The following is a 70183-nucleotide window of genomic DNA, read 5'->3' as shown; positions in this document are numbered from 1 at the left end:
ACTGCCCTCATTTTACAGGTATTTCCACCTGCCCTGATTAGGCTGACCACGTTGGAAGCCACCTTTCCAGCTGCCTGTCTCAACCTTTGCAGTTTCTATTGTTATCCCAATTTCCTCTCCCCTTAATCTCTGATCATTTATAGCCCTTTTAATGAGTGCAGTTCTTTGAGTTTCAGGGAGCTAATGTTTGTCCCTCCTTAGCAGTTTGTCTCACTGTGTCCTTAGCCAGCTAACTGTTTAATTAATATGCCTTTCATATTAATATTTATCATTTCCTATCTATGTACGTGACATATTTCTTGTACAGTTATCTTTTGGGAAGGAGAACTTCAGTGGAGGCATACAGCTGAGGAGTACGTTCTATTTCTTGGTAACCTGTGTTACGCTTTGTTACGCTTACTGTTCTTTGTTTAAAGGTAAGAGAAACCCTTCTGCACCCGTGTCCTCTGAGGAGAGCAGGTGGCAGCTGCTACAAAGGATCTGAAACATTCAGTGCAGACTTTAGAAGAGAAGTCTGATGTAAGGAAAAGCAAGGCAAGTGCCAGGTGGCATTAAGCAGACAGGGCTGGGGAGATGGGCAGTCACGTTGTCCATGCAGTGTCAGATTAAGCAACTGCTCTTCCTGCCTATGCAGGTCTCCTTAAGGGACACCCTGGATCCACCCTGGATCCACATCAATTGGAGAACGATGCTCCAGAGCCAATGGAAGAACATTATGGAACAGACACAGCTCACTGTAACCTTCTGCACTTTAGAAAGATCCACGGTATATTTAGTGCTACTTCTGCGAACGTAAGGTACTGAGAGGAGAATCACGGAATCATTAAGGTTGGAAAGCTCATCCAGTCTAACCATCCACCTGCCACCAACACTGCCCAACAAACCCTGTCCTGAAGTACCACAGCTACCCTTTCCTTACGCACCTCCAGAGACTCCACCGCTTCCCTGGGCAGCCTGTGCCAATGCCTCGCCACCCCTTCTGGGAGAAACTTTTCTTAATATCCAATCTGAACCTCCCATGGTGCAATGTGAGGCCATTCCCCGTAGTCCTATTGCTATTTACCTGGGAGAAGAGGTCCCATCTCACTGTAACCTCCCTCCAGGTAGCTGGACGGAGCGATAAGGTCTGCCCTGAGCCTCCTCTTCTCCACACGGAACCATCCCAGCTCCCTCTCCCACTCCCCGTTAAGTCTTGCGCTCCAGACCCCTCCCAGCTTTGGTGCCCCTCTGTGGATACACTCCAGGGCCGCCATGTCTTCTTGTAGGGAGCGGCTGGGCTGGGCTGGGCTGCAGTTGATGGGACAAGGACAACCGCTAGCAATTTAGATCCCCTGGGGCCACTGGCAAATCACAGCGACGATCGCATCCCCGCTCCTGACTGCCCCATTTCAGGCTGCCATTGGGCTCCTTGGCCACTGGAGGGCACTGCCGGCTGTCACCAGCACCCCAGACCCTTTTCGTCCGTGCAGCCTTACAGCCGCTCTGCCCCAAGCCTGTAGTGACGGTGCCTGGGGTTTCTGTAGCCGAAAAGCAGCACTCAGCTCTTGACGTTCTTAAAACTCATGCAGTTGCAGTCAGCCCAGTGATTCAGCCTATCTCAGTCCGTCTGTGGGACGCTTCCTCCTAACTTGGTGTCATCTGCAAACTTACTGAGGGTGCACCCAATTCCCTCATCCGACTCGTCAGTGAATACACTGAACAGGACAGGCTGCAGCGCCGACCCCTGAGGAACGCCTCTCAGAACTGGACTCCATCTGGATCTCTCTGGGCCTGGCCCTCCTAGCAGTTTTTTACTCAGCAAAGAGTGTACCCATCCCAGCCATGGACTGCCAGCTTCTCCAGGAGAATGCTACAGGAGGCGGTGTCAGAGGCTTTGCTCCAGTCCAGGTAGCTTCCACCCACAGCATCTCATCCACCAGGTGGGTATGTAGTCATAGGAGGACATCAGGATGATCCTTCTCGTAGATGGGCACCACATTAGCAAGTATTCAGTCACCTGGGAACTCCCTGATTGATTAGGGCTGCTAGGATGCCACGTCCACCAACTGCCTCAGTACCCTCAGGTGGATCCAGTCCAATCCCACAGATGTGTGACAGCCCGGGTGGAGCAGCAGGTCACGTGCTGTTTTATTCTGAATTGTGGAGGGTTTATTCTGCTCCCCACCCTGTCTTCCAGTTCAGGGGGCTGAGTACCCTGAGAATAACGGGCCTGACTATTAAAGACAGATGTAAAAAAGGCGTTGAGAACCTGTCTGCTTTTCCTCATCCTTTCTCCTTGCACTGGGGTGGAAGGGGATCCATCCTGTGCCAGCCACGTGCACTTGTGTTAGGCTGTTAGGGTGCCTTGGCATGTTTATACAGATATTTATTTGGGTCCCAGATTGACCAACTGAACCGAGTTAGATTCAGAGAATCATAGACTGGTTTAGGTTGGAGCGATATTAAAGATCATACAGTTCCAACCCCTCTGCCATGGGAAGGGTTGTCATGCAGTAGATCAGGTTGCCCAGAGCCACATCCACCCTGGCCCTGAATGCCTCAAAGGATGGGGCAATCCAAAACCTTTCTGGGGGACCTCTTCCTGTGCCTGACAGCCCCCACAGTGAAGAATTTATTTGATCACCAACAAAGATATTAAAAACAGCAGTCCCAAGATGGAACCCTGAGGGATTCCTTAATATAACCACTTATTGTTAGCCTCCACCTGGACACAGAGCTGCTGACCACAACCCTCAGGCTGCAATCATACAGCCAGCTACTAATCCACTTTTCAAATCCACGTATCTCCAAATTAGAGATAAGGATATGGAGTGAGACCATATCAAAGCCTTGCACAAGTCCAGGTAGATTACTTCAGTGTATGGGAACTGCTGAGTCACGGCCTGAACCTCTGATTAGTCACCTGAGGCGAGCAATGAGGCAGCCCTGGGAGCACAGGTGAAAGCAATTCACCTGTGCTGCAGGAAGGGGTGGAGCCTGGCTGCACCTCTCCTAGACCCATTCAAGAGCTGACTACCAGGGGGGAAGGATCTCTCTCTCTCTCTTCGGAAGATCCACTCCACTGGTCTTTCCTGAGCGAGCCCACGACACGGGTGAGCCTTCTATTTATTCTCTTTGTCTCGCTGTGCCTAACTCTCTTGCTTATTTCATTACTATAACATCTTAATATTATTAAATTATATAATATTCCTTTATATAATTTTCATTAATTATACACTTGGCGAGCCAGGCAGGCAAGCTGAATATACTGAAACTTACACTATGTCCTTTCTTTGGAATTTCTGTAAATGGTTCAAGGGGGAGAACACTACCCCCCTAGATAAAACAATTCCAGGGCAGATCCCAGGATTTGCGGGATCCCCTTATTATGAATTGGCAACTATCATTGAAAAATGGGTCCCCTACGTGTTGTGGGAAACGTTTCCCCATATCGCCTAGCGGATTACTTTCAGGGACTAGGCAAAGATATATTAGTCACTAGAGAAAGACAATTAGCTGCTTCTACAGTGGCATGGCCACTATTAAATGCTTTAAACAATGCCGAAATAAGGAATAATACTTCAGTGAATGAAAATGAACTTTTAAAAGATCGTATTGAAAAGTTAGAGCAGGAACTTGGCCTATTAACAGGAAAAAAAAACCAATTCTATGTCTTCCAATAGGTCAAGTTCGTAGTATTTCAATAAACAATGACCAGGCTCCTGAATCAACGGACTGTGTTGATCAGGAAAATAAACCATCTAAATCGAATCTTGAATCCCCAATTTTGACGGACGCACTAGAAGTCCGTCCTGTTATATCTCAAAAAACAAAAAAGGTACAGGACAGACCAGCAGGGGTGCCGCCTGATCAGTGGCCCCCCACTCAAACCCACTTGCACGTAACAGCCCAACCGTACACGGCAACAGAACTGATGGACTTAGTCCAACGATTCAGGCAGAAACCTAGAGAAAGTGTGCCGGCTTGGTTATTAAGACTATGGGATTCTGGGGCAGAAAGTGTTCTGGTGAATGGCCTGGAAATAGCCAAATTGGCCACAATGACCGTCCATCCTGCTCTTAGACAGAGATTATATGCAGGTAATCAATATAATGATGAAAACCATTCAATAATAGAATGGTTAATGGTGGCCTGCCGTATGGTATGGCCCAATAAATCTGATATTCCTTTACATACAGGGATGTGGTCCTCCATAAAACCAGGTAACGGTCACAGGATGTGCATTTTCAGTAGCCTAAGCGTAGCCTAAGTTGCTAAATATTGCAACATATTGGCATTGTGTGTTTATTGCTGTCTTTTTCAGGGCTTGCAAGAGTCAAAATGGAGCATGAAAACTGTAGTTAGAGAGTTTATTCTGCTAGGATTGTCTCAATCCCACAAAGTCCAGTCAATTCCCTTCTTCTTCTTCCTCCTGTTCTACATCATAATTCTCCCAAGCAACATCCTTATCATTCTCACAATTCAGGGGGATTCCCAGCTGGGATCACCCATGCATTTTTTCCTGGTTAATCTGGCATTCTTGGATATCTGCTACTGTTCTGTGACCCCACCCAAAATGCTGGCTGACTTTTTCTCAAATCCTAAGATCAACTCCTACAAGGCCTGATTGACCCAGCCTTTGTTTCTTCACTTCCTGGGAGCAGCAGCAGCTTTCCTGCTGTTGGCCATAGCCTGTGACTGTTACGTTGCTATTTGCAAGCCTCTCCACTACACCATGCTTGTGAACAGGACTGTATGCTGTGCCCTGGCTGGAGCTTCGTGGGGCGGTGGCTTCATTCATGGCATCATTCTATTTGCTCTCACCATCAAGCTCCCCTTCTGTGGCCCCAACGTCCTGGACGACTTTGTCTGTGATGTGCGTCAGTTGGCGAACTTGGCCTGTGCTGACCTTACACGGCGGAACTTCTGATGTTCCTCAACAATGGAGTTGTCATTGTCATGTGCTTTGCACTTCTCCTCATCTCCTACATAATCCTCTTGCTGAAGCTCCAGACACACCAAAACAAAGAACAAAATAACCTCCACCTGCGTTTCCCACATCATCGTTGTTTTTGTCATGCTTGGCCCAGCTGTCTACATATATGTCCTACCCTCTGAGGCTGTCCCAGTGGAAAAGGTTTCCATTGGGAAACCTTTCTTTTCCATACGGTTGTCTTCCCTTGACTAATCCCATGATCTACATGCTGTAACAAGGAGATCAAAAGCTCCGTGTGGAAGTTGGTCAGCAAATACATATTAAAAAAAAAATTTGAAAGAAATAAATGAAAGTTTATTTGTTCCTCGTTTTGTTCATGCAATTTTCTTAGGAACAAATCCACACTGTACGTTATGTAAAAGCATAATGTACAAGTGATAACCTTCAAGAAGTCCTTTTCTATCAAAAAAATCCCTAGAGTGATACTAAAACCTGTATGGAATAAGTTAAGGAAGAACCAACCTGTGTAAAGGAACCAACTCATGCACTATGAAGTTATCATTAAGAATCTTTTAAATTCATTAGAAAGTATCTGGTAGGTGTTGAGACTTCATAGAACTATTACTGGACTACTGGTTCAGCTTCAACCATGGTAATTCATTATTTCAGTTTATAGTCAAACTTTCACTGTTGATGCTGCCTTCTCGTTGGACTCATTCATGATCCCACCATTGAATGAGTTGATTACATTTCCACAAAGGGAGAGTGTGAAAGCTGCTGGATGATCCAGCTTGCAGGCAAGCTTTGCAATTCATATAGCATAGGCAAGACATTGCAATCTGTTAAGTAAAAATCAAAGACAATGTAGCTATAGCTTTACAGGACGTGCAGATCATAAACTTTATCCATACAGTTACAGACATTTGCAGCACAGATGTCTGTCTGAATTAGTCACTAAGGATTCCAGCAAAACTAACAGGCATTTCTAGGGAGAAGTTCAGCTAACCCTTTCTTAATTTCTACTTTGAGAAGTAATAAACCATGCCTTAGGCGTTTTTGTCTCGCCCCTTGTACTTGCCCTGTAATCCGCTTTATAGTTTGACCCCAAGGTGGTCAGCCAAATAATTCTTCTCAATGGGAAACTGTGCTTTCAGAGAGCATGGTTTTCTTACTGCAGTGTAACTTCCTTAGGCAGTGTAGATGATGCAGAGTGAGCTAAACACGTCTCCGTCCACAAAGTCCTCCAATAATCTCTCAGAAGACATTGCATCCTACAGGTCACGGAGTTCTTGGTTCTCACATAACGCTCTAGCATGCTGTAAATATCCAAATGCAGTTGCCCTTGCAGTAGGGTATTTTTGTTCTTGTTGTTCCTTTCTTCACTAACTTTCTACATATCACTAGGTGAAAGAAAACGCCATAAAGTCAAGAGTGCCTTTCTCAGGAATGCACTCAGCTCTGAGCACCACCACTTATACACGGCCTTCTGTCACACTGCTGCCATCAGCTGCCGCTGTCGGCCTCCCCAGTGCTTCCACCATGGTTACCTGACATCCCTACAGTCCTGCACCCGCTCAGAAGTAATACTTAAAATGCATTCTTCCATACTTCATGACAGAGGACTGAAGAGACTCACTTTTGCGTGGTGCTAAGGATGGTCCATCCCCAACACGTCCCTTTGCGCGCTGCAAGGCCCAGCTGGCATTCTGGCAGCCTGCTGGCTGCTGCTCCCTAACGCAGGGAACCGCACTGTGCTGCTTCTGAGGAGAGAAAGAAAGGAGGGTCCATGGAAATGGGCACCCAACATCTGCAAAGAGATGCAGTGTTCCAGATCGTGCCAGAGACAGGATATCACAGTGCTGAGTCATTAGCTACCACTAAAGGAAACAAACATTTGGGAGAGTATTCACAGCAACTGCTGCAATTTCTGGGCATACCCCAGCTTTCTTACTGTTCAGGTGGAGAAGACTGGCGCTCACAGACATCAGTTCAGTGGGTTAAACCAACACACCTGCAAAATGCCAGCATTATTCAGGAAACAGTCTTCAGGTGCCACAGTTCAATCCACGCAAAGTTATTGTGCAGAGCCTTAGCTCTTGACTTCCATTTCTTCCCTAAATTTTACTACTGCAAGCAGCTAGAACAAACCTTTCAGGTGAAATTCAGGGCAGCAGGGACCTGGCAAACCATAACTAGGTGCAGCTGGCAGGAGGGCAGTTCACGCTCTTTGCTCCCACCCTGCCCCAGCAGGTTAAGGAGCCTGGCAATGCTGTCCTGTTGCAGCACATGCAGAATCCAACCGGTTATGGAGGTAACAAAGGACCAGTAGTGCTCCCCCTGCTCCAGCTTTTCCCCTTCAAAATGAGAGAAAGGAAGAAAACCCAAACAAATAAATCCAGCCATACTTTTCCATATGCAGAGCAGGAATGGGAACTGCGTCTGTCTTCTCATTGAGACAGTGGTGGGGAAGCTCAGTTCCTGGGGTCCTCTCCACAGGGACTGCCCCCTGGCTTCACTCTTTCTTCAACTGCCTCAATCCCCAAAATCTCCTTTTGGAAAGAATCCCTAAAGAAAGAATCTGCAAGTGAAAAATAGTAAGGAGAAGCATTTTCCCAGCTTTCTTCTATCATGCACTCTAAAGTACTCTTGAGTAGGACAGTGTCTTAAAATCAACTGGTTACAAGAACCATCCCCAAAATACAACTAGATTCTGTACAGCTGCCATGATTTCTGACAGCAAGTGTTCTCCATCTCCTCAACATTTATACACCTTGAAGCAAGTGGCTGGTGTTGCTGTCATGAAGAAAACTCCCTTTGTCTTCCACCCCTACTGCAGCCGCAATAGCTGCACTGGTACGATCCACGTGTTCAACAGACCTCAGCTCTGCCTTAGCCAGGCACAGTGGCTGTCCTCCTCCCTCCCAGCTCACACACCAGAGCACTGCTGTGCCACATGGTAAGAGCAGCAGTGACAGTGGGCAGCACCCATCAGCCTCCACCCTGCTCTCACCACCAGCTGGGACAAGGGCTGACATAGCGGGCCCACCCCAGCCCAGCTTTTCTTCTGAGACACCTCCCAGCAACCACTCAGCACCAAACCCAGTTCACCCACTCGGCCTGCTCAGCCTGAGCTGTGCCCAGCTCATGCACGTGCTGCAGCAGTGCTTCTGACGGGTTCTCACAGGGCGATCTCTCTCAAGGAAGGCCCAGAGCCCAGTCTCTGCGTGCAGCACCAGCTCTGCTCACCAGCTGTGGGACAAACGCTCCCACCCCAGCAACAGTTGTGACCTCTGTGAGTGCCCACATCACTTCTGGGCCTCCATCAGACGTAATCCAAATTTTAAGAAACCAACAGCAGGGTCACCCAATGGAGTTATCTGAAGTAAAATAACAAAGAAGTTAAGATGACTCTTGTGTAGCCAGCTCAGGTCACCCTCTTGCTCAGGTGCTGCATGATCGGACAAAGGAGATGTTGCCTCTGAGGTGGAGGCTGGAAGGGTCTGGGCTTTCAAACTGTCAGCAAGCATTTGGATGAGCCACCTTCCTGCTGAGGAGCTCCTTAACATCATTCCTGCCTCCTCCGGTACCGTACTGGGAGATGCTCCAGAGTTCATTAGCCTGGACTCCCATCAACAGCTGCTCCTGCACTGACCTTCACTCACACTCTGATACCGTCCACTTCCAGCACAAGCTGACCTGCAAGGAAATGTGGGATTAATGCAAATGCAGAAGCCCACGGCTGTGTCACCACCACGTATTGCAGCCTTGGGAAGTCAGCTACAACTACAACCTTGGTCAGAATTAAAACAGGCACAGTACATTAACTGTGACCTCTAAACTGAAGTAATTGTCACGATCAGAAATACATACTGAAATTGCTCACTTAACTATTGGTGGTTACCTCCAAACTCTTTTGCTTTTGGGAGAATATGGACTCAGAATTGAAGGATACAAGAAAAATGACATCTGCTTCACTGGAGGTGGTTAAGCTTGGAAGTAGGATTCCAAAATGAAAAGGTTTTCAACTCCTTATAAGGCAGAAAGCGATGGGATGATTGCTGACGCCTGCAGAAAGCCTGATCTGCTCTGCCACAGGTGGCTGAATGACACAAAAGCTGTGCTGCTCATTCAGAAGTGTGTGGGGCATGGGGTGGGCATGGGGCACCAACACACGGGATGTCAACACTCCTCGGGCACTTTCCCATCAGAAGGGAATTCCCTTCTCCCTGCCATGCCATGTCCACACCACTCCTAAGGGCTGTACTGACACAGTCAGCACAGAATCCATGCAAACGTTCTTTTCTCATCGTGGTGGTTTTTAACAGACGCAAGCAATGAGACATCAGGTCACTGTGTGGGCTGCTGGGTGACACTGCCATCATTTCCAAGCCATTGCTTCCTAGGGGCAAATAAAGTAAAATACTTTAAGAAAATTTCACACAGAGATTGCATACTATACTATTCTTTTACACAAAGCAGAAGGACAAAACAGGAGATACGTGCAGCTGCATCAACACCCCAGTTGCTGAAGGAATGGAAAGAGATCAAATGACAATACGTTATTCTCATACAAGGACTGCTCATCAGCACCCACTGCCCAAGGAGCAATGCAGGGAAGACTTGCATTTCTTCTTCTCCTAGCCAGAAACTGTTTTTCCTACCTTAAAAAGGAAAGGAAAAAAAGCCTGACATAGTGCTGACAGGGCAGGCAGATGTGGCACACCAAGGCATACTGAATCTGCAGAACATTTGAAACTTTCACCTTTCCTCCAAGAGCAGTCTAAACCTTCCATACCCACTCCTACTTTCACCACTATTCTTACCAAAGCTGCTTTTTCAGCTGGGGCTCCTCTCTGTCCTCAGCAGTATGACTCAGCACACAGATGCACCTCAGCTCCATTTCGTTTCCACGCCCACTTTGTGGGACCGTGGGTTTCCCATCAGAAGGCTTCACACACACCGTGCGTTCAGCTCAGTGAAAGGAGACACAACTGATACAGGCTTGTTGTGCAAGAGAAATCCAGGTTCTCTTCTCATTCCCACAATCCTTCCAGTAGTTCAGTCCATTTGGTACATTACCATGTCCCGGATTCTCAGCTGTGTTTTCCACACACTAATCTGTCTACCAACAATGCATACACAGGAACCAAGAAACCAATAGCTACACTCAATCATAACCCAGGGCAAGGAAATCTCAGAGCAATCCTAAGTGAAATCACCACTTTTCTGAAACTCTGCCTCAAGCTCCTCACGCTCCCCCTCAACTCTTTTCTCAGAAGCCCACTCCTCTGCTTTTTCCTTTTCCTCTGAATGCTTGCATTTTTGTGCAGCCAGGACTTGGGAGAAAGCTGGGATGCAAACTGCAGAGAACTGTCCCAGCAATGAACAAACAGAAAGCCTGGGCAGAAAGACAGTGCATCAAGTCCAGATGCCTGTTATGTATCTGTACCTCTCTTTGGTGCTTTCTCCAGCTCTGTCTTCTTCCCCAGCCTTTCCGCACGGCCATGCTGCAGTGGAAGGCCACTGGCGTCAGTTTCTCGCAGAGAGAAAGCAGGAAATACTTGAAGAGCAACTCTTTGGAAGAAGATTTTAGCACAGCCAGCCACTAATTTCAAGTTTTCAAGCACAGTTTCTTAAATTTGCCTTTCCACTGCTCTAACATTATGCCTTCCTTACAGTCAACACGAGGCACTTTTCTCTCTCCTCCATCACACACACCCTTTCACAAAGTCCTATTTAGATGAAAGTACCCAAACTACAGCTCACAAAACATTCTTACCCACAGAGGCTTTCCATTTCCCCCTTTCTCAATAAGAGTCAATAGAATCCCATGCTCCATCCCTAAAATAAAGTACAGCCTTTCCATGTCACAGAAAGCAGTTGCCAATAGAATCCTTGTCCTATTAGCCCACATCCACCAAAATCCCTCCAATACACCATTTCTACAGCCAAAACAAACTCATTTTTTCAACTGAAATGCATTTACAGAAAGTATTACTAGTCTCATTCCTGCTGAGTGAGTGGCAAATGAATCCACATCTGTCTGACAGCTCTACAATGCACAAAGCAAAGCTGCACAAGCAAACACAACGCTGTCAGGTGCATGAGCTGAGAAACACTTCATTCCTAAGTCAAACAACTGTGAGTACAAGTACCTCCACACTGTTTGGCCTCTCCAAGGAACAGACACAGCTCTAAGAACCATTTAGACACAGACTCGGATCGCTCTACTGCCACCGACAGCCACTGTCAGCCTCTCTATTGCTTCCAGTACAGCGCTGCCATCAGTCACTCTTTCCTCTCAAGACTCTCTTGTTTTCTCACTTACCTCCTTAGTTGCACTAAGGAAATGGTTTTGCCATTAGCTACGGCATCCACCCCCAACCAAACCAACACATCTATCAGTCAGCAGGGTTGCACCCCATGAGGCCAGGCCTCATGCCATGACAGCAGAGGAGCAAGGTCCAAGGCTGCAGCAAGGGAGAATTTGCTCAAAGGCAACAGCCGTGGGCACAGGCAAGAAGCTGCTTATCTTCAGAAGGATTCAGGTAGGCAGGGATCTCCTTTGCCTACACTGCCAACCCTTCAATGCCAACCCACTAAATCACATCCCTCGGTACAATACCTAAACACTCCTTGAACACCTCTGGGGATGGTGATTCCACCATTTCCCCTTCCATAAAAACCTAACCCAAAAGGGTATATCCCATCACCATCACCCACAAGGGTAACTGCAGACAAAGGCAATAGCAAATACAGCTGCTTTAAACCAGTCCTAAATTACCCAAGAAAAGTAAAGGACACAAACCTGTAAATACAGAATGAGCCAGCAGGATGAGGAAATGAGCAGAGATTTCAGAAACGCGTCTGCTGTCAGGGAGGGGAGTTCAGGCCTGCCCCAGCACCACAGATCTCCATGACACGACACAACATGGGGAGGTGGCAAAGGTGACAGGGCTAGGAGGAGAGCTGGCGGAGGAGGAAGGTTGGATGCCTGGCAGTTTGAGAGGGACTGAGGTAGCCTCACCCATCACAGACGTGGTCAGCGCAGACACTTTGGTGTCCGACATGATGTAAAGTGTCTTCGTAGGGCTGGACGTGGTCACTGCAGAGAAGGAAAGAACGTGGTCAGCAGTTGTGGGGACAGGGTGCCTACCCTGGGCTGCAGCCCTGGCAGCAGAGTTCAAAGCAGGTTTCAAACAGGCTTCAAACTGCACAGAAAACCCCCTTGTCTCATTTTGTTTTCAGACTGACTCCAAAATAAACCCCAGCACTGCCACAGCCTGCGCAGAGCACAGCAAGGGAGCCCCAAACCTTTCAGCTCCCTTTCTAGACCCCTCAGAGTCTAAGAATCCTCCCTCCCTTTAGTGATCTCACTCTCTCCCCAGGGGGCTAGGACCATAGGCTTCTTCCTTGGCCATCCCACTCTCAGAGCTGTCACACAGCTCGTGCATCTTCAACTCTGACCCACCAGCACTGAAGCGCACACACCACCTGACATGGCTTCACAAGCAACCATCTGCCTTCGCATCACATGCCTCTACCTGCCTTTGCTAAGCAAGCACGCACCTACCTGCCTTTGCTTTGGAAGCATGCACACGCTTCCCTTTGCTAAGCAAGACCACAGTCCCTTTTAATCTCAGGAGGGAATAAAACTGCCCGAACAAAAAGGGTACAGCAAGGCTCTCTCTAGGACGCCTGTTGTCTCAGCAGAGTTGACAGTTACTTAAAATGCACAAAGTACCTACAAAACCATCACGCTCAAACAAGGAAAGTAAACAAGTCCAGGATGCCGTGAAGGGTTCCTAGCTCTTTGTAGGTAATACCTGCTCCGTGGGCACAGGATGCGCACAAATTGCCCCTCATCTCTTCCCCATCCCCTTGCCCCCCCTACCCCCCCGTGATTTCCACAGGCATTTAGAGACTCTGTGGAAAGGCAACATAAGGCTCATGGAGAAGACTGGATGTACATGAGGTTTTTCCCTTCCCTGGTGCTAGAGCACTGCTTGTCTAGATGATGAATGTTTTTCATACAAGCACCAACCAAGCGTGGCAACAAACAGCTGAAATGGCATTTCCCCTGCAAAACAACCAGCCTGTCTAAAGACCTCACCTCAGAGACTTGCCAAAAAGGCCAGAACTCCCTTTTGGCAGGCTTACTCACAGAACAGCAGGCTTCTCTTCACCGTGCATCACATGGACACAAACAGGCTGTTTGTGCAAGGAGGGCAATTTCACCTGAGCACCTCACCATATGTGTTCCCTCCACCCTGCTTTTCTGCAGAGATACAAGGATAAAAACCTCAGTTCCTCTGAGCAACGACTGGAAGGAACTCTGGAAAATTCTCCATTCAAAAGCAGCTCCTTTGTGGTCTTGGTTCCTGAGGGCTCCTTTGGATCACCTTTCAGGCAAAGTGTAGGAGGTTCTATTGTACAAACCTATGTACCTGGGTACCTTTTTCCACCCCAAAACTAATTCTGACAGAGTTGTGATGCAGACATTGGACACGGAGAAGAAGAGAAAAAGAACAGAAGAGAGGATAAAATTAAGGATACCGGTAAGGAAGAAGCGCAGAAGATGAAAAGCACAATAGGATACAGGCAAGACAGCAAAAGAGATGAGCAGTAGCGGAGAGAATAAAGGTAAGAGACGCTGAGAAGGATAAGAGCAGAAGGAGAACAGACAAGAAAGAAAGAAGAGCAGAGAAGAAGAAAAAGGATGTAGGTAAGAAAAACAAGCAGACAAGGAGAAAAGCAAAAGAGGTATTAGCGTATACAGAGCGTATACAGAGAAGACAAAAGCAGAAGTGGAGAGAAGCTGAAGAGGAAAAGCGAGAAAGGAAGTCTGGCAGAAGTACAAGAGACGGTAAGAGAGGAAAGTGGCAAATGAGAAGAGCAGAAGAGAAGTGAGTACAGAAGAGCAGAAAACGAAAAGAGCAGTAAAGAAGAGCAGATCGTGCTATGAAGAGAACAGTAAAAGGAGAGCACATGAAGAAAGAGGAGAGAGGACAGTGAAGAAGGAACTGCAGAAGAGGACAGTAGAAGGTGTGAGGACTGGAAAGAAACAAAGTGAGTGTAGTAACAGGACACCATTTCCCTTGGGACTCTGCAATCTCTTTCACTTCTGACAGACGGAGGTGCTGAGAAGAACAAGAGCCATGTCTGTGTTCACCAAGGACTCACCTCTGCACGTGCAGCGGCAGCTCTCAGAGAAGCCTTCTTTAGTCCCACTTTCCTCTCTTCAGGTCCTGGCAGGCATGGGGAGGAGCCTGACCACCAATGAAGACCGAGGCAAGACACTTATTGAGCACCTCAGCTCAGCTTTTTCCATGTCTGAGGAAGCCAGTTCTCTGTCCTCATTTATCAGAGGGGGAACGCTCTCCTTGGCCTGTCTTCTGCCTGCGTACCTGTAGAACCCCTTCTTGTTATTTTTCACATCCCACACCAAGTTCAGCTCCACCTGTGCCTTGGCTTTCCTAATCCTATCCCTGCACACAGACAGCAGCCCTGGCAGGAACGCAGCGCTGTGGCAATTTGCAGAGCATAACATGCAGTTCCATCAGCGCATTGTGTTTTCGCACTCAGACGTTACTGGCTGCCGAGCGGAGCGGCTGATAAGGCCATAGTGAGCCACTTTTTCCTAGCAGTGTATGTGGGACCTGAGGAAAATGTCCTCGCGCGTGTTGAGGCAAAAGATACAAGTATTCTACTGGGACTCTGGTGCTTCTCATGAGGCACAGTCATGGAGGCAGAAGGTAGAAGTATTCATTTGTGTCCCCATGCAAAGTTATTGAGGAGGAACGAGGCTGTTCTCCCACTAAAGCTGAAAGTTTCAGAACGATCACTCATGGATTCCTTTTGCTAAACTCATGCGCTGGTTCTTAAACTGATGTGCTAATCCCTACTGCTGAACAGAGCAACCCACATCAATCCCCCCTTTTCCTTTGAGGATTACGATGTTCACATCCTAATCCTCACCACCTTTGACCTTTCATACTTAGATACATCTCCACAGTCCAATCACACTACAAGGAAGGATGCATACATACAGCGATTACACACACCATCCCCACAAATAACTTCTTTAACCAGTGCAATTTGGGAAGCCAGGAAGTCACGCTGGTTTCAGCTCACATCGTCTTATGTTGTGCAGTATTTCACTTTGGTGCCATATCTTATCTCCATCTGCTTCAATTCTACCACTCTGACCTACATGAACACAACAATATCATTTATTGCTGCATGAACTCCTTCTTGTGCACCTAACAAGATACCTGAAGCCCTTCTACATTGCAACACCACCCAGGCCAAGCTCTGGACTTTTTCCCTTTTCTTCTTCCTTTCTGCCCCTCTTCCCCTCTCTCCTTCTTCCTTTCCTTTCCTTCTTTTCCCTTGTCCCCTTTTTTCCCCTTTTTCCATTTCCCTCCCTCCCTCCCTCCCTCCCTCCCCCCCTCCCCATTCCTCCCTCCCTCCCTCCCTCCCTCCCTCCCTCCCTCCCTCCCTCCCTATCAGCCTGGCTCTCACGCTGTTGTCCAGATGCCCGTCTTCCTTTTCCCACACCTCCATGCTCTGCCCACATCCCCCTGTTTGGCTGCATCTCCCTGCGCATGTCCCACCCCACAGCCCCACTCACAGCCGCCATCCCCGGAGCTCTGCCCTCCCCCAGTCGCTCCCCCACCTCCCCAGGAGATCCCTGAGGGCTCTCCGTTCCCCCCCCACCCTTCTTCGCCCCCCGCTGCCCCTCGAACCCCACTCGGGCTTCCGGCCGTGCGTGCAGGCCGCGCTGCCACGGCGACAGCGCGCCCTCCCTCCTTGCGGCGCGGGAAGCCGTCCCCGCGGCGACAGCGCATGCGCGGCGGCGTCTCCATAGCGACAGCGCCCCGGCGCGGCCGTTGCTCGAGCGACGCGCCGTCCCCGCGGAGTGACGTCATCACGCGGCGACCCGAGGACGCGGCCATGCGGAAGCGGAGCGGGGCCCCGCGCTGCTCCAGCGCCGCGGCGCAGCCCCGGGACTCCGAGCGCCGCCTCAGCTTCTACGAGTGGGTGTTCGGGGGCGGCGGGGGCACCGGGAGCATCGGGGCTGGGGCCGTCCTGTCTTGGCCGCGTGGGTCCTCTGCTGCTCAGGGCCTCTGCTCGGCGGCGGGAGGTGCCCTGTGCCCCCCGCCCTTCCCCCCCACCCACGGTGTTTCACTGCCTTCCCCCCACACCCATCCCCCCCGCCGCGGGTCACCCACAACCTCCCGAGTCCCTCAGTCTGACCGCTGGGCTTACGCTCTCCCCCCCCGTTCCCCGCCTCCACTTCCCCCATTCTCATCGCTGGAGTCCTCTTCCACCTGTCCCCTCAGTTCCTCCGTCACTGTCTGCCCCTGTTCCCCATTCTGACCCCCAGGCTTCCGCGTCTGTCTCTCACTGATCCGTTGTGTCCCCATTCTCTCCCCCGACCCCCCCAAGTCTTCCAATTTTCTCCCCTAGATTCATCCCCCTCCCCCGTCCCTTCTATCTGACCCCCAGAATTCTCTGTCCCCTCAAGTTCCCCTGCTCCAATTCCCCCATTCTGATCCATAGAGTCTCCTACCATTCCCCAGTCCCCTCTATTTGCACCCCCAGGGTCCCTTGTCTTCCCTTCCTCCCCCTGCTTCTGACCCCATTTTCTGTCCCCTACAGTCCCCTGTACCCCCATACCCTCCTCCCTGCCCTCTGGAGTCCGTTCCCCTATGTTGACCCCCAATTTCCCCCAACTGGACCCCCTTTACGTCCCATAGAACCCCCCCACGATCTCCAGTTCTCCCCTCCCACCCCTCCCTCCACCCCCAGACCCCCTTTCCACTCACGTGGTCTGCCTCTCCTCTTTACCCCCCCCCCCCAACTAGCACTCTCTCCTCCCAGACCCCCTTTACACCCCACAGAAGCTCCACACAACTCTCCAGTTTCCCCCCTCCACCCCTCCCTCCATCCCCAGACCCCCTTTCCACCCCACAGAATCCTCACTAGCTCATTTCTCCCCCTGCCACCCCCTGCCGAACCCCCCTTATCCCCCGTTGGAATCATGCAAAAGGATCTGCAGGAGAAGTCCTAGAGAGGTCTGGGGGCATCCAGGGGGTTCCAGACTCATCCAGAAGAGTCTGGAGTTATCCCAGAGTGGTACTGGGGCATCCAGAGAGTCCCCAGGTTGATCCCATGGGCCCCTGGAAAGATCTGTAAGCTCCCACTAGGAGTCCAGGAGCACTGAGAGGTCTCTGGTTGTGAGAATCTTTCTTTGTTTTTTGGCTCAAAGCTTGCTTCCTGAGGTATTTCTTGTGATAAGACTCTGATTGATTTGTTGAGGAGGCAAGAGATGGGTGCTACCGTGTGACAATTGACATCCCTCTGGGAACATTTGAAAGCCCCTTCCTCCAGAGTTGCTTACCTCTGGAAGAGAGTGCTCAGAAGTGCTTACTGGCGGAAGATCTGGCCTGTGACTAAATAGCTCCAGCCTTGTATGGGAAAATTGGGGAACGATACCATCGTGTCCTGTGAAAAACAGGATGCAGATGGGCATCCCTGCTCCCTCTTATCTGCTGTCAAGGCCCGGAAGGTGGGAACAAAGGAATTTCTGCTAAGATCCCAGAGCCAGAAACTGCCACTCCAAGGAGTGGCACTCAACCACTTTGGATTTGAGCTGTCACTCCAAAGACAGCTGACTCGACCACTTTGAAAGCATTGAAAAAGGGCCATCATCACCATGGTCACCGTTGTCGTCGTCGCCATCAACAACAATGCCCTATCACCCACCACTACTGAAGATCAAAGGCTGAACTATGAACCACGCTGGATCCATGGTGGTGACTATGTCCCTCTTTCTTCCGATAAAGACTCCTTGCTTCTTCTTTCCTACCTTTTCTATCGCCCTCCTTTCCTTCCCCATTACCCTAATTCATAATAGCATCCGTCCTCCCCTTCCCCATCTCCCTAATTAAGATCTGTAATAAACTGGTCGGACCAACATTTGAACCGTTGTTTCTTAATTTCACGCCGGGTATACAGATATTAAAAGAACCTCCTCTCCCTCCTATAAATCGGAGTGAGACACTGGTCTGATCTGAAGATGTCCCAGTAGAGTCTGGTACGGTGCAGGGAGTCCTCATGAGGGTCTGAATGGTCCTGGAGTCATCCAGAATGGTTTGGGGATGTTCCAGAGAGGACTTGGCGGGTCTGGGGGGTCCTCATGTTGATCCATGGGGTCTGTGGATTCATCCAGAAGGGTCTGGAGATGTCCCAGAAGGATCCTGTGGGGTCCAGGGAGTCCCAGGTGTGTCCAGGACATCCTCAGAGGGATTCAGAAGGGTCTGAGGATGTCCCTGAGAGGACTTGTAGGGTCTGGGGGGTCCTTAGGTGGGTTCCAAGGGACCTGTTGTCAACTGGAAGGGTCTGGAGATGACCCAGAGGGGCACAGGGTGACTGCTGTCACCGTCATTGGGTGTCATTGGGTGTGGGCATCACTTGGGTGTCACCGTTATCACCATCTTTGAATGTCACCGTCATTGGGTGCCTCCAGGTGTCATTGTGTCTCACCGTCAACAGCTGTCACCATCACTGGGTGTCACCATTGTGACTGTCTTCAGGTGTCGCTGTCATTGGGTGTCACTGCTTTTGGGTGTCTCTGTTGTCACCATCGCTGGGTACCACTGAGTGTCACTGTCCTTGGGGTGTCACCATCATTGGGTGTCACTGTTGTCTCTGTCATTGGGTGTTACCATCACTCTGGTGACACTGTTAAAAAGTTGACTGCATGTGACCTCAGTGTGGAACAGCTGTGGCACAGTGTCCCCATCACTGGCTGTCACTTTTGTCACCATCACTTTTGTATCACCATCACTTGTGTGTCACCATCTCTCGGGTGACAGCATTCCCTGTGCTCTGACCACCACATGGGGGCAGGCACAGGCGGCCCCACACAGTCACCGTGCTGTCACTGAGCCTCACACTGTCCTTTGTCACCCCTCCAGGCCTGCCTACAGCCGGACCCAGTGACACCGGCGCCCTCTGGTGCTGTCACCATCGTCTGTCATGAGGACAGGGATGCACACAGTGGTGAACTCTGTGCCACCACCAGAGGGGACCAGGGGTGACATCAGTGTGGAACAGCTCTGACGGGGTGTCATTGTCATTGGGTGTCATCCTCATGAAGAGGGGACAAAAGGACCCCCCTGGGGACATTCTGTCAAAGTTGGGGACACCGTGAGCAGCTTGAAGACTTTCCAGGGGAAGTGGGGACACCGCATCATGGTGTCACATCCCCAAAGTTGGGGATGCCTCCAGAGTGTGATGCCCTGAAGTTGGGGACTCCCCTATGTCATCCCCACAGTGTCACACCCCAAAGCTGCGAACAAATCTGTGTCACCCCAATGGTGTCACACCCCAAAGTTGAGGACACCCCCACAGTGTCACACCATGTAGTTGGGGACACCTCTCTGTCACTCCAATGGTGTCATACCCCAGCATTGGGGACACTGCCACAGTGTTGAACCCCAAAGTTGGGGACACTTTTATGTCACCTTGACAGTGTCACACCCCAAAGTTGGGGACAGTCCCACAGCTGGGGGCGCCCTCACATCCCCCCATGGTGTCACATTCCAAAGCTGGGAGGCCCCTTCTGTGTGTCCCCCACCACAGACCACACTGTTCCCATGGGGTGGGGGCAATATACATATATATATGTTTTATACATATACATATGTATAACACATATACAGACCCTCATCTCCATCCCATACCCATATCCCAAATCCATCCCATATCTACAGCCCATCCCATAACCATCTCCCCTTTTCCCATCCCGTATCTCGTCCTCTATCCATATCCCAGACCATATTCATTCCATGTGCACATCTAATCCCAAGTCGATACCCCCGTATCCTATCCCAAATTGATCCCATATCCATATCCCAAAATATAAAGAAACACAACCAACAGAACACCAAAGAAACAGGATTTAATGTCATGGCAAAGCAGAGATGACAACTGACAAAAAAAAAAAAAGAATAAGAAAAAACAAAAAGCAAACAGAAAATAACACACAAGAAACACTAAGACACCATGAAACTACAAGCTGGAGGCATTGGGTCCAGGCCAGGCAGAGCACCAGCACAGAGCACGTCACAGCACAGATGACATCAGCCGGGCCCCTGGAGCCTTTATGCTGTCACAGTGCGTTTCCATGACGACGGAGGGCCCTGCCCAAGGCAGCTGGGTGCAGGCACCTCCTCTGTGAGCTGCGCTGCCCGCAGCCGCTCGCCGTGCCCTGTGCCTCAGAGCAGCCCCGGCAGCAGAGAAGCTCAGCCTCATCCCGCTCTGGGTTGTGGCGAAGTGTTACCGTTTGTGTGATTGGTGAGTGCTGAGTTACCCTCTTGGGTTCGGCTTTCGGCTTAGGGCTTCCCAGATGGGGTTCTGCTTCAGGGTTACGTGTCAAGCGTTCTGCATTCGGGTCAGCTTTAAAGGTCACCCTTTTGGCTGAGGGCGAAGCGTTAAGGCAAACGGTTTGGGGTTTGTGTTACCGGTTTCTCTCTGGGGTTAGGCTTGTTATCAGTTTGGGTTAGGGGTTGTGCCGTTACGGAAGGGTAAAGGGTTACCGTGTTGGAGAAGCGGTAAGAGTGATGGGTACCCATTTTTGGTTTGGTTTAATGGTTGCCCTTCGAGGTTTGGATTGGGGTTTAGGATTCAGGGATACCCTTTTGCATTAGGCGCAAGATCTACCTTTTTTGGATATGGCTAGTGCTTGCCATTTTGTGTTAGTGATAAGTGTTAAGGGTGACACATTTCTGGCATGTATAAGAGTTACCAGATCCACAGAAATTCGTAGCAATATTCATAGGAAAAAAACCGATGGAAAGAAAGAAACTGCAAGGAATAAATCAACAAAAGTAGAGAAAACATTGGAAAGCAGTAGGAAAAACTGAGGGAAAAAAAAGCAAACAAAGCCTATGACATCCAAGGGAACAAAATACCCAGCAGAAAATAAATAATAACTAACAAAACGAAAGAAAAACAGGCAGGAGAAAAAAAAGACTAAGAAAAATCAAAGCAAAACTACGAAAGGGAATGGAAAGAAAAGGCAAAGACATACAATGCTGTATCATGGCAAAGCAAAGGATTCAAACAAAAAAAAATAAGCAAACTAATGCAAGAGGAAGTAAACGGAAAAAGAAACAGAAAAGAAAAAGAAAGGGAATAAAAGAGAACTAAGTAAAGCAAGCAGAATGAAAGGCCATGCAAAGGAAAGGGTGGAAGGAAAACCAAGAGCAAAGGAGAGCAAAGCAATGGAAAAAGGAATAAAATGAAAAGGAATATTCAGGAAAAAGAGAAAAGAAATGGAAAGAAAGAAACTGCCATGAAAATCCAACCCAAGTGAAGAGAACAGTGGAAAGCAAAGGAAAAAAAACAACAGGTAAGAAAACTAAGCAACAACAAAAGAAAGCAAACCAAAACAGAAAAGTAAAAACTAAATAAAAAGGCAAAGAAAAAAGAAAAAGGGAAGAAAACAGAAAACCTAAAAAAAAAAGAACAAACAACGGTTCAAAAAAAAAACCCAGAATACAAAAAGAGACAAAACAGGCAAAACATGTAAAAGAACAAAAGGACAAAAAATGAAAACACACACACACACACACAATGATATATTAAAAAAAACCCAACAACAACAAAAAAGCACAAAAAGAAAAACACACACAAAAACAAAACCCAAGAAAATAAAAAGCAAAACCAACATAAATTTAAAAACCCCCAAACACCAAACATACAAAAATTGCAACAAAAACACACAAGCATCAAACAAAAACCACAAATAAACAGAAAAAAGTTAAAAAGAAAAGCAAAAATTAATCATAAAAAACAGAAAAGCAAAAAACAAAAGCACAAAAAACACACAAGCACAAAAAACCAAAAAGATGTAAAAACGAAAAAAGAAAAAAGCAAAAAATAAACAAGCATAAAATAGAAACAAAAAAGCAAAAAGGAACGAAACAAAAACCACAAATACATAAAATAAGAAACCAGAATGAGCACAAATCACAAATCAAAAACCAAAAACAAACAAAAAAAAACAGAATACAAATACCAACAATGCACACCACAAATACAAAAGTTACAATAAAACACACAATACAAAAATTACCATAGAACACACACACAAAATGAAGAAAAAAAAAAAAAAAAAAGAAAAAACAAACAGGAAAAAAAAGAACTAAGCATAAAAAAAAGAAAAGCAAAAAGAAATGGGCAAAAATGACACAGTAAAGAGAAAAAAAGATAAAAAGAAAAAACAATAATAAAAAAGAAAAATCCAACAACTAAAACAGAAACAAAAATATTCAAAGCAAACCCAAAAAGGGAAAAACAAAAAAAAAGCAAAGACAACAATATACAATGGCGAATGAAAGGATTTATACAGACAAAGACGGGGGAAAAAAAATGCCAGCAAACAACAGCTAAATGAGAACGCAAAAAAAAAAAAAAAAAAAAAAAAAGCCAAATACATTAAAAAGGGGAGCAAAGAGAACAAAAGGGAAGAAGCAAAGTAGAAAGTAGGAAAAGCAAAGCAAAACAAGAAAACCAAAAAGCCAAGGAAAAGAAAGAGCAACAAAACGGAAAGCAAACCAAAGGAAAAAATAAAAATAAAAATAAAAATAAAAATAAAAATAAAAATAAAAATAAAAATAAAAATAAAAATAAAAATAAAAATAAAAATAAAAATAAAAATAAAAATAAAAATAAAAATGAAATAAACTTTGGAAACCTAAGCAAAGAAGCAGTAAAGAAAACGAAATCAAGTGAACAAACGAGAGCAAACCAATGCGACCCAGCGGAAAAAGAGACAAGGAACGGAAACAAAAAGAACCCACACCAACCAACAGAAGAGCAAAGAAATCTGCTCCTCAATTGGATGGCTCAGCAAAGATGACAAGAGACTGTGGTGCAGCCAGAAGCAAACCATCCGTGCCTGGGAGGAGGAAAGGGTAGCTACTGGGCATGCTGCGACCTCCACCAGAGATGCACTTTCTCAGCTAGCGCCCGTGCAGGAGTCCGCGGCTGCTAATGAGGACAAACCATCTCTCTGGAGGAAGGGAAAGCGCTCGTGGTCATGCCGAGGAGGAGGTAAGGGTAGCTACCGGGCACGGATGTGCCGGCCATCTGATGAAAGCCTCCAGTCCATGTCGAGGCATGAGGCAAGGACACCCAGGAGGCGGGAAGGCAGCTGAGCCATTGAGGAAGCACCAAGCAGAGGAGGAAAGCAGAGGGAGCTGGCTTGAGTTAAACAAGTCAGCAAAGGAAAGATAAAAATGAAGAATCCAGAGGACTAATGTCAGGTAAGTAAAGGCAATGTAAGAGGAAGCAGGCAGGCATGGGGACAAGGAAGGAGGAAGAATGTAATGAGAAAAAAAAAAAAAAAAAAAGAGGAGCTCATGGAATGCAAAAAAAACTACATTGAAATGGAGAAAAGAAAAGCAATACTTCTAAAACAGAAAAAAATAATGCAAAGGCATGGTCTGGAAAGAAAAAGAACCAACAACAAAGGAAAAGAAACAGCAGAAAGCAAAGCCAAAGGAGCGTAAACAAATGTGAAAAGGAAAAGTAGCAAAGTAAACCAAGGGAAAAAAGGACAAACAAAAAGCTAAGGCATAGACTGCAAGAATATGGCAAAGCAAAGAATTCAAGGAAACACCTGAGACAATAAAAAAGCTAACAAATTTAAGGAGAGTACATGGAAAAAAAAAGGAAAAAGAAAAAAGAAAACAAACAGGAATAAAAGAGAAGCAGCAAAGTAGAAAGCAGTAGGAAAACTAAGTGGAAAAAAAAGCAAACAAAGCCTATGACATCCAAGGGAACAAAATACCCAACAGAAAATAAATAATAACTAACAAAACGAAAGAAAAACAGGCAGGAGAAAAAAAAGACTAAGAAAAATCAAAGCAAAACTACGAAAGGGAATGGAAAGAAAAGGCAAAGACATACAATGCTGTATCATGGCAAAGCAAAGGATTCAAACAAAAAAAAATAAGCAAACTAATGCAAGAGGAAGTAAACGGAAAAAGAAACAGAAAAGAAAAAGAAAGGGAATAAAAGAGAACTAAGTAAAGCAAGCAGAATGAAAGGCCATGCAAAGGAAAGGGTGGAAGGAAAACCAAGAGCAAAGGAGAGCAAAGCAATGGAAAAAGGAATAAAATGAAAAGGAATATTCAGGAAAAAGAGAAAAGAAATGGAAAGAAAGAAACTGCCATGAAAATCCAACCCAAGTGAAGAGAACAGTGGAAAGCAAAGGAAAAAAAACAACAGGTAAGAAAACTAAGCAACAACAAAAGAAAGCAAACCAAAACAGAAAAGTAAAAACTAAATAAAAAGGCAAAGAAAAAAGAAAAAGGGAAGAAAACAGAAAACCTAAAAAAAAAAGAACAAACAACGGTTCAAAAAAAAAACCCAGAATACAAAAAGAGACAAAACAGGCAAAACATGTAAAAGAACAAAAGGACAAAAAATGAAAACACACACACACACAATGATATATTAAAAAAAACCCAACAACAACAAAAAAGCACAAAAAGAAAAACACACACAAAAACAAAACCCAAGAAAATAAAAAGCAAAACCAACATAAATTAAAAAACCCCCAAACTAAACACCAAACATACAAAAATTGCAACAAAAACACACAAGCATCAAACAAAAACCACAAATAAACAGAAAAAAGTTAAAAAGAAAAGCAAAATATAATCATAAAAAACAGAAAAGCAAAAAACAAAAGCACAAAAAACACACAAGCACAAAAAACCAAAAAGATGTAAAAACGAAAAAAGAAAAAGCAAAAAAATAAACAAGCATAAAATAGAAACAAAAAAGCAAAAAGGAACAAAACAAAAACCACAAATACATAAAATAAGAAACCAGAATGAGCACAAATCACAAATCAAAAACCAAAAACAAACAAAAAAAAACAGAATACAAATACCAACAATGCACACCACAAATACAAAAGTTACAATAAAACACACAATACAAAAATTACCATAGAACACACACACAAAATGAAGAAAAAAAAAAAAAAAAAAAAGAAAAAACAAACAGGAAAAAAAAGAACTACGCATAAAAAAAAGAAAAGCAAAAAGAAATGGGCAAAAATGACACAGTAAAGAGAAAAAAAGATAAAAAGGAAAAACAATAATAAAAAAGAAAAATCCAACAACTAAAAAAGAAACAAAAATATTCAAAGCAAACCCAAAAAGGGAAAAACAAAAAAAAAGCAAAGACAACAATATACAATGGCGAATGAAAGGATTTATACAGACAGACGGGGGAAAAAAAATGCCAGCAAACAACAGCTAAATGAGAACGCAAAAAAAAAAAAAAAAAAAAAAGCCAAATACATTAAAAAGGGGAGCAAAGAGAATAAAAGGGAAGAAGCAAAGTAGAAAGTAGGAAAAGCAAAGCAAAACAAGAAAACCAAAAAGCCAAGGAAAAGAAAGAACAACAAAATGGAAAGCAAACCAATAAAAATAAAAATGAAATAAACTTTGGAAACCTAAGCAAAGAAGCAGTAAAGAAAACGAAATCAAGTGAACAAACGAGAGCAAACCAATGCGACCCAGCGGAAAAAGAGACAAGGAACGGAAACAAAAAGAACCCACACCAACCAACAGAAGAAAGAAAGATAAAAATGAAGAATCCAGAGGACTAATGTCAGGTAAGTAAAGGCAATGTAAGAGGAAGCAGGCAGGCATGGGGACAAGGAAGGGGAGAAAGAAGGAAAGGATGAAATCTAAAAAATTTAATCAAGGTTAAAAATATATATATAAAAAAAAAAAAATCAGAGCAAAGGAAAAAAAAAGAGAAGGAGCAAACAAGAAAGCCAATGAAAGCAAAGCAAAGAAAGAAAACTAAAAAACAATGAGCAAATTTGGAATCAAAAACAAAAGAGGAAACCAAGGGAATGGAAAAACAAAAAAAAGGAACAGAAAGAAAAAAGCAATCAAAGTGAAAGATAGCACAGAAAAATCTGTTGAAAAGAAGGAAGATGAAAAGGAATTCTCATAGAAAAAGAACAATAATGGGAAGAAAGAAATGCAAAGAAAAAAAAATGACAAAATGAAGAAAACAGTGGAAAGCAAAGAGAAAAACGCAGTAAGGAAAAATAACGGGAAAAGAAAGCAAAGAAAACCAACAACATCCAAATCAACATAAAAGAAATGTTAAAATGTTTTAGTAAAAATACAAGAGAAAAAAAAGCAAAGCAAAGCAACAACATCCAAAGCAAAACAATACAAAAGAAACAAACAAAACAAATGTTTGGTTAAAAAACAAAGAAAAATAAAGCAATAAAAAAAGAGCAGAAGAAAAGCACAGAAAAAAAAAAAAAAGACATGCAAAGAAAAATCAAAACCATAGAATGCAATATCATGGCAAAGTAAAGCATTCAAACAGAGAAAGGGAAAGAAAAAAAAAAAAACCTAACTAAAGCTAAAAAGAGTAAATGAAAAAACAGTGAGAAAAAATAAAAAAGCAAAGGAAAGAGAACCAGCAAAGCTGAAAGGAAAACAAAGCAAAGAAAGAAAACTAAAAAGCAGTGCAAAGGAATGCAAAGGTACTCGTGACATTGAGACAGAACTGCAACAGCGCCAAGCACAGAAGGAAAGCACGGGAACAGGCTTGAGTTAAACGAGTCAGAAAAGGAAAAAGGACTCAACAGAACATAAAGTAAATTTAAAAAACTAAAAAAAAAGATAAAACAAAAGCAAAGGGAAGAAGCGGGAACAAGCAGAGTAGAAAGTAAAGCAAAGCAAAGAAAGAAAACTAGAAAGCAATGCAAAGCAATGTGAAGCAGAGGTGAAAAGGAAGAACAAAAGAGCAAACCAAAGCAAAGCAAGGGAAAATAAACGAAGCCTCAATTTTGGCAGCTTGATCTTCCTGACGGTTGTTTTGTTGTCCTTCATTGGCCCGACTGCTGAGCACATGAGCATCGCCATGGCACACCTTTACACCCGTATTCTTTGTTTGGGCAGCAATGTCTTTCCACAGCTCAGCAACCCAAATAGATTTAGCCCTATTTGGGCCGCCAGTTGTTTTCTTCCCACTGCTGGAACCACCCCCATAAGGCGCTTGCCACCATCCATGAGTCGTGTAAAGATAGAGCACTGGCCACCTCTCCCGTTCAGCAGCATCTGAGGCCAGCTGGACAGCCTTTACCTCTGCACATTGCCTTGATTCTCCTTTTCCTTCAGCGCCTCTGCAGCTCGTCGTGTGGGGCTCCACACAGCAGCTTTCCGTCTGCAACGCTTCCCCACAACAGGACACAATCCATCTGTGAACAGAGCACATTTCTTTACATCCCACATCGTAATCTCAATCTCCAATCCCAATCCCGTATCACTAATCCTATATCCCACATCCCAATCCCACATCTTAATCTCAACCCCGAGCCACATCCCAATCCCGATCCCATATCCCAGTCCCACCTCCCAATCCCACGTCTGTAACCCAGTGCCATTCTTAATCTCAATCCCAATCCCACATCCAAATCCCACATCAAGTGCTGCTTGCTCCTGCAGCTCGGAAAGCGACTGGGATCCTGGGCTCCATCAGAAGAGGGGTGGCCAGCAGGGACAGGGAGGTGATTGTCCCTCTCTACTCTGCTCTTGTGAGGCCCCATCTGCAGTACTGTGTGCAGGCCTGGAGCCCCCAGGACAAGAAAGACACAGAGCTGTTGGAGAGGGTCCAGAGGAGAGCCACAAAGATGATCAGGGGGCTGCAAAGACAGGCTGAGGGAGCTGGGCTTGTTCAGCCTGGAGAAAAGAAGGCTGCAAGGTGAGCTCATTGCAGCCTTTCAGTACCTAAAGGGAGCCTACAAACAGGAGGAGTCCACTCTTTGAAAGGGGAGATAACAGCAGGACAAGGGGAAATGGTTTGAAGTTGAGGTAGGGAAGATTTAGGTTGGATGTCCGGGGGAAGTTCTTTCCTATGAGAGTAGTGAGGTGCTGGAACAGCTGCCCAGAGAGCTTGCGGATGCCCCGTGCATCCCTGGAGGTGCTCAAGGTTAGATTGGATGGGGCCCTGGGGTTTGACTCTGTGGGGGTGCCCCAACGCTGGGGTGTGACACCATTCGAGTGACAGAGAGGTGTCCCCAGCTTCATGGCGTGACACTGTAGGGGTGTCCTCAACTTCGGGGTGGGACACCATTGGGATGACACAGGTTTGTTCGCAGCTTTCGGGTGTGCCACTGTGGGGATGACATAGGGCTGTCCCCAACTTCACGCTCTGGGAGTGTCCCCAAGTTTGGGGATGTGACACCACGATGCGGTGTCCTCACTTCCCCTGGGAAGTCCTCGAGCTGCTTCTGAATGCCTCCGAGGATGTCCTGGGCACACGTGGGACCCCCTGGACCCTACAGGATCCTTCTGGGACATCTCCAGACCCTTCTGGATGAACCCACGGACCCCATGGATCAACATGAGGACCCCCCAGACCCGCCAAATCCTCTCTGGGACATCCCCAGACCTTCTGGATGACTCCAGGATCACTCAGACCCTTATGAGGACTCTCTGGACCGTACCAGACTCAACTGGGACCATCTTCAGATCAGCCCAGGGACTTCTCAGTGCTCCTGGACACATAGTGGGAGCTCACAGATCCTTCCAGGGGCCCACGGGATCAACCTGGGGATGCCCTGGACACCCAAAACCCACCTGGGACATCTCCAGACTCTTCTGGTTGAGTCCTGAACCCCCTGGATGCACCCAAACCTCTCTAGGACTTCTCCTGCAGATCCTTCTGCATGATTCCAAGGGAGGATAAGGAGGGTTCAGCGGGGGGTGGGAGGGGGAGAAATGAGCTAGTGAGGCTGGGGATGGAGGGAGAGGTGGAAGAGGGAAACTGGAGAGTTGTGTGGAGCTTCTGTGGGGTGGAAAGGGAGTCTGGGGGAAGAGAGTGAGGGGAATGAAAAGAGGAGAACAAGGCTGACCACGTGAGTGGAAAGGGGGTCTGGGGTGGAGGGAGGGGTGGGAGGGGAGAATTGGAGGTTGTGGGGGGGGCTTCTTTGGGACATGAAGGGGGTCCAGTTGGGGGAAATTGGGGGCCAACATAGGGGAAAGGGACTCCAGAGGGCAGGGAGGAGGGCATGGGGGTACAGGGGACTGTAGGGGTCAGAAATGGGGTGAGGAGCGGGGGGAGGAAGGGAAGACAGGGGACCCTGTGGGTGCAAATAGAGGGGACTGGGGAATGGTAGGAGACTCTATGGATCAGAATGGGGGAATTGGAGCAGGGGAACTTGAGGGGACAGGGAATTCTGGGGGTCAGATAGAAGGGACGGGGAGCAGACAAAATCTAGGGGAGAAAACGGGAAGACTCGTGGGGGGGCGAGATTGGGGACACAAGGGATCAGAGTGGGAGACAGACAGACACGGAACCCTGGGGGTCAGAATGGGGAACAGGGGCAGACAGTGACGGAGGAACTGAGGGGACGGGTAGAAGAAGACTCCAGTGATGAGAATGGGGGAAGTGGAGGCGGGGTACGGGGGGGGAGAGCGTAAGCCCAGCGGTCAGACTGAGGGACTCGGGAGGTTGTGGGCGACCCGCGGCGGGGGGGATGGGTGTGGGGGGAAGGCAGTGAAACACCGTGGGTGGGGGGGAAGGGCGGGGGGCACAGGGCACCTCCCGCCGCCGAGCAGAGGCCCTGAGCAGCAGAGGACCCATGCGGCCAAGACAGGACGGCCCCAGCCCCGATGCCCCCGCCGCCCCCGAACACCCACTCGTAGAAGCTGAGGCGGCGCTCGGAGTCCCGGGGCTGCGCCGCGGCGCTGGAGCAGCGCGGGGCCCCGCTCCGCTTCCGCATGGCCGCGTCCTCGGGTCGCCGCGTGATGACGTCACTCCGCGGGGACGGCGCGTCGCTCGAGCAACGGCCGCGCCGGGGCGCTGTCGCTATGGAGACGCCGCCGCGCATGCGCTGTCGCCGCGGGGACGGCTTCCCGCGCCGCAAGGAGGGAGGGCGCGCTGTCGCCGTGGCAGCGCGGCCTGCACGCACGGCCTGAAGCCCGAGTGGGGTTCGAGGGGCAGCGGGGGGCGAAGAAGGGTGGGGGGGGAACGGAGAGCCCTCAGGGATCTCCTGGGGAGGTGGGGGAGCGACTGGGGGCGGGCAGAGCTCCGGGGATGGCGGCTGTGAGTGGGGCTGTGGGGTGGGACATCCGCAGGGAGATGCAGCCAAACAGGGGGATGTGGGCAGAGCATGGAGGTGTGGGAAAAGGAAGACGGGCATCTGGACAACAGCGTGAGAGCCAGGCTGATAGGGAGGGAGGGAGCGAGGGAGGAATGGGAAGAAAGGGAGGGAGGGGGGGAGGGAGAGGGGGGAGGGAAATGGAAAAACAGGAAAAAAAGGGAAGAAGGGAAAAAAAGGGGAGAAGGGAAGGGAAAGGAAGGGAAGGGAATGTTGGTTCTGCATTTGATATTAAAAAGTAGCAATTGGTTTGAAGAAGTAGAACATAATGCATTTGTATTCTGTAACTTATCCTTGTTGATCTAAGAAGTAAAATACTGTATATGTTAGCGGCATGTTTTAGAAACATAATTACTGAATTACCTAACAAATTCTTTCTCACAAAACTGCAGTAGATTTTCAATGTTCTGAACAATGTGGGTGTGGAGAGCGTGATTGAGACCTGGCTGGCTGAGAAAGGCCACACAGACAGTATTCGGCTAGTGAGACGAGAGTCCTTGAGCAATGTAACAGGATGTAAACAAGGCTAACGAGGAGAGAGTCCTTGAGCAAACTAACAGGATGTGTAGGAAGGTAGGAGAATGTAGAAATAAGAAAGATGAATGGCATGGTCTAATCACAAAAAGTACAAAGAAGGGCTGGGGCAACAAGTAGCTGAAGAGCCTATCAGGAGCTCGGGCTTTGCAATGTGTATGAGCTTCATTAGCGCCAACATAAATGCACGCAACCTTCTGATTAAAGTTGAGACTTTCTGATCAATTCTGTGGTCGTGTGTTTGTCTCCCGCCGAGCTTCGACTAATGGTGACCCCGACGTGATACCCGTTGGATAGAACCAGACGAGCGGCGTAGGAAGTTCGGGTCCCTAAGCAGCGGGGACGGCGAAAGCACTCCGAGAAAGAAGAGGTGCCGCGCCTCAGGACACTCTGTGAGACCTGACCGATACGGGCTGCCGGACTTTGCAAGGCTGCAACAGCGCTGAAACTTAGGTATGGAAAGGGAAGCAGCTTATCAATTATTTACTCGCTTTTTAGAAGAGCGTGGGATAAAAGGAATAGATCTTAAAAAAGGGCTCCCTGGATTATTGGCCTATGGTCAGAGCCGGGGTTTGCTTGTTAACCCTCATTCAGTCCATGAGCTGAGTGAGTGGCGGAAGTTTGGAGATGTGTTGTGGGAGGCTACGATAGAGGACAATAAAGTGGCAAGGAAACTGGGGAAGTTATGGAAGGCAGTTCATAATGAATTGCTTCAGAGTCAGGGTGAGAAAAGGGCAGCTCAACAAGTTGTGGGGGCACACCAGCGAAATGAGGGTTACGGGAATTGGCCGCCAGCAGTTCCTCCTGCCGTAAGCACAATCGTTATCCCAGCCGAACGGGCTGTGGGCTCAGAGCCAGTAAATGCTCCAGCCGCCGGCTCGGAGCCAATGACTGTTCCAACCGCGCCTTGTGGAACCATTAAACCCCTTCAGCAACTGCCCTAGAAAAGCAAGGCGATGAGCCGGTCCCTGGGGCAGAAAGTGCCCTGGCGGAGGCAATCGCAAGAGAGCGCAGAGAGGCATGGGCGAGCATAGCGAAAGCATGCATGGAGCAGCGGGATGGTGAAGGGGCGGTGGCGGTGCAGGAATTGGCGTGCCCTGTGACCTATACTCCTTTGGCTGCAGGAGGAATGCAGGCAACCATATCAGCATTAGACTGGAAATTATTGTCACAGCTGAGGGCTCCAGTTAGCCAGTGTGGAGTCACGGGTGAGCCAGTGAAGCAAATGTTGGATTTTATCTGGGGTTCACAAATATTGCTACAAGCAGACATAAGGGGAGTAGCAAAGTTGATATTTACTCAGCATCAGTTATTGCTGTTTATTGCTCACTGGCAAGATCTGTGCCAGCAGAGTGTGATGATTCAGAGGCAGCCAGGAGATCCGCTGCATGGGGTAACACTTGATGAACTACTAGGGCTGGGACCATACGTGAGGACGGAGACTCAAGCCCTCTTAGGTCCGGACAAATTGAGAGAATCTATGCAATTGGCTAGGCAGGCCATGTCCAGAATTAGGGCACCAGGTGGACTCCCCTCATGCATGGGAATCCAGCAAGGAAGGAGTGAGGATATCGGGAGCTTTATTGATAGGATAGCGACAGCTATAGAGGCTGCAGGGGTACCTGAATACATGAAGGGAGCTATGTTAAAACAATGTGCATTACAAAATTGCAATTCTACAACTCGGGGAGTTTTAAACACATTGAGTAGTGGATGGACAATAGAAGAAGCACTAGAGCGAATATCAAATATACCTAGTGGTCCACAAGCATTATTAGTGAAGGCAATCGCAGATCTGGGTGAGGGATTAAAAGCCCAGGCACAAGCTAGTCAGTCGCAGGTAATGGCAGCTCTTGCACCTTTGCGAGCGTCAGAAGTCCACACACGCTGAGCAACAGATGACACTCCTGCATGAAACACTGGCAGCAAAGGACTAGTGATAGCACCAGAAAAGATCCAGCATACGTCCCCCTGGAAATATCTCGGACTGATATTAAATGATAAAATCGTCATGCCGCAAAAGCTTCAATTGAAGACAGACATAAGGACTTAAAACGACACCCAAAAATTACTAGGAGCCCTGCAGTGGCTACAGCCCATAGTCAGCATTCCAAATGAACTTATAGAATCATTGCGGTCTATATTGCGGGGAATGGTTGTGCATACTCCCATTGCAGCTCACGGAACCCACAAAAAGAACGGTGTCAGGATGCGAAACGATGAGAAAGACTGAAACCAGGCTTGAAACGACCATGAACTCATAGTGATTGGGATTGTGTGCTTCTTCTTATTTGGTTTTGCTTTGTAACTTGTTGTATTTCAAACAGCAGAGTAGTAACCGTTGTTGTGTGGTTTTTATTTATTTTTAATTTTTTTTTAGTAATAGATTGAATGTGAATTAACAGGATTTAATGTTACTAATGCTGAAATCTATGGAGATAGCTATTTTAATGTATTGGTAGTGCTAAGACAAAACCTGGAAAGGAATCCCAAGCAAAGGGATGACCTTATATTATAGAATGATTAACTCTCTTTCATCCCACTATTCAGGAATTTAAAATATGATCATGAAGCACCTGAGACAAAGGCACACGCTAAGAGAGTTAACCTTGATAGTTCATTCTGCAAGCAGATGTTCCATTTGGCCTCTGTATCACGCACTGGCCATGCGGATGCAGTGTACAAATGGAAAATACTCTTTGGACCCTGAGAAGAACAAAAGAAAGAGAGAATCTGTGGTGGGTGAGAGAGGAAAAGTGCACCTTGAAGCAGGGGACGCCCTGCTGGCACTGCCTATCGCATTCACCACCCTTTTTCTGCAGGTTGTTGTTTCTCGAGGCTCAGTAAGTAATAATGCCCCTAGTTCTATCTGGCATGCAAAGTTCCTCAACTATTAATTTTCTATTAGCCCAAAGGCACAATCATGAGCACTCTAAAAGCATCTGTTGAAAAATCACTAAGATTTGTACAAAATCAATATATCAGAATATATAAAAGTTGAAGACTTCTTTCAAAGCAGTTAGAGATTAGCACAGAATGGGGCCCTTGGGGATTTATTTCCAGGTTGCAGAAAGTTGGGCTGCAGACCAAACACGTTTGTTCTTTTTAGTAGGTTAACAGTATTTCTTGTCATGATGTTATGTTTGCCTTGTTTCCTTTCTCACACTTATAGTATTGTCAATTGAGGCCTTGATTGAGTTATAATGATTGTATTATTAATATAATTAGTGTTATTATTTTATAGTATGGTAGAAGTTTGCTAATAAACAAAAAAGGGGGAAATGTGGGAACGTAAGAAAAAACTGCATGGAGCAGCAGCTGCGGAGCAAGATAAGTGGCGTGAGAACCAAGGACACCTTCAGAAGAAGAAAGAACATCTCACGGCTCTGATTGGCTAAGCAGACAAATGCCACTTCAAGGGTATTAGAGGAATTGTTGGTAGATACAGATTCAGTCAGACATGCCACGCTGCAAAATCACGCCGCTATAGACTTTTTACTGCTGGCTCATGGGCACGGATGTGAGGACTTTGATAGAATGTGCTGCATGAACCTCACGGAACACTCGTCATCAATACACCAACAAATAGCTAAGCTACAGCCCCTCACCAGCCATTTGCAGGAAGAAGAGGGTTTGGGGTTAGAGGACTGGCTCCGTGGGCTAGGAATTGGTCCCTGGTTTCGAGACATCATACAATTCATGCTTATGATACTGGGGGTGTTAATTGTGTTACTGTTGGTGGTGCCATGTGTGTTCTCTTGTCTACAGCGCTTAATACACCGAGCAATTGATAAGCTAGTAGGAGCTAGCCTAGGTGACCAAAAAGAAAACAGGGGAAGTGTGGAGAGCGTGATTGAGACCTGGCTGGCTGAGAAAGGCCACACAGACAGTATTCGGCTAATGAGACGAGAGTCCTTGAGCAATGTAACAGGATGTAAACAAGGCTAACGAGGAGAGAGTCCTTGAGCAAACTAACAGGATGTGTAGGAAGGTAGGAGAATGTAGAAATAAGAAAGATGAATGGCATGGTCTAATCACAAAAAGTACAAAGAAGGGCTGGGGCAACAAGTAGCTGAAGAGCCTATCAGGAGCTCGGGCTTTGCAATGTGTATGAGCTTCATTAGCGCCAACATAAATGCACGCAACCTTCTGATTAAAGTTGAGACTTTCTGATCAATTCTGTGGTCGTGTGTTTGTCTCCCGCCGAGCTCCGACAATGCTTGTGCATTGGGATGGCATGTAGCTCAGGTAGTACCCCTTCCTCCGGGGTGGACCAAGGATTCCCAAGGGATGCAATGTATGGTTGCCCTGTACCAGGAGAAAACAGCCTGGGAAAATGAAGCCTGAAAATCACTCTCCCTGTTGTTTCCCCGGATATCAGAGATAGAAGCCAAAATCCCTCCTGCATTCTCCATGGCCATCGGTAACCGTACAGCTTGTCTCTCAAGGCAGGGTGTGAGGGCTATCAGGCCTATAGGGAATTTCTCACTGTGCAGTGGAACCTTGGATGTTACGAAGGATTTGGCGGGGAACTATTCAAGGCTGGGAATCCCCAGAGCGGATCTCTGGTGGCATTGCGGTGGGAAGATCTTACGGTCCACTCTCCCATCTCATTGGGGAGGTACCTGTGCACTTGTTCAACTGGCTATACCGTTCACTCTGGCATTTGAGAAGGATCTATCACACATTCGCAAAAGGAACAGAAGAGGTTTAGGAATCCCATTTGATGATGATACAATATATAAAGACTCAATTGGGGTGCCCAGAGGTGTCCCTGATGAATTTAAGGCTAGAAATCAATTGCTGCAGGATTTCAATCTCTATTCTGGTGGGTGACAATTAACAAAAATGTAGATTGTATAAACTACATCTATTACAATCAGCAGAGATTTATAAACTATACAAAGGAGGCAATAAAGGGAATTGCAGAACAATTGGATGCTACAAGCAGGATGGCCTGGGAGAATAGGATCGCCCTAGACATGATATTAGCTGAAAAAGGGTGTGTGTGTGTGATGTTGGGCACCCAATGCTGTACCTTTATCGCAAATAACACAGCCCCAGCTAGCACAATAACTAGAGCATTACGGGGGCTTACTACTCTTGCCAGTGAATTAGCAGAAAACTCAGGAATAGGTAATTCCCTCACTGGGTGTTTGGAGTCCTGGTTTGGCAAATGGAAAGGGATGATTGTGTCCTTATTTACTTCTTTGACTGTGGCAGCAGGAGTCCTGACGGCCGTCGGTTGCTGTATTATCCCCTGCGTGGGGGGATTGGTGCAGCGATTAACAGAAACTGCGCTGCCTAAGCAAACAGCAGTGGAACCACCACCGCACTCGGATAAAATGATGATATTAGACGAAATGGAGAATGAAGAAAATGAAGAAGTTTTTAGAATCGTACCTTTAAAAAAAGAAAAAAAGAAAAAAAAAAGGGAATTGCAGAAATCAACGCTTTGAAAGAAAAAGAGGGGGGAATTGTGGGAATGGAATGTTGTTTCTGCATTTGACATTAACAAGAGCAGCTGGTTTGAAGAAGTAGAACATCATGCATTTGTATTCTGTAACTTATCCTTAGAAATAGTTGATCTAAGAAGTAAAATACCGTATATGTTAGCGGTATGTTTTAAAACATTATTACTGAATTATGTGATTAATTCTTTCTTGCAAAACTGAATAGTTGTTAAATGGTCCAAACAATGCGAGTATAGTGTGTTAGGGATTAGAAAACATACTGTAGAGTTGTTCTGTTAGATAAGAAACTGCCAGCAAGAGAAAAACAGATGTAGCAAACATCAGAGAAGCCAGGGCCTCTACACAAGGCCGGACTGTCTCACTCCGTGAGAAGTTGGGATGTGACAGGCAGGCGCCAAGATAGCACAGAAACATAAGCTCTTAGTTGTTTAATTACCCCTAGCATTTGTGCCCTTTACACTGGTCACTGTTCTGGTCATCCCTCTGTCCTCGCACAGAGATAAGCTGGGAAGGAGGACAGAGGGGAGTGTCTTGGAGCCCGCCTGCGGCACCCTGAGGTTCCCACAGAGTGGGACAGCTCTGCTTCGTGCAAAGGCCCTGGCTCCTTGAAAGCGTGTTCAATGTGTTTCACTTCTGCTGGCCTAACGAACCACCTCACAGCGGGTTTCCCAGCTCAGAACACTACACCCACATCGCTTAGGACATCTAGAGCCTACCGCAGCTTTGTGAGAAAGGATTTCTCACGTAACTCGGTAACTGCGTTTCTAAAGCACATTACTAAGGTGCGCACGGAACTTCTACTTTTCACATCAGCTGTTTCTAAGGATGCGCCACAGCGCGCTTCTTCAGATCAACCGCCCTTTCCAATACCCGACGCAGAAACGACGCTTCCGCTCGCCGCGGCGCGTCGCTACGGGTGAGCAGAGCGGCTCGGTACGCCTCACCGCGCCGAGCTCCGTAAGACGCGCGAGGGCAGGCCGGCCGAGGACGGGACCGGCGGCGCGCGCAGCCCCTCGCGGCGCCCGGCAGCCCGCGCCGAGCGGCCCGACGTCCCGCGGCTCAAAGCGCCGCCGCGCGAAGCGCGAACCGGCCGCTCGGCGCCGCGCATGCGCCGCCCCGCCCCGCGCTGTGACGTCGCGCGTCGCCGCGGTCGGCAGGGAGGGCGTTCCGCCGCGTGCGGCGGGGAGCTCCCTTAGCGGCGCGCGAGTGCCGGCCTTCCGCCGCTCCCTCTCGCTCGCTCCCTCTCCCGGCCATGGCACGGCGCACGAAGCCCGAGGTGGAGCGGTACGTCGCCTCCGTGCAGGCCGCCGCCTCCTCTCCCAGAGCGGTGAGTGCTGCGGCCCGGCCGGCGCCGCCGGCGGCGCTCCCTCGGCCTTCCCCGGGCCGCGGTGGGGGCCGCTCCCCGCCCGCCCCGTCCCTCCGCCCCTCCCGCGGGTGCCGGGCCCGAGGGCGGGCTCCTCCGGCGGGCTCCTCCGGCGGGGAGTCGAAGCCGAGGGAGGCTGCCGGCGGGCGGGCGCGGAGTCGCCTCCTTGGAAACGCGGTTCGCCGCAGCTGCGCGCCTCGGAAAGCCGCTGAGCCCTCGGCGGCTTCGGAAGGAGCCCGGCGGCGGGGCGGAGTTCGGCTCCCTCCCGTTCCGTGGGCACGGTCCCCGGGCTTCCGGCCTTCCCTCTCTCGAGGAGCCGGAATAGGGAACGCGTGCCGTTCGGCTTTGGGCTCGTTTGGCCGCTGTGCGGCTGCTGTTGCCGTGGGTGCGACGGCGTTGTGAAACGCCGGCAGGAAGAGAGGGAGAGGCGGGGGGAAATAGCTCTGCTGCCTGCGTTGGTGGCTGGGCAGCCGGGTGATCCCCTGCTCTCTGGAACGACTGGCTGTGGAGCGCGGTCGGTGATGGAAGTAGCTGCTGGTCTTCCTGTTGCGTTGATTTTGGAGAGGAGGGTTGTGCGAGGCTGCCGGCGTTTCTTTTGAAATTCCTTTCCAGCCCCGTTTACGAGGAGGCGGGGCAGGCGAGAGAGGAAGGTGACAGAAGCATGGACAGGAGGAGCTTGATTTGTGGCATTTGTTTTCTTCTGCAACGTAGATAGGTTGCAAGAGAAACAGCTTGTATGTAGCTGACCCCATTCTCCTCTCTTTAGTCGGAAGTGTGCTTGTGAAAAGTAACAAGTGTGAGGACTTGCTTTGCTACTAACCTCAGTTTCGCTTTGGTAGCCTTTGCCAGTTACTGGGAAGAAATGTTATGTTCTTACTCCTGTGTCTTTCAAAAACAAAGCCCAGAGTACAAGGAGTGAACTGGAGCTGATAACTGTGAAGACACTTTCAGAAGTATTATGCACCCCTGGAAAGAAGGGTCTCCCTACTCAATTACTTCAAATGTACTGTATATTTAAAATGTACCCTTTGTTTTTTTTTCTTCAGAGATCGTTAAAAGGATTCTTTTTTGCTAAGCTGTACTTTGAGATAAAAGAATACGAACTTGCTAAGAGGTAATAAACGTTACGTATGTTGTTCTGTTCTTTAAAGTGTGATGGGAAAGCTAAATGAAGTAGAGTGGAGAAATGAAGACCGTTGTCATGCTGTTTTAAGGTAGCAGCAAATGGGAAATGTGGTGCCATTTAAATCTTCCTAAAACGGCAACTTAAAGCATGGGTAGTTACATGGTGCTGTAAAAACCCATCCGGTAGAAATGTCTTTTATGCCATCGTGTTACGTCCTTCTTACAGTTCCTGTGAGCTACTGCTTTATTTAATGAAGGCCAGTGCTTGCAGGCAAATATGCAACATCTGTACGTGTAGCAATAATGTTGTGCCTTACTTGAAGATCTAGATCAAGCCCCTTGAACTAAATACAGCTAACTGTCCTGTATGACAGATTAAAGTCCCACGTTAGCTGCAAGGTGTGGGGGGACTTGTAATACTGAGGAATACTGATCCTTCTGGTTTTTCTTTCTTTCTTTATTTACTCTGTAGATATACATCTATTTATCTCAGTGTCCGAGAGAGAGATCCCAAAGCGCACAGGTTTCTGGGACAGATCTACGAGGCTCAGGATAACACGGAAGAAGCTTTTGGGTGTTACAAGGTAAGCACCTCACTCACCTCCCTGTCCTGCTTTATTCCTTTGTAAATGGACTTGATCTTTGTGCTTCCTGCTCTGATAGTCTTCTTCCCGCTGCCCTTTGGACTAAGAATATGTGAGCCCTGTAGAATTCTGCAGTAGGGATTATGGTGACAGCAGTAATCTGGCTGCTACTGAAAGACTGGACTGAGAGTGTTTTTCAGTTGCATTGTTTGTTTTCTTGTTAGCGGTGGGCTGTTTGTTTGTTTGTTTCCTCAGAAGTAGAGGGAATGGGGCAAATACAGTTCCGATTAGGTAAGCATATAAATGTGAACTTCACAGTCTGTGTTTCATTATTCGGGCACCGGGGAGGGAGAGGATACACACAAAAGTCTTGTTGCCAGCACAGTGACTGAGTGCCATCAGTCTTTGTGACTTAATTCTGTTTTCCGGAAGCCTCCGTATTAGGTTAGGCTGGAGATACCCCTGGTCTGGCTGTCTGAGTAGAGCAGCAGCGGGTGGTAGAGGAGCTGGTTTTGACATTGTTTCTCTTATGGTGTTCTGAATTCCAGCAGTTGTCTGGGTGTTACAAACCAATGGTGGCCTTCTTGAAAGGGAAAAAGGCTTTTCTTAAAGTAGTGAGAAAGTATTTATTGATAGTTCTAATTTGACTTGCTGGGTCTGTTTAATGGGGGACATGTTTGACATGTTTTCTTTCTTGTTCTACGTGGACTGCAAGATCAAGTTACTAGTAACCTTTTTTCTTATGTGCATGCATGGGGAAAACCAGCGTTCTGTGGAGCTGAATCCAATGCAGAAAGATCTTGTACTGAAGATTGCAGAGTTACTATGCAGTAACGACATCACTGATGGAAGAGCAGAGTACTGGGTTGAGAAAGCTGCCAGGCTCTTCCCTGGGAATCCTGCTGCTTACAGATTGAAGGTAAATTCCTGCTTCTGATCTCTGTTCTGTGCCTAGAAGAAACTTTAGTTGCGTCAAGCGATGGGAAAACCATGGTAGTAATATTATCCAAGAGGTCAAGATTAGATAGGTTATATATTGTCTCTATTACATGACTACACTGCTTTCTAGTTTTTTTTAATTTGAGTTGAAAACTGTCAAGTGTATGAGATGCTGTTATTCCCTAATACTGTGTAAATGCTTTCAGTCATACAATCTCACTTTTGTACAGGTGTTAGTTTTCTGGAGCACAACTGCAATGAAATCAAAGTCTTGAGAGGCTTGTGCTTTGGGATTTTTTGTGTGGTTATGTTATTTTATTTTTTTTAGACAAGCTGTTCTGTATTGACGTGTGTCATCTTTGAACCAGGTGGTTTGACAGTCTTAACTTAGCATCTAACTTAGCATCTACAGGATGCAAACTCTAAAGCTTTGGGTTTTGTGTTTGTTTTTTTTTTTTTTTCCCTCACTTCTAAAATGTTTGTCAAACTCTCAGTAGCACCTACCAGCTTTCCAGAGCAGTTTGAGTAATGTAGCCTGTAATGGCGATGAGAAAACAGTCAGGTAACATAGTTGCTGAAGAGGCTCTCGTAGAGAATGAAATTTTTACGTGTTGCCTTCGTATGTGATAGGAGCAGTTACTGGAGCGTAAAGGCGAAGATGGCTGGAATCAGCTCTTTGATATGACTCAAACCGAGCTCTATGCGAGACCAGACGATCCCTACCTTAACATCAGACTGGTTGCTCTCTACCGTTCAAATAATAGATTAAGAGATGCTGTGCTTCATTGTCAGGAGGCGGAGAAGAAAATACCTGTAGACTCCAGCTTGGAGTGGTGTTTGTGCGTCATAAAGACATTTGAGGTATTTAATCATGTTTTGATCCTGTCATAATCTCCCATGTCCTTGAAACCGGTGTTATTCTCTTAGTATCGTTACAATGGCAGCTAATTCTCAAGTGGCTTAACTCCTTTAAATGTAATGTCTGTGGAAACAGTGATTTATTTAGGATTTTCTTAAGCCTTAAAGCGTTGTTTAGTTTCTAGCTGAGGTATTAAGTTAGATACAGCAGCTCCATCAGGGAGGGAATTGCTGAGGCAAATAGTTCCTGGAACATTGCTGCTGAAGAATACGTTAACATCTCACCTGGGAAACTGGATTATGTAGCAAGAAGTTCTGGAGAAACTCTTGCCTTCATAGAAGGATGGCGGTTCCTCATTCTGTGATGAACTTTATTCTTTAGGAATATCTTGAATCAGTACGAGGCTTGGAGGCTGATAAAAATAATTGGAGAGCTGTCAAGAAGGATCATCTGCTGGCCTATTCTAGCTTGGCTAAAATGACGCTTGCTTCTAGAGATGTTTGACAAAGCAGAGGGGCCCTTGAAAGGTACTCTTTTAACTGTTCTGCTTATTTAAAAAAAGAAAAAAAAAAAAAAGAAAAAAATTGAATATTTTTTCTGGGTCACCGAACTTCTAGCAGGCATCATTTTCAGTGAGTAGCTGTTTTATGGATGGAAGAGGAGTTCCTCTGTACTAACTGCAAAGAGCAAATGTTGCTAGGCTTGATCCGCAAGCTGTGTCTGAGCTAAAGGCCTCAGAGAAGACTCAGTGATAGGGGTCTAGTATAAATCCTGGGAGACCAGGACTTGGTTGAAAATGAATCTTTTCTATGTTCCAGTTTTGATTGTGTGCTTCACTCAGTGAAGCCGTGTGCGGATGGACCTGATGAGCTGTCTCGTACCTTCCTTGAAATGAAAGGACACTTCTACATGCACGCTGGAACTTTCCTGCTGAAAACGGCCCAGAACAACGAGACACAATGGAGAGATGCATGTGAACTCGCAGCATTGTGTTACCTGAAAAGTTTCCACGTAAGTCACTCTTCAGTTTGTGCCTGTAATTGTTGCAGTTCTTGAATGCTCTCACTGTATGCGCACTGAACGCCTGCATTCCAAAAACTAACTACTGTTTTTAAGGCTGTCTCCTGGCCAAATCTTACCCTTCCATACTTGTTTAAAAGATTTCAAGTAGTGTGAAGAAAATCTCATCTGTTTCACTTGTCAGAAGTAAAGTGACTAAGGGCTAATGAGTGTGTTTCCTATAGGCTATTCCCTTCTCTGTAATGCAGCTAAAATAACTAGTATTAAGGTTAGTGGTATGGGGGGGAGGGGAATGACCTGAGTAGCTCTCATATACTAATTCCATAAGCAGCAGAGCTTGATCAAGCTTAATTCTTTGCTTTATGGAATAAAATCAGCAGATGATGCTTTACTAGCGTTTGAAGCTATTATGAAAGTGGTTTCGTACTGGAATCTTGCCATTGTAAGTTTGTAAATTGCATTACCTCAAAATGCTTTTCTATTACTTACGTTCCGACCGATTATTCCTAATCCATATGCTGTTACTTAGCTTTATCAAAGAAAGGCAGAAGAGGTTGAGAGTGGTGATACGTTACCAGAAGAACGCAAAGCCTATCTTGTTAAAAGAAAGCATTACCTGATGAAGATCATTGACGAAAGCTCCTCTGACCCGTCAGTAGCTGACTAAGTAAAAGAATTAATGCTTGTGTGAGTTGTCGTCTTACGTTAATGTTAACAGATATAGGGCTTTCCTGGGGGAACAAAAACAACAAAAAACACCCAGAATTTCTGTGCAGAAAGCCTTGCAAACTGTGCAGCCGTAGATCAGAGCACAGCCTCTTGCTCTGAGGAAGAATTGCGATCATGACTTGCGTTTCAAATACATTTCTAGCTGCCGGTATCTGTTAAAGCTGTAACGGAAATGCTGAATGCAGTGATCCAGGAGCTTGGAGAGAATGGTGAAGAGGGAAGTCTTGCCTCCGGAAATATCTCACCAGCTGCACACGTGGAAGTAAAATATTCAATTCCATCACCTAAGAAGTTCTCTTTCTCGCCAACAAATACCTACCAGGTATATTAGCTGGTTACTCTTCTAGGGAAGTGTTACGTTTGTATAAAAAAATCCAAGTTCAATTAGTTTTTTTCTTTTCTTTCCAGTTTTCTCCTAAGACTCTCTCTCAGTGGGCAGAAGATCACAAGTCCTTACTTCAAAAGCTGTGTCAGCACGTGGAAGCTTTAACGGTAAGCAACTTGAGTCACTATATTCGATGCAGAATGGTTGATCTTTTTGTTCTGGTAAGTACTTTGTGACCCAAGCATTGAACTTCCCTTACCAGGCTACCTCTTAAAACTCAGTGAAGAGAACTGCTATAAACATCTGCTTAAAGTGAGTTCAAGAGTAAAACTTTGTTGCCTACAAACTCTGATTTGGTACTCAGATATGGGAAGTAATCCTGAGGATTGTGCGTGCAGAAAGTTGTGCTTTCTTCAGCTTAGCTTCTGTCATCTTTGTTCTGGGTTTATTTCTAGCTTCAGGGAACAGTCTTGGTTTCGTAAAGCATGGGAAGATCATAGGTTATTGCAGCACTTAACTCATCTTTTTTGTGTGTGTGTCTCAGACCTTGAACATGCTTTTAAATAGCAGAGGAGCGTAGGGATCGTTCCTTAGGTTTCCTCCAAATACCGATGTAATACGTTTACATGCTCTCAATTGAAACACTGTCTTTAATAGAATGAAATACGGGAAATGAAACGTAATAGTTCCAGTGTAAATGTATCATCTCACTGCTGGCCTGCTGGAAGCCATGAAACAGATACAGTGTCAGATGGTTATCGGAGAGCACAAAATCTTCATGAAGCTTAAGGGGGAAGCTTAAGGGGTAAGTTGATGCTGAATTTTTAATTGAACACTTAGCTAAACGGAGTAAGACTTCTTAAAATGTTTCTGCAGTGTTCTGAGATGAATGAGTAAAACTGGTCCCCTGGGAAAGTTCACTCAAGTCAGTAATCACAAAAACTGGATATAAGCTCCTTTCTTGGTGTTCCTTTTCAGTTGCTACCTCTGGCCCATCTGTTCACTGTAGCCAGTCACCTGCTTGTAACTCGCAGTATCTTCAAAGAACTGCTGCAACCAGTGTAACACCAACAAAGGTGAGGACATACGAATCCGCTCAAGCCATTTCTACTGATGTGGTGAACTGGTTTTGTTTCTGTGTGTAGCAGGATATAACTGCGGTTCCCTAGAGAGCGTTTACTAAACTTGAGGTCTGCTGGAGACAGGCAGAAAGTTCCGTAATCAGCTAAGCTTTGGGATATTGGGTTTGGGAGAAACAGCCAGCAAAGCATGTTTTTAACCTGCTAACATATGTCCTCTGCTCGTTGTCTGCATTGTTCTTTTCCCCAAAATAGTATGGGGGCTTGATTTTTTTTTTTTTTTAAATACTAAAGAAAAATGAGTCTATTCAGCTTACGCTTCTCCCCAGTCTGTGTTTTCAGATACCACTCAAGTTTTGAACGTATGATTTTAGTTAAAACTGATTAGAGTTGAAATCTCATTTTATGGTACGCCTTGCTATTAAGAGTACATGTTGCATGGGCTTTAGCACCCTAATCCCTTTTCCTCCTTTTCCACAAGGAAGTAACGGTGCTTTTTCTTTAGGCACCTGTCTGTGGCATGGATGGACTTGCACCTCAGCAGCGTAGATATGCTCATCAACAAGCAATCCGCACGCCACCTCTGCGAAACACTTGCGCTGCCGTGTTTCCTCAAGACACGTATGGCGCACCTTGGCATTTTGATGCTCCATCTGCTGGAATCATTTTGCCTTGTGGTGATCGCTACAACTACAGCCTTCCACAGGCAAGCACAAATCCACCACTGCCTGAACCAGGCTATTTCACAAAACGTGTGGTTTTAAAACCTCTAGAATCCAGTGTTAGTGCCGCACAGGACAAATTGGGATCTGCCTTTGCTAAAAAGGAAGGCCAGTGGAACTGTGACATCTGTTTAGTAAGAAATGAACCCACTGCCCCAAAATGTGTTACTTGCCAGAATACAAGCAAAACTAATTCAGAAGTATCTCTTCAAGAATTTTCCTTGAAACTTGAAGGGAAAACACCAGCATGTACCTCTCAGAATCTTGCAGATGGTGAAGCAAAGCCTGCAGAGGAAGGATGTAATTTTTCAATGTGGATGCCTCTCGGTGGATTTAAATTTGGTATACAGGAGTCCAGTAAAAATACCGCTAAGAAAGATGATCCATCCAAAGAGTGTACAACTGACTTGACAAACGTGGATGAAAAAGACAAAAACGAACTGCCTTCGAGTAGTGGAGTTGCACTCCAGTCTGAAGAAACAGCAGACAGGGACAAGAGTGAGCACACCCGTGAGAAAGGCACGTTGGTAACATCTCATGTTTCTCGTACGAATGCAGCCAAAGCATCTCCTTGTGGTAACAACGCTGTAGCTGTGCTGGAGGAAGCTACCAGGGAGAGAAGCGACCTCGGCCATGGTGGTGATGCTTCTGATGCCACCGTAGAAGCTTTAGAGGTATCAAGCACCTCTGAAACGCCAGCAAAAACGGAGGTTTCTGCTCCAAAGTTTGTATTTAGATCTGAATTGTCAGGAGCGTTTTCAGTAACAAAGAGACATTCCCGTTTGGGAATACTTCAGCCCCCGGCTCCCTCTTTGGATTCAGCTTGAATCGTCCAAGAAAGAGCGATGAAGGAACTTCAGCATCTCGGAAAGCAGAGCAGGAAAAAGCGGGAGTAGCTGAACCACCCAAAAGCTGTAGTGCTGCTCAGAAACCGTGGGAGAGCGAGGCATCCCAGCCGGCTCCTTTGGCACAGGGTGGGCCCTCCAACTTCTCGTTTAAAATCCTGGAGAAAGGTGAGTGTTAATTGAACCAGTAATTTATTCAAGTGTGCAGCTCATTAGTCAGTCACTTGTTAACGCTGGTCATTGTGTATTACTTCTTCTGTCTTAATAGTATGTCATTTCTTTCAGTTCTAATGCACGTCTGTGAATCTTCAAATCCTAGACTTTCAACTTGAGTAAATATGAAGTTGTAGTTCTTTGCACGTAAGAACAGAAGCGTGCCTTATGCGGGACTCAGTGCAACTCTGTAGTGAGAAAGGGAGTTGCGGGTAGGATTTTGGAATCTGTCCGAGGCGTCAGAGTTGATCTTAGTGTTGCTTTTTTTGTAGGGAAGGAGTTTGGTACTGCTAGAACCAGGAGATGCTAATATTGTTTAAACAACGAGGCGTTGTTTAAAATGTCAGGGTGAAGTGCTGACAGTGCATTTTTTGTGTTGAACTGGCAGTGTTTGTGCTCAGGCCTCGCTCTGACTGGTAAACTCCGAAAACAGCAGTTGTGCTTAAGCTTCAACTCGAATTATCCCTTCAACTAGGAGGCATCCTTCTTGTCTGCTTCCATTCCTTTCCAGTAACTTCACATTTTTAGCTGGAGCCTTTGTTTGTCGTGGTTTTTCTTCTTGTACTTCCCAGAAGTATTGTGAAATAAGCTCTATTCAGTCTCTGGTTAATATCATCTGGAGTTCCAAATGCTCAAAGTTCATCGGTAGCACACGCTGCTGCTGACTGCTTTCTGTTTCTTACTTTCTTTTTCAGTCCTTGGTTTTGCTTTTCCTCTGTAGATGATACCCATATGGCTCTTCTGTGTAGTTGTATTTTGTTTGGCATATGGCCATCAATAATTCTTGTAACAATATGAAAATGTTGACCTGTTCTTGGTCTGAGACGTGAATTTCAAAAGGAAAGTGTATAGTGCTACTAGAACCAACAGACAACATTTACAATAAGTTTACAATATTTAAATTGAGAAAAACTGTCATCTTCCATTTGGCCAGTCACTCTTTCTGAGGCTGTGAGTGTCTGTGTACTAATAAAAGGTGGCACGTATTGAGCTACCAGAAATATAAGTAAATGTCAAAGGAAGCTAGTATCTGTAGTGGCAGTTGCAAGATTGAAGTCTTCATTATTGCATGGAGGTTCTTTGATAGCAGCAGAAAACCCAAGTATGACGGATTTACAGTTCCTTGGTTATCCTGAATGAGTGTCTTTTTACATAATGATGTTATTTCAAAAGCTCTACATTTAAGATGTTCTGAATATCGTTAGGTTACTTTATAATGTATGTGCCAAAAATGATCACGGAATTTAGCTGTCTTATCAGCTGTTTTCCACTAATTTTTGTGCTTTGCAGCAGACCCCCCAGTCAAACGTGAATGTGTTACTGCTTGGGAAACTAAATCTTCTGAGCAGAAGGCTAAAGGAGAAACTCCACAGGTCCCTTCTACGTCTGTCTGTGGCTTTAGTAGCAGTGCGGAGGCAGTCAAACGTGAATGTGTTACTGCTTGGGAAACTAAATCTTCTGAGCAGAAGGCTAAAGGAGAAACTCCACAGGTCCCTTCTACGTCTGTCTGTGGCTTTAGTAGCAGTGCGGAGGATGCCAGTCCAGAAGGCTCTCAGAAAGAAGTAAAAACTCAAAGAAAAAGTACGAGTCAAGTCTTTACGAAAGTTTAGGCAATAAATTTGCAGTATTATTCTTAGACTATTTTCACTCAGTGAGAAATAAAGCGTCTGGCAGATTAGAAACTACTTGACTTCTTTGACTGTGTCTCAAGTCTGTTCTGGCACTGGAACTATGGTACTACTAAGAACTTAAGTTTCTCTGGGAGAGAAAGGAAACAGCTTTGCCTCCTAAAGTAGAAACAGCTTTGGCTAGTAGAATTCCTCCTAGCAGGTAGGTAAGAGTTAAGTGATTTCAGAGCAGTTTCCAAGGGAAATGGTGCTTGTTTTGGAATCGTACTGCTTCAAAGGTACTTCAGTCTCTTGTTGAGTCAAAGCTGTGTGTGTTTTAAGAGTGATGAAGAATGTCTGAAACCTTCCAACAACAATTCTTGTTTGTTTTTTTGTTTTTCCCCAGTTGTTCACTTCCCTTAATCCCTGGTAGTTAGCTGTTCTGAAACATTAGTAGCACTATCGGAAAGTTGGAGACTGAGAACTTACTATCTTGTTTTTACTGTACTGCTGTTGATAAATTTCTTCATTTAATTACAATTTCTGGAAGGGAGGGGGAGGGGAGAGAGAAAATGTGGCTTTTTTGGAGGGAGTCGTTATTCTTAGTGTCCAGACTTAATGGAGTTTGAAGTTTGTATCTTAGGCTCTTATAGCTTATTTGCTTACTGTTTTATTAATCGTACTGACTCAGTCTCTACAAGTAAGGAAGAATTACATACTCCATCAACCAGTGAAGCAACAGCAACAGTATTTGTGCAGTCAGCTGCCAGCAGCGGAGAAGCAGAATCCACAGAAACTGCTCGCGTGTCAGAGAATTTACCAGGAGGTGGTGATACAGCTTTTTAGGAAGTAGAACAACGTGCTTGAAGAAGCCTGATGTAGCTTTGTAAGGCTTAACTCAGTTGTTCATGTCTGGATTTCGTGTTTAACCTTAGTATGCCTAATAAGAGGAGAAGCTTGCAATGACTGTAGTCTTCTAGTTTGGCTTCCTGTAAAGAATAGAACTTAATTGCAGGTTAGTATAATGACTAAGCAAGACTGATAGAGCACCAAAAAACAGTATGTAGTGTCCTTTAATTGGAACAGTTAATCTGATGAAGTCTGCAAAATGTTGTCTTCCTCTTTCTGCAATATCTTGTCTGCCTTTCCTCATCCGTTAATCATATTATGACGTCTGTTGTTTTCTTTCTTGCCTTGCCTGCTCTTTTTCTCCTTCAGAAATGCCTGTCTGTCACATGTTTCTCCAGTTCTTTCAAGCTTTTCTTTAACTGTGGAAGATGTGTTAATTGAAGGATGTTAAAAGGCAGTAATGTGCACATATAAAGTGAGGAGGATACGCAGCTGTGAGGCCTCCATTTATTATTTTCAGTTGATTCTTATTCTGATCAAATGCCAGTATTAAGTTACTTAGCAGCCTTCATAAGGGGAACACCTGGAATGCTAACAGTGCTGGGTTATCACTCAGCACATCATTCAGCAGACCTGAAATTTCACTGGGAAATATGCCGGCACACTTGATAGCTTAAAAATGAATTTCAAAGGCTGAAATCTGTTGGGCTCTCTCCTTTTGAGAAGGCAGGGCTGTTCGGTCACTTCAGTGCATGATGAGTATAGAGCTGTGGGTACAAAGCCACTGAAGAAAGGAAAACATCGAATAATTTTGGATTATGATGTCAGAATTGTAACAGTGTTGTTGGTGACAACAACTTCTGGGGAAATCACGCATTACTGTGCTGTGTTTTAGGTGGAGGTAGTCTGGAGAAGAAGGTGAAGGAATTCCCTTCAAAGAGAGGGCGAAATTTTACAGTTGGGCCAGAGATGCTGCTCAGTGGAAGGAGCGCGGTGTTGGAGAGCTCAGGGTCCTCTTCCATACACAGAAGAAGTGTTACAGGATCCTTATGAGAAGGGACCAAGTTCTTGAGGTGTGTGCAAAGCATGTCATCGCTAAAGAAATGAACTTAGTGCCCTCTGAAACATCAAACAGTGTTTTAATTTGGACAGCTACAGGTGATGCTGGTTAGTCGGTTGAGTGGTTTTTACAGTTCTTTTCAGTATCTTCTGTAGTTTGTTTGGCTTTGTTTTACCCTGGAGATTATACAGAACAAAAGCTGCTGATCTCTGGCTGCAGTGACTAGAGCTAAGGAAATCTCGGATTTGTTTTCAGATGGTGAAGTGAAAGTAGAGCAATTTGGGGTCAGAGCTAAAGTTCAAGAACTGGCTAATTCTTTTGAGAGGAGATTTGGAGAATGCCAGCAAAGCTTGTCAGAGCTGCAGAAGGGCCACCTCTCTCTGGCAGCGGAGCTGTCAAAGGACACCAACCCTGTTGTTGTGTGTTTTGTTTCTGCCAGTGACGAACCTGTAGGACACACAACCACGGAGCTGCTTTCAAATATTGTCCCTCGAACAGCTGAAAATTTCAGGGCCCTGTGCACAGGGGAGAAAGGCTTGTGGGTTCAAGAATACCACATTTCACAGAATAGTTAGTGACTTCGATGTCAGGTAAGCTTAATGTGAAGGCTTTTCATTGAGAGAAAAAACCCATCTGGGCTGCAGCACTCCATGAATCCTGCCTGAAAGTGAGCTTTTCCAGTTCTTGAATGTGGTGAGAGTAGCCGAAATCAGCAGGGCTGCAGTCAGCAGCGATGCCTCAAGCTTTCCCGACACTTCTAGAGACCATCGCATTTTATTCTTGGAAAGCTATGACTTCATGGGAATGCCACAGACTTGCATGTTAGACTTCGTTTCGTTCATACCTGTTATCTGCCTGATCACTTCTCTTTGGCAGCTGTTTGATCTGTAGGCTCTTCAGAGCCGGGTGTCAGCCTTTGGCAGCAGCAGGAGGCGGAGCTCCCGACGTATTGCAGGCAGCGTTTGCGCTGCTCAGGGCCTTGGCTGCAGCGTGCGTGCAGAGAACAGCGTGAGTGTTTGGCATGGCTGTGCAGCAGAGAATATGAAATGGTAGTTTTCTCACTTCCTCAGTGCCTCCCAGCACAGGACTCTGTGGTAGATCAGAAATTGCTGTGCGTGTTGGATTTGCTGTTTAGCAAGTGCATTCTCCTGCTGTATCTCTGTGTGTCTTTGTATTCTGCTGTACTTTGACTGCAGGAGTTTTCTCGCAGGAGGGTCAGGGCCATCCAAACTCAGTTCTGTTGTGCTTTGAGTATGGAGCTCTTTCAAGCCTTGATTCTAGGCCTAGTGGAGTAGAAGCCAACACTGTGTGAACAACAGTTGAAAAGTGTCCTTTTCTAGAAGAGGAGCAAGGCAAAAATGGTGATGTAATTCTAGCAATTCAGTTGCAGGCTTCTTTTAACTTTGTGTAGCATGGCATTTTACATCCTGTTACTATGTTTCCTACAGGTGAGTTCATTATTTGTTGCATTACTAAAGCTGTGAACAACCACTGGAAGTGCTTCTGCTGTGATATCTGCCAACAAGTATTGGCAGGAGTTGGATTCGTCAAGAATGACGGCAGGTGGGTCTTCACCCTTCCTTCTATCACTGATAATGATGAAAATGGAATGACAGTTGGGAGGGATGTAGAGGTTATGGTTCCTAAGGCTTTCCTGCTGAGATGGAGTAACCAAAGTGTCTTTTATGAGAAAAAGGTCTAAGAATGCATCACAAAACTGAGAGTGGATATCTTAAAATGTGTGCATAAAATATTAACTACTTGTCTACTTCGACACCAGATTTCCTGTCAAGTGTGTTTTGTACCTGGTGATGTTTCAGGATGAGTAGGATACACTGTGGTAGACACTTAAAAACAAATCAGATGCAGAAGTTTTGTCATTTTTAAATAGATTTTTATTTTCCCAACAGGGGTTCCCCAATTTGAGTCCAGTTTATCACCTTTTTCACTAATAAATGCGCTCATTTCAGTGGGATCCTTCACGGTTTTGGTTTTTTTTTTTTTTTTTTTTAAGTAAACTGTGTAGCCATTGATTTCATGCTTTTAATGCAGTACATGTGGTTATGTAGAGAGTTAGGGCCCGTTTTGCCATCCAGCTTCCAATCTAAATTTCTGAAGAGTCTGAGGATAAAGCATGGGAGTGGGGCGGGATGAAAGACTGCAGTTTGCAGCACAGGGTGGTACCATAGGAAATAGGAAATCTGGGTGCAAACTTGCTTATAGCAGCAAAATGATTGACATTATTTTTCTAATACAAAGGGCAGAAAATTGGTTGTCTTCGGCTGCTTCAGTCATTATCTTGCCTATGTTCTTTGCTGTTAGTTGAGTTGCACAAAGTGTGTTTTTCTTTTCAGATTTCCTTCATCTCGTTTCATCAGCTTCTGCAGCTGCAGAATACATAGCTGCATGTTTTTACATCCCCCAGTGATGCATGGATGAGGGGGCATTGTAGGATATAACACGCGTTACTAGTTGTTTGCTTTTTAGTACAAAGGAAGCTATCATTTCATTATCATGGCAGAGGCTGATTTGAAGAACAACCTGTAGTGTTGTCAGCGGTATTGTCAGCTTATATTTTTCTTTCTCTGATGTTTGATATCACGGGGAAAATGCAGAGGAGTGCATTTTTCTTTCCTTCAATTACATTTAAGTAAATCTAAAAGAAACCTGTGCTAAGAGAGCCAGAATGTAAGCCAGGCATGACTACAGCTTTCTAACCTGTTTGAGACAAGCTCCGTAGCTATTTTCATAGAGATTTGATGCATCCTACTTAGCAGGCTTTTCTCAGAATCAATCAAGCTTGTTTAAAAAAAAATAATCATATTGAACTGTCATATTTGATGCTGCTAAAGACATTATTATAGTATAAATCCTGTTACTGAAACAAGTGCTAAAAATTAAATGATCTCTACGGAAGCTCTGAAGTTGAAATTGTTCTATTCATGCTCTCAATTAATGAATTTTTGAACAGGAAGGAATTCACTGCTGATGCTCACGAACCGAAAGGAGAATAATTATATGGTTTACCTGCTGTGACAAAATGGGCATCCCCATCTGTGGAGCACGTAGAAGACCAGCTGAAGGACGTGTGGTGAACGCTATGGGCAAACAGTGGCACGTGGAGGTAAGCATCAGCTGACACGTTGTCTTTCACAAGTGTAAAGGTTAACGTACTTACCTGGAATATCGCTGATCAGCTTCCATGAAAGGGTTAGAAAAGTGTGCAGCAGTGATCAGCAAATGCATCTCCTAATCCCATTTTCAACCTTGATGTGCCTGATCTTCCACTGAGAAAAGACCTCTGCCTGCGGAGCTAAAATCAGGAGATGTCCCAGGAAGCATTGCGAGGTCCTTGCAGAAGAAAATGTCACCAAGTGAGAAGCAGGATATATGGAAAGGCAGTAAAGTTCTGTGACAAACGTAGTGCTAGTGGGCATTATAACGTTTCTATGGCTTCCAGTTACTTGCCACGTAAGTATCTCTAAAGCAGTTTAGGTGACAGTTCATATTTCAAGTCTCTGTACAAGATTTACTTCTTTATCTTCCATTTAAGTTAGAAAGATAAGCAGTCTAGTCCTTTTGTTGTGAAAATATCCTGTAGCATGTACTTTCTTCACAAGATGCAGTGGTGCTGAAAATGTAATCTTTGTCATTAATAACGTATCAGAATCACTTCAGTGCATTTTTTTTGTAACTTTTGGGTTGAAATGTTAAAGACAGTAAAAGGAATGTTATTTTAGTGATCTAAAAGTACAAAACAATAGTTGTAATTCTTATTTTCAGGATAGCTGGGCTAATCAGAATCTAGTTGCTCTTCAAGCTTAGTGTTGCTTATGTTGAGCTGTTTCAAGCTTTTACAGATGTTTAAATGAGAGCAGCTAATGACACCCAGTTTTCCCGAAGAACATAAAGACGACTTGCCACTCAGGAGTAGTGGTTTAACACAAAGCTTTTGAATGGCGTGGTCTTCCTTACAGCTGCAATTCTAAGATGACCGTGTGTTAAGATGAGCTGCATCAAGCAGCTCTTTCATCCGGTTGCTGAAGACTAACAAAGACTAAATTTGTCAGAGGACAGCACCTAGCATTTAAAGAAGAGGTATATGTAGTTGTACCGTTTCCCTCCAGACTCCCTTGACTGTGCAGTCGAGCACCATAATGGATAGACCTTTATTCTTTGGAAGCCAGGTGCAAGGTGTTGTGTACACATCTCTGCTTGGATAAATAAAGGAGGATTACATTTGGGAGTTCTGCAAATTTGCAGGTGGATCCTAAATTTGTCAGCGATGAAGGGCAGGTGATTGAAGTATGCTGGCATCCCTGCAGACAATAAATGCCATGACATGATTAGCAACAGTATTGCAGTCAGGATAGAGCAAGAACATACACCAGGCAAGAGTTGTGTGTTGAGTGGATGTACAGATGTTCAGCTGGATGTTTACTAAAAATGTGTATGTGACTCTTCATTGCTGGATTTCAAATGCTCAGATGTTCAGGATTAGGGAAGCAGCAAAACAAAACCATATTTGTAGAGGGTGGAGCAGATGTAAAGAAATATTTTCATTTTTAATATCATGAAGACATTTGTAATTAGATGACGCAAGATTCAATTGGAAACCCAAATCAGACTTGCCATCCTTCTCCTTTTATTTCAGTTTAAATAAAACAGGAAAGCTATTGAGATACATTTGAGAAATTACCGTCAATAAAATCATTGCTTGAAAACTTTGTTGTTTCTCCTTCCTCTTCAGCTGTTTCCCCTGCAGTCATGTGATTGAAGGAGATGGTAAGCAGTTCTCAGCTGTTTTCTTAGCTTAGTTACGTTTTGATGAAAGTTCTTTCTAAAAGTGGAAGGAAGGTCCTTTGTTGAATCCCTCACTGCTCCCATTAGACCGCAAAGAGGCATTCTCTCTATCAGACATCAGGATAGATGTGATTAGTCAGAGGCCAAATGGGAAGAAGACCTTACAGCAGCTGTTTTGTGATGATGGAAGATGAAACAGGAGCTAAAGAGAAACCTTTTAGTAGTAACCAAAGGCCAGGGATGCTGGGAGATGCAGAGGAGGCTTCCTGCCCCACCGGCTTTAAAAAGGGACTCATACCGCTGTGAGGATGACCACATAGGCATCTCCCCAAATGAACTTAGGGATCCATGACCCAGATTTGTAAAATATTTAGATACTGAACAATTTAGGTGGGCTTTGTGAGGGATTATTTTTTATTAAGTGCCTAGCTTCTATTGTTTCAGTTTGGTTCCTGGAGATATTCACCTATCTGTCACAGGCACCTGTCTTTTGAAAACAGAGGCTGGTGATAATTGCACAAAACCAGGAAGGGATTGTACCTGGAAAGATCTGTCCTGCAAAGGCATAAGTGCAAGTGTCTTAATTTTGAGGAGGAGAGATTGTTGGGTGGGCTTTTTGGACTGTCATCAATGATGAAATGCCCTAAAGCAAATCATTTCACGTGCATCATGCCACGTTCTTTTGTCCCTAGCTCTACAGCTCCCTCACCTAACACTGTAATACACATCTTAGCCTCACCTAAGCCAAATCCATTCACAAAGCGGGAGGAAGCCTCTGGTATACAAAAGGAGCTATAAAGTAGCTCATAGTCATGTGGGTCATGTAGTCATATAGGGTGAGACCTACGTTCCAGAAATGCGCTTTCCCCACACTTGGGGACTGGGCTGGACCTCGGCGGCTGCATTTCCCTCGTCCCCCACCAGGGGGCGCTGCTCCCCATCCAGCTCAGCACGCACCCTGCGCTCACTTCCAGGGGGCGTTCTCAGCAGCGTGCGCCCTTTGCACCGGGCAGCCCGGGCTGCGCTTTACTGACGTGCTGCTCGGCCGCGTTCACAACGTGTGCTCCAGTCAGCCCGCAGGCTGTCGGCTTTTCAGCGTCTATTACACAGCCCAGTGCCGGAGCTGGTGTGCGCTAAAGGCACCTGCAGCTGCCGGGACAGCCTGAAGAAAAGCCTCGGGAGGGGTTTGCACGACCCCAGGTGAGCCGTCAGCCCGGCGCTAAGCGCACAGAAGGGAACGCTGGAAGGGCCGCTAGAGGCAGATGTTGCCTGCTGGGTCCCCGAAGGGAAACTGCGGGCTGCCGGGGAGAGAGAGGGGAGTGGAAATTCCCCCGCTGGAGGCTTCCCATTCAGACACTCCAAAGGAGGAGTTGAAAGCTGCCATCAATCCATGCGTGCAGAGCTGTGGAGCGGGATCATCTCGTGTCTGCCGTGGCCCAGAGGGAGAAACGCACTCCCGGCTGGGCTGCGTTACACAGAGCCAACCGGGCAGCAGAGCACGCTGAGCTCCTCTGCTCACTTCCTCACTGTCCCAGCTCCAACCCCTTCCTGTGCCTCTCGGAGCCCAAGCCGGGCTGCAACACGCCTGGGAACCGCTGCTCCCCTCGTTGCAGCCCGTCTGGCCCAGCAAACCTGCCGTGCTGGGCAGGAGCTGGAGCCGGGACCGGGCTCCCGCCTGGGCTACAGCAGTGCCGGTTCCGCCCCGCCCGGTGCCGCTCCCCGCTGCCCTCCCGCCGCTGCTGGCAGGGGGCAGGAAGCGTGCGCTCCTCTGCACGAGGCACGAAGGGCTCCTACCTTGGGTGCGGAGCAGGCTGCTCCCACCTCTGGTGCAGGCAACCGGGCTCCTGGGAGTCGCTCCTGGGAGAGCAGAGGATGCCGAGTGCCCGCAGCCCGGAGCTGGCCGCAGGACGGCCTTGCTGCACCTCCTGCCGCCGCGGTGCTGCCCGGATGGCTTCCAGCCAGGCTCTGGCCGCTTCGGCACAGCCTCCGGGCAGCGATTCCCACAGCGAGCACGCCCCGAGCCGGCTGCCAGGCCGTGGGCAGTTTCACAGCTCGTTCTCGTGGCACATCTGCAGCCGTGGGAGAGAGGGGAGGATGGGGGCTGTGTGTTGTCACGCTAATGAAGCGTCGCTCTCTGCTCCGTCCCTTTGCTGCCTTTGCTGGGGACATTCGCACATCCTTGCGGTCGCACATCCCCACGTTGCTGTCCTGGCACTCCTTTAACTCCTCTCACCCGTGAGCAGGTCCCAGCTGGAGGCAATCTCCGGCTGCCCTGCTCTCGAGGGCAGCATCTCCCTGCAGCTGGCTCACTTCCTCACTGAGCGCTGCCCATGGCACTCATGGCACGTTTCTCCTCACTGAGCGAGTGACTTCTCCTGCTAACAACTTCCTATCCTGCTTTCTCAATTCGGTCTTCTCTGCAAGGCATGAGCATGGTTAAGCTCTCTGTTGTACGAGGGCTGGCTATGCTATAACTCTCGAGGCCCACACATCCACTGTGGGGCAGAGAAAGAGCCCTGGTATGGACCAGGTACGTTACAGGTACAGGGACCCGTATGTCTTAAGGAGATGTCCTCCATTTGGGTGAAGGAGCGAGGGTGCTCCCCCAGAGGGTGGATCCACAGCTATAGGCTGTGTGATGCAGATCGGTGTGGGAGCACAACCCTTGAGAGCAGGGTCCCACTTGGGGAGGTATCTCAAGAATTCCGAGGTGAAATCTTGCAAGGCACCCTGAGATTGAGGCTATAATGCGCTCGGGAATGTAAGCTTTGTAATACTTTGGAGAAATCATCGCAACAAAAATGCGCTGGGGGGCATTTGCAGTTAGCTGCCAGGAAGGGGCCTGGTAGGATCATGTAACGAGTAAATGTCCAAACTGGTTTTTCATTGTTGTTATCTTTGTGATTGATAAGTGTTTCTGTTATAAAATTATTGCTTGTGGAATTCCATTTACAATACAAGTGCTCTTGTTGCTGGGAGACATTGGTTATAGCTCGTGCCCAGGGAATTTGGTGTTCCTGTGCCCTGGGGAAGTAGGCAGACTCCATTACCCAGCAACGAGACTTTATAAGCGGCTGCTATCTAGTGTGAATGCTAACCTTTGGATCCAAGGTGTGAGGGGTGTGAACGTGGGAATCGAGTTTAGTTGGATATTTGTTTAACCCTGTATTTGTTATCAGAGCCTTGACCTGTAGTACTGCCCAGGAATTACAGTGGAATAGAGGAAACTGGCATTTTGGTTGGCGTTGTGGACTGGGGTTTAAAGAGGAGTATGTATTTGGTCACAGTAACTTACTAGCTATAAGGTGTGGACTTTGGGGAACAATAAAGAATCAATGAAATTAAGTATGGAGGAACACAGAGAAAGGAAGTTCCCAGGCAAATTCCACCTGAGATATTGCTGGAGAGCCTGGGGGCCCCGTGAGCAAGAAAACTTTAATTAAAAATTGTAATCAGTGGTGGTTGGAAGGCGATGACCATTTAGCAGTTAATATTGTTTTTGCGAAGTCAGGAGATGAGATGCTGGGAACAAATAGCCTTCATCTGCAGAGACCTGGGAAACTTGATATCCCAGTGTTAGCACGGGAAGCCTTAGGAAGGGAGGAGCTGAGAGCAGGGCTCTAGGACCCAGAGATCTCCTCAGGAAGAGCTGAAGGGGGAGAGCTGGAAGGGCCCAAGAGGGTTCTGCCCCTGTTGAATGGGAAAGCAGTTAGTGCAAAAAGAGGCGCTGGATTTGGTAACAGATGCAGTAACAGTCAAGGGTAGAGAAGATTAAGCTGAGGAAGGAATTGCAGCAAAGTGTGGAATTTGTAGTAACTGGAGCATCTAATTGGGTGTTAAATACTCCAGTGAGTGGTGAATTTGTAACCGTAAGGGAAGACACTGGCAAAAGTGAGGAAGTTTACTTTCTTAACCCTTAACTTAGTGTAGGTGAACAGGTAGGGATACACAAATGTTTGTAGGTGCCAAATTCACCAAAGCCTTTAGTAGGGCGAGATTTATCAGAACAACTGGAATCTTGAAATCAAGTTGAAAGGAAAATTGGAATGTAAGGTACAAGAAGAACAGTTAATGGAGGTGCTTAGTTTTAGCATTGATCACTACCCCTGCTGGGACCAGGATCCCAGACAAAGGAAGTGATCAAGTCTATCCTGGGGTGTGGGTAGTAGAGACCCCAGGAAGAGCTAAGAATGCAGCACCACTAGCAATCAGAATAAAGCAGGGAGCTCGGCCGGTTTGGATTAAACTGTACCCCCTCAAATTCGGAGATGGGAAAGGAATCCAGCCAATAATTGACAGTTTTCAGAAATTCGGGTTGTTACTGGAGTGTGAGCACAAGATTTAAGGGCCATCAATAGAATAGTGTAGGATTTATACCCATTGGTAGCATACCCATACACGCTGCTTTCAAAATTATCAGGTGAATTGGCATGGTTTGCCGTTCTGGACCTAGAAGATGCCATTTTTTGTCCACCATTGAGTCCAGAGAATCAGCTCATGTTTACCTTTGAGTGGGAGAATCCTGATTCAGGAAGAGCAACACAACTTACATGCACAGCACTTTTCCAGAGGTTAAAACAAACAAACAAACAAACAAAAGTCCCACTCTTTTCAGGAACCAACTTGCCAAAGACTGGAGCAATGGGTACGGCCCCAGGACAAGGAACCCTGTCACAGCACATGGATGGCCTTCTGATAGCTACCACAACAAAGGAGGTATGCATAGCAAGGACAATTAGTCTGCTAAACTTTCTCGGACTTGATGGCTATTGAGTTTCTCCACAGAAAGCCCAGATGGCGTGGCCACAAGTAACCTTGGGTTACGAAATTGCTGCTGGATTCCAAACCCTAGCGAACAACAAGGAAGGAAGCGATTTGCCAGACTGTGGAACCTCAAGCAGCAAAGGCGCTCCGGACTTTCCTAGGGATGACAAGGTGGTGTTGCGTATGGATATACAACTATGGAATACTGGTAAAAACTCTCTATGCCCTTTTTAAATCCTATCCAGAGGTCCTCATTCAGGTTGAGGAGGGCAAAGCAGACTAAGGTTTACCTGTGGCAATTAGACACAGACTCTGTTGTTCGTGCAGAACAAAAACTTTTATTGTGTACAGTGAACTTGAACAATATGCTCTTGGTCAAGTGTCTTATGAATTGTGACCCTCCTGCTGCATGCGGCAGTGCTGGATCTTCCATCCTGCCCTGAAGGAGGTGGCACTAGAGCTGGGCTCGTCCCTCTTGTGCCATCCCGTGGCACACAGGCCACTCACCTCTGTCAGCCACCTCAGGTTTGCCACTGGTCAGCTTGACCTTGATAGCATCTGCTCACTCCCGTGCCAGGTGCACAAGCTGGACGCCTCGTGATCACGTCGAGAGGCTCGGTCTGGCACAGATAGTTACAATCTTTCGGCTTTCTCCCTTCATTCTGCTGAACTTGTTTACATCTCCCAAGGTCTTTTGCTAATCAGAGCAAGAATGTCCTTCTTTTCTCCCGGCGATGCACAGAGTAAAGGAAGCAAAATACAGGACCTGGATAAACTAATCGAGGGGGCTTGGAGAGCATTCAGAAACAGAGGACACAGAGGTGCAGGCTTCAAAACAAGATAATAGTTCCCACCTCCCTATTATGGGCCATAATCATGGCTGAGCACAGGAAAACTCACTGGGGAACCGAGACCCTGTATAAATACTTGAGCCAACGGGTTGTGGCTTGGAATTTATACACCACCACTAAGCAGGTAACACAGCAATGTGAGATCTGTTTACAGAGTAATCCTAGAACAGGCCCCAGGGTGCCCTGGGACAAACAGGGAAGGGAATTTATCCTGGGCAACAATGGTGAATTGATTTCTCTGAACTCCCAAGAAAAGGGGGGTATTGGTATATGCTGGTATTAACAGACACCTCTTCAGGTTGGCCATAGGCTTTTCCCTTGCAGGACCAACAGGGTGCAGGGAGTAACTAAAGTACTGTTACAAGAGATAATTCCAGGATTTGGGGTTCCAGAACATATCATATCATATTATATACAGCAATCAAAGTGAAAGAGCAAGCTTGTGGAGCTACACGTGAGTTAAGAAGACATCTCAACCCCAGTGGAATATTAAGAAGACTGGACCATTGGAGCTAAGGATTAAGAGACAATAAGTTTAGAATGTGTTTATAGATTGCACTTGCTTTAGCCTGGTGTGAAATCACCTATTCAAATATCACTAGCGGTTAGCCTAAAGCTCACTGATTGTTGGATATGTACAGCCTTACCAAGAGATGGACGAATGGAAATCCCTCAGTGTGGGATTCCCTCCACCAATTGGACACTATGGGTGGAGCAGGAAGTAGGCGTAGGTGTGCAAATAAAATCACGACAATAGGAAAAAGGACCTAAATTCAGTATACAACTATAGACAGGCCTCAATGTGAGACCCTTCCTGAGAACTAGAAAGGACATTATGAGGAGGATACTTAGTGCTTCAATGGAACAGCGCCTCCTCCAGGGATACTGAGAACCTCTTGGAAAAGGGTGAAGCAGGTAATAACCCCCATATAGACAGGCCCTCTGGGTTCCGTAGTTTTATTGGATGGTTTATTCCTAGACTAGGAGTAAGTGAATCAGAAAAGGCAATTATCAGTATAGCAGCTACATTAGGGAAATCAAGAACTCAACTATGGATGCTATTCTTGGATTGCAGACAGAGGTATCCTCTCTTAGTCAAGTAGTATTGCAGAAAGGAATGGCTCTTGATCTCCTGACGGCCAAAGAAGGAGGGGTGTACGCTATAATCAATCAAAACTGATGAAACTCAAAGAAAAGAAACAGATGTGCACACTAAATTATGGGAATAAATTCAGGTGATCCACCAAGTTATTTTGGATAACACCTCATTTGGATTTACAGAACTGTGGAGCAGATTAACCAGTTGGTTACGGAGCTTTGCCTGGCTAAAGCAACTCTTCAAGGCTTGTGTAGTCTTACTCTTTCTTGGAATATTCGTATGTGTTGTTACATTGTTTCTTGAGTATGTTTAATGGAAACAGCATAAGATACACTAAAAGATGGAAAGCGGGGCGTTTTTCATAAATCCTGAGGTGAGAATGGTGTCATCTAGCAACATGACAATTGCTAGATTGTAGAAAAGGGGGGAATTGATGTGGGACTATTTCTTTAGAATTGTTTCGGAATTATGTACTAGGTAAGGAGGTGTAGAGCAGAAAAAGTGACGCAGATGTGGGGAAGTCTCTGGACTCTCAGGACGCGCTAGAGACATAACAGCACACCAATGTGGTTAAAGGCTATTAGTCTGCTTTATTGTTAAGCACTACTCTATTTATACATGTTAACAAAGCGTTCTGCAAAACACTCCTCAACCGTTCACACAGGTGCTTAGCCAGTCAGAGCCGTGAGCTGTTCTTTCTTCTTCTGAAGGTGTCCTTGGTTCTCACGCCACTTATCTTGCTCCGCAGCTGCTGCTCCATGCAGTTTTTTCTTACGTTCCCACATTTCCCCCTTTTTTGTTTATTAGCAAACTTCTACCATACTATAAAATAATAACACTAATTATATTAATAATACAATCATTATAACTCAATCAAGGCCTCAATTGACAATACTATAAGTGTGAGAAAGGAAACAAGGCAAACATAACATCATGACAAGAAATACTGTTAACCTACTAAAAAGAACAAACACGTGTTTGGTCTGCAGCCCAACTTTCTGCAACCTGGAAATAAATCCCCAAGGGCCCCATTCTGTGCTAATCTCTAACTGCTTTGAAAGAAGTCTTCAACTTTTATATATTCTGATATATTGATTTTGTACAAATCTTAGTGATTTTTCAACAGATGCTTTTAGAGTGCTCATGATTGTGCCTTTGGGCTAATAGAAAATTAATAGTTGAGGAACTTTGCATGCCAGATAGAACTAGGGGCATTATTACTTACTGAGCCTCGAGAAACAACAACCTGCAGAAAAAGGGTGGTGAATGCGATAGGCAGTGCCAGCAGGGCGTCCCCTGCTTCAAGGTGCACTTTTCCTCTCTCACCCACCACAGATTCTCTCTTTCTTTTGTTCTTCTCAGGGTCCAAAGAGTATTTTCCATTTGTACACTGCATCCGCATGGCCAGTGCGTGATACAGAGGCCAAATGGAACATCTGCTTGCAGAATAAACTATCAAGGTTAACTCTCTTAGCGTGTGCCTTTGTCTCAGGTGCTTCATGATCATATTTTAAATTCCTGAATAGTGGGATGAAAGAGAGTTAATCATTCTATAATATAAGGTCATCCCTTTGCTTGGGATTCCTTTCCAGGTTTTGTCTTAGCGCTACTAATACATTAAAATAGCTATCTCCATAGATTTCAGCATTAGTAACATTAAATCCTGTTAATTCACATTCAATCTATTGCAATACAACAAGTTACAAAGCAAAACCAAATAAGAAGAAGCACACAATCCCAATCACTATGAGTTCATGGTCGTTTCAAGCCTGGTTTCAGTCTTTCTCATCATTTCGCATCCTGACACCGTTCTTTTTGTGGGTTCCGTGAGCTGCAATGGCAGTACGCACAACCATTCCCCCTTCTTCCTTTTGCGCAAGCAAGACAGTAGTGGACAGTTTGTTAAGTAAGCATTTTACAATACGGATAACTATACTAATGGTTATAATGCCTATTCCTAGCAACAGCTCCTGGTATAAGGACAGCTAATGCTACCCGTGCGCTATGTTTAGAGTGGATATCACGCATGTCCTGGAAAGTGAGAGAAAATATAGTGAATTTACCAATGTAACATGGACCCCCAAAAACATTTCCTGGTATTTCCAAACATAAAACATGTTTTCTTTCATCCCTTAGATGTGTTACCGACCTTTTGAGTTCCAAGAAGATTTAACTCCTGTGAGTCCCAGGGTATTGTGGTATTGAGACTCCTAAGAAGTTTAAAAAAGAACAATCATCTGGAGTATCCAGTACATTGCAACTACCTGTGGAGTAAGCAGAAAAGTCAGAATCATTGAGAAACAACATCCCTATAAAACAAGTTTGGAAGGGATCTGTGGCAGAAGCAAGTATTAAACAGAAGTTGGTCCAGCCTGTTGATTTAGTCCAGGTGACCCACATATTTTGCCACGAGTTGATTTGGTGCGGTTCAGGTAGTGCTTCTGCACCAAGGGCAAACACTGCGAGCAGGAATCCAAATAGGGCCATCATCTGTGAAAAGGCAAAAATAACCTCTTTCTACAAGTATGGTAGTACTTGGGCCCTTCCAATCTCCAGTCAGTGGATCTTTGTAAGATACTTTTGCAGTCTCAGCATTCTCATACTAGTGCCTGAATGATGCACAGTTATAGCATGTATGAGCTATATGAGCCTCCTCCTACAAAAGGGAAGTTAAGGGAGAAAAGAACGCTCATGAGGCGATCTGGCACATCACGTGTATCGCTCATTCGGTTTAGTTGTGTTTTTAGTGTAGCATGTGTGCGCTCTATAATAGCCTGACCTGGAGGAGCATGTGGGATCCCGAACTTATGTTGAACTCCCCACTTTTGCAAAAAGGACTGTACTGACTGCAACTTTTAGGTTGGCCCATTATCCATTTTAATTTGTTTTGGAACTCCCAAGATAGCAAGACATGCAATCCAATGTTTAATGACGTATCTAGCAGATTCACCCGCTAAGGGAGAAACCCATATAAATCCAGTAAGTGTCGATAGCAACATGAACACATCGCAATCAACCAAAACTCTGCAATATGGGTGACATCCGTTTGCCACAGTTCCAATGCTTTCAATCCTCGGGGATTAGTCCCCAGCCCAAGGCCACTGTTATGGTAACTGCACTGTGGACATGTTTGAACTATCAACCTTGCATCATTCACACCAATATTAAACTGTCTATGTAAACCACGGGCATTTTGATGAAACATCTCATGAGAGATACGAGCAGCATCGAACAGATTAACAGGAGTTACAACAACCAATTTATCAGCAAACAGCATTACCCTGCCCTAAACCAACAGTGTTTAGGTGACTGCGAATGTGGATGACACAATATGGTTCCTTTCTTCGCCGTAATGTGTGTTTAAGACGTAAAAACAGAGAGATAAGGCACACATTCTTGTTGTCTCTAATGTGGGCATCCTCAATTCTTTGACATATGCCAGCCGCGTAGAGGGAATCAGTTACAACATTTAGAGGTTCATTTGGCCACGCAGTAAAGGCCCATAAAACTGCTTTTAGTTCCATAGTTTGTAAACTGTCTTGCAGCTCCATTGGCACAAACTGATGCTTCCAGCTATTGTCCCACCACACACAGACAGCTTTGTGGCTCCAGCATCCAGTGTCAGTATATACTGTGCGACCATCCACCGATCATTTCGAATACCGAGGTATTCCAATCCAGTCAGTTTTTTTCCAGAAACAACGCTACTCGCTGATCAGGGCGTTCTAAATGAAAATGACCAGGGTACCCTTCTGAAGCAAACTGTAAGGAGAGGGAGTGACAGTACGCCCACTCTGCCCACAGCAAGGTAAAAGGTAAACTAATATCGTCAGGTTCTTGCCCCGCTATGCAGAGAACTCTCTCTCTGCCTCAGTTCAGCTACTATATTGATACGAGTCATCAAGGACGACCGAGGCTGAGCAGGGGGAAACAGCCATTTCAGCAAAAAAAAACAAAAACACAGAAGGAGAAGTAGAAGATTGTTTAGTAGGCCTGTTTTGAGGAGAAGTGTGGGTTGGTTTGTTTGTTTGTTTGTTTGTTTTTGTTTTCATTGACAAATGACTGCGACAGCATGCTTCTCCTGGACATACAAGACAAGGGAGATGTTGTGATGTAAGGACTGACAATAGCTAGCTGCTGATTGAATTTGGGGGGTAATCTGAATTAGAGCCTGCTTAGCCTCAGGCGTCAATAGGATAGCATCATTAGCACATCTCCCTCTTGACAACAACAGTTCTAATTGAACATTGGAAATGCCAACCGTTGGCCGTAGCCATTGTAAGCGACCTAAAAGAGTTTGTAAGTCAGTGAGTGTGGAAATGTCAATTTTCAATTCTACAGTCTGAGGGCATATCATAGCATCTGATAATTTCCAACCCAAATTTAACATAGGAAAGGTGCGTTTCACTTTCTCCGGTGCCACTGTAAGGCCAAATTGAGAGAGATGGGAGATTAATTGCATTTCCCAGCTATTATCAAAAGGCTGTTCCTGAACAGCACAGTATGCCATCCATGTAATAATAAATAATCATATGAGGGTTTGCTTTACAAATAGGTTGCAAGGTGTGGCTACGAATATCTGACACACAATTGGAGAATTCTTCATGCCTTGAGGCAGTACAACCCATTGATACCGAGAGGCTGGCTCCACTTTATTGACAGATGGCACAGAGAAAGCAAAACACTTACAGTCTTTCTTGTGGTGTGTCTCCCATATTCCCCTTTTTTGTTTATTAAGAATGGATTTCAATGTTAGATGAGTATGATGAATGATAGCTTGTCCAGTGGGAGAATGAGGAATGCCTGTAATATATCTAACACCCTATTCTTGGAGGGAAGTTCGAATGCCTTTAGAAATATAAGCAGGTCCGTTATTGGCTCTAAGTTACACGCAGGCTGCAGAGACGCAGCGTGAGGGAACGTAGGCGGGGTAGAGGAAAGCAGCGTCACCCCGAGCAACGGGGGTGGGGCGGAGGGTGGGAGCGAGATGAGCGCCAGGGACGGAGCCGAGGGCAGCAGCGATGGGGGGTGGGGGGGTGAGGGAAGGGAGGGAGTCGCGATTTCTTTTCCCCGCGGTCAGGGGTGGGGTCGGAGCTGCGGACCGAATGCGGAATGCGGACCAGGGCTGCTTTCTGCACCGAGGGGTAGCGACGGGGGTGGGAGGGAGGGCGATGGGGAATAATCGGAAGAAATTCTTCCTTGTCGAATTTGTTTAAGCCCTTCCATTATTTGGTTCCAAACAGATAAAAGTTTAGCAGCCGTGCTGTCATAGTAACAAAAACCTCCCGGAGCTTTGCGCCAACCCTGCCCCAAAACTCTCCATAGAAAGAGAATCCAGTTTTCGGAAATTCAGGAACATTTTTGCTTTACCATTTGAGAAAAGTAACCAATGCTAAGGTAACTACAGGCTGATTCTGAAACGTCAACTAACTGTAACGCTGCAAGATTTACCAGCTGCTCCCTCACCAGTGATGAACTCCGCACAGATCCCGACCGCTCAGCCCCTGTCCCGCAGAACGGTGCGGGCGCGCGCGAAACGAGCTCTCCGTAGTTCAGTCGGGCGGCGCTGCCGGATGAGTCGGTGGAGCAAAAGGCACTGTCGGTAGGTCAGGACCCGTAGAAGGCACTAGTTGAGAGCCTCGGTCAGGCCCCGTATCTTTTTTTTGCCACATACAGATTTCCAGATTACATAATCGCTCTGTTAATATTTTAACCTTGCAATCCAGTTTTTCTAATCCCTCACCCTCACCGACGCTCTCTGATTCGGCAGGAGGCTGCTCCTGGCAGTGTCCATCAGGGGTGATGTCAGATACAGTCCTTTTTTCCTGCTGCACTACTGCAGATGACTCAGTAGCAGTGTCATTTGAAAGATCAGGAGCTGCAGCCCCTACCAATGCTTTTACTTGACCCGCCGAGGAACACACAGGGTGTGTGATACCCCGAACAGGCACGTCAAACTCTGAAGCCAAATTAGTTGTTGTACCGGCCAGTGCCTGCATAGCTGCAGCGGCTGCCTGTTGCGCGGCTCGCATAGCTTTCAAAGAGTTAATAACAGACCTCCACAAGGGGTCAAGGGGCCGCAATAGTTTTTCTTCCTTTCCACCATTAATGACTGATTCCCACATGCAGTCCCCAATATCACACCATTTGTCGACGCTGAATATCAGTGCCACTTCTGACAAATGTCCCTTCTTCCGAGCCCAGTGCACCAGGGTCTCGGCCATGCCTTTAGGAGATGACTGCTCCCCTCTCTTAGAGAGAATATTTAACGGCAGTTTCTCCGCAGCTTCCCACTCCATCGTGGATACAGAGGGCGGGTCGCGACCCCGCTTCCAGCTAACCGCAGCACTTACGTCGGCGCCTAACCCAGCTACCGCAACACGGTGCCAACCTCTGTCGCGACCGTCCTGCCGTTGTCCACTTCCCCGAATCGTCCCACGAAGGGTCCCTGTTCGGGCGCCAAATGTGGGGAAGTCTCAGGACTCTCAGGACGCGCTAAAGACATAACAGCACACCAATGTGGTTAAAGGCTATTAGTCTGCTTTATTGTTAAGCACTACTCTATTTATACATGTTAACAGAGCATTCTGCAAAACACTCCTCAACCGTTCACACAGGTGCTTAGCCAATCAGAGCTGTGAGATGTTCTTTCTTCTGGTGTCCTTGGTTCTCATGCCGCTTATCTTGCTCCGCAGCTGCTGCTCCGTGCAGTTTTTTCTTACATTCCCACATGCAGACGCTTCGGGGGGGATGTCAGAGGGGGGTTGACTCACCCTTCCTAGCAGCAGCCTGGAGAAGGGGGAGGTGAGCCGAGGAACGCATCTCTCGCACCGCTCCAGGCACTCGTGCTCACTTACTGGTTCCTTGCTGTGCCACTACAGCAAGGAATAAGAGCTGCAAGCCACAGTAACTCAGCAGTTGGGGTGGAGAATATTATAACTTCTTGGAACCAGTGAATATCTCCTCCTATACTAAGGGTAATATCAGAATAATCTACGCCTCCTTCCTTAGAATCAATCGTAATATCCTCTCCTATTCTTGCATATGTGTAACTTGTCTCTATAAATATCCTTAAACTGTCCTTTTACGGTGTGCATGTTAGGAGAGGTTACTCCCTCAGTACCCAGCGGGTGTGTGCAGTGCTGTAACTCAAAATATACCTGCTTTATAACCACTTTGTGGTTATGGAGTTTGATTTTCCACAAGTCATCCTGTTCAGGCCATGATCTGTGTTCTTCCACACATATGGAAGTTCTGTTTAGCCTTGAGTGAGACAGAAGTGAGAACACTTGGAAGAATCTGGTGAACCATGTCCCAGACTAGACTAGGGTGGGCTTCTTTGTTAGCTTCCTTATTTTTTTTGTTTGTTTGTTTGTTTGTTTTTTATTATTTTTGTTTTTCTTCTCAAGAGCAGAGTCAGAAGAGGATGTGTTAACCTCCTCTGCCATAGGGATACTGGCCCTTTTGTTACAAAACCATTGCTTTCTAGAAGACTTTGATGTGAGCGGAGGAAATAATTTTGCTCATGCGTGCAGCTGGGTTACCAGCACAAAGGAAAGAGATACGGCTGTGATCACGGCAAAGTTCAGAGGAACATCCCCTGCAGAAAGATGTGTAGAGTTTAAACATTGCCAAGTGAAACTTGGAGCCCACTTTTGCCCCACAGAAAATGCAATAGAAAAGGAAGCAGTCTTCTCCGGACACAAACCCCCGGTTATCCCGAGGGCGGTTCCTTCTGGGTGACCTTAAAGTCAGTAGATCTACATAAGTGAACAGCAGAGCTGGCCCTCGTACACAGAGAGCTTAACCATGCTCATGCCTTGCAGAGAAGACCGAATTGAGAAAGCAGGATAGGAAGTTGTTAGCAATAGAAGTCACTCGCTCAGTGAGGAGAAACGTGCCATGAGTGCCATGGGCAGCGCTCAGTGAGGAAGTGAGCCAGCTGCAGGGAGATGCTGCCCTCGAGAGCAGGGCAGCCGGAGATTGCCTCCAGCTGGGACCTGCTCACGGGTGAGAGGAGTTAAAGGAGTGCCAGGACAGCAACGTGGGGATGTGCGACCGCAAGGATGTGCGAATGTCCCCAGCAAAGGCAGCAAAGGGACGGAGCAGAGAGCGACGCTTCATTAGCGTGACAACACACAGCCCCCATCCTCCCCTCTCTCCCACGGCTGCAGATGTGCCACGAGAACGAGCTGTGAAACTGCCCACGGCCTGGCAGCCGGCTCGGGGCGTGCTCGCTGTGGGAATTGCTGCCCCGCACCTGAGGCTGTGCCGAAGCGGCCAGAGCCTGGCTGGAAGCCATCCGGGCAGCACCGCGGCGGCAGGAGGTGCAGCAAGGCCGTCCTGCGGCCAGCTCCGGGCTGCGGGCACTCGGCATCCTCTGCTCTCCCAGGAGCGACTCCCAGGAGCCCGGTTGCCTGCACCAGAGGTGGGAGCAGCCTGCTCCGCACCCAAGGTAGGAGCCCTTCGTGCCTCGTGCAGAGGAGCGCACGCTTCCTGCCCCCTGCCAGCAGCGGCGGGAGGGCAGCGGGGAGCGGCACCGGGCGGGGCGGAACCGGCGCTGCTGTAGCCCAGGCGGGAGCCCGGTCCCGGCTCCAGCTCCTGCCCAGCACGGCAGGTTTGCTGGGCCAGACGGGCTGCAACGAGGGGAGCAGCGGTTCCCAGGCGTGTTGCAGCCCGGCTTGGGCTCCGAGAGGCACAGGAAGGGGTTGGAGCTGGGACAGTGAGGAAGTGAGCAGAGGAGCTCAGCGTGCTCTGCTGCCCGGTTGGCTCTGTGTAACGCAGCCCAGCCGGGAGTGCGTTTCTCCCTCTGGGCCACGGCAGACACGAGATGATCCCGCTCCACAGCTCTGCACGCATGGATTGATGGCAGCTTTCAACTCCTCCTTTGGAGTGTCTGAATGGGAAGCCTCCAACGGGGGAATTTCCACTCCCCTCTCTCCCCGGCAGCCCGCAGTTTCCCTTCGGGGACCCAGCAGGCAACATCTGCCTCTAGCGGCCCTTCCAGCGTTCCCTTCTGTGCGCTTAGCGCCGGGCTGACGGCTCACCTGGGGTCGTGCAAACCCCTCCCGAGGCTTTTCTTCAGGCTGTCCCGGCAGCTGCAGGTGCCTTTAGCGCACACCAGCTCCGGCACTGGGCTGTGTAATAGACGCTGAAAAGCCGACAGCCTGCGGGCTGACTGGAGCACACGTTGTGA

At 46.6% G+C, this 70183-nt stretch overlaps 2 protein-coding genes, 2 long non-coding RNA genes and 1 pseudogene across 42 annotated transcripts in view; 3 read left to right on the top strand and 2 right to left on the bottom strand.

Moving 5' to 3' along the window:
• Positions 1-15337, bottom strand: part of LOC149913418 (E3 ubiquitin-protein ligase RING2-like) — a 17051-nt gene extending 1714 nt beyond the window's left edge. For 3 of the 35 annotated variants that reach the window (XR_016461196.1, XR_016461201.1, XR_016461205.1), the window contains exons 1-5: positions 14099-15337; positions 11724-13193; positions 8817-9314; positions 6867-8611; positions 6552-6675 (exon numbers count right to left, since the gene is read on the bottom strand). Coding sequence is in view for 1 of the 35 variants with exons in the window: in XM_090129679.1 (XP_089985805.1) it covers positions 8570-8611; positions 9184-9314; positions 10365-10451; positions 11943-11985 (303 nt within the window). In the remaining 34 variants the exon portion in view is untranslated. Of the gene's footprint in view, positions 1-4696; positions 6676-6866; positions 8612-8816; positions 9315-9738; positions 10452-11723; positions 13194-14098 lie in introns of those variants that run through there. The other 32 variants (XR_016461211.1, XR_016461182.1, XR_016461183.1 and 29 more) reach the window with 32 other exon arrangements.
• A 14449-nt stretch (positions 15338-29786) lies between these two features.
• Positions 29787-33455, top strand: LOC149913417 (uncharacterized). Of its 3 annotated transcripts, none has more exons than XM_090129643.1 (2): positions 29787-29968; positions 30536-33455. In XM_090129643.1, exon 2 carries the CDS (start codon positions 31723-31725, stop codon positions 32566-32568), a length of 846 nt encoding a protein of 281 aa, XP_089985769.1. In that variant the 5' UTR covers positions 29787-29968; positions 30536-31722; the 3' UTR covers positions 32569-33455. The 3 variants fall into 3 exon arrangements, with proteins under 3 accessions (XP_089985769.1, XP_089985768.1, XP_089985770.1); XM_090129642.1 differs by having other exon boundaries at positions 29787-29973; XM_090129644.1 differs by lacking the exon at positions 29787-29968 and having other exon boundaries at positions 30258-31130; positions 31802-33455.
• A 3813-nt stretch (positions 33456-37268) lies between these two features.
• Positions 37269-54194, top strand: LOC149913416 (RANBP2-like and GRIP domain-containing protein 8; annotated as a pseudogene).
• Positions 54195-55075: 881 nt separating this feature from the next.
• LOC149913415 (uncharacterized) lies at positions 55076-61860 on the top strand. Of its 2 annotated transcripts, none has more exons than XR_016461228.1 (2): positions 55076-55473; positions 58889-61860. It is a non-coding gene; the product is annotated as an uncharacterized LOC149913415 (long non-coding RNA). The 2 variants fall into 2 exon arrangements; XR_016461229.1 differs by lacking the exon at positions 55076-55473 and adding an exon at positions 56764-56803.
• Positions 61861-66468: 4608 nt separating this feature from the next.
• LOC149913414 (uncharacterized) overlaps positions 66469-70183 on the bottom strand; it is a 6701-nt gene continuing 2986 nt past the window's right edge. The window contains exon 4 of one of the 2 annotated variants that reach the window (XR_016461226.1): positions 66469-68587. This is a non-coding gene — a long non-coding RNA (uncharacterized LOC149913414). The other variant, XR_016461227.1, reaches the window with a different exon arrangement.

Source organism: Phasianus colchicus, chromosome 37, assembly GCF_987193195.1.
Source record: "Phasianus colchicus chromosome 37, bPhaCol1.hap1.1, whole genome shotgun sequence".
NCBI lineage: Eukaryota > Metazoa > Chordata > Aves > Galliformes > Phasianidae > Phasianus > Phasianus colchicus.
Note: the sequence above shows the minus strand (reverse complement) of the source record. Positions and strands in the feature narration are given on the sequence as shown.

Excerpts from the sequence above, each read along its gene's own strand:
- LOC149913417 (XM_090129643.1), top strand. The coding sequence starts at position 31,723 with ATGGAGCAGCGGGATGGTGAAGGGGCGGTGGCGGTGCAGGAATTGGCG.